Here is a 72,089-nt window from a genome sequence, read left to right on the forward strand (position 1 = left end):
AGGTCAGGTGACTGTGGAGGCCAGGCCACCTTGTGCAGCACTCCATCATCACTCTCCTTCTTGGTCTTCTTTAGCCCTTTCACAGCCTGGAGGTGTGTTTGGGGTCATTGTCCTGTTGAAAAGTAAATGATGGTCCAACTAAATGCAAACTGGTTGGGATGGGACGTCGCTGCAGGATGCTTTGGTGGTCATGCTGATTCAGTGTGCCTTCAGTTTTGAGTAAATCCCCAACAGTGTCACCTGCAAAACACCCCCACACCATCACACCTCCACCTTTATGCTTTACTGTGGGAACCATGCATGTAGAGAAAATCAAGACACGGCCACAAGAAGTGGAACCATAAGTGGATGCTGTGTCAAGCGCTACGAAGACAACACATGGTATCAGGAGTAAAAGTGAAAGAGTGGAAGTGATAGCCGTTCAAAATTCTGTTTGAGATGGAAAGTTTGAAGCCACCGGAAGGACTGAAACTGGTGGGGAATGTGGCCAGCAACTGGCGGTGTTTTAAGCAGCAGTTTATATGTATATATGGCTGCCATGGGACTGGACTCTAAACCCGATGCCAGGAAAATTGCATTGCTGCTCACGGTAGCTGTTCCTCAAGCCATTGAAGTCTTCAACATGTTTGAGTTTGAGGAAATTGGTGACAGGAATAAGTACGACAAAGTGGTTAAAAAGTTTGATGCACACTGTTCACCACAGAAGAACACAGTATATGAAAGGTATGTTTTCTGATCTCGGATGCAGCAACCAGAAGAGACTTTTGATTGCTTTGTGACTGATTTGAAGCTAAAGTCACAGTCGTGTGAGTTTGGAGAGCTGAAAGAGTCTATGGTTTGTGATCAAATTGTGTATGGGATCCATAATAAAGGTACTAGAGAACGGCTGCTCAGAGATTCCCAACTAACTCTGGATGAAGCAGAAAGACTGTGTCATGCAAGTGAGTTAGCCCTGCAGCATGCAAAGACATTTAATGAGACAAGTGTCACTGCAGTACATGATAGTGCAAAAACAGCTGTGGTTAAAAGAAATTAAGGAAGAATATGTCACAAAAGTCCAGCAAAGAGGATACACTGTACTCCTGTAAGCGATGTGGTGCCAGACATGAACCTAGACAGTGTCCTGCTTATGGCAAAAGATGTTTAAAATGCAATGGAAAAAATCATTTTGCCATACAATGTCTGTCTGAAACCAAACCCAAATCGGTGCATTTAGTGACTGACTTAAGTGAGACTTTCTTTGTGGGCATAGTGTCACTTGGGGATGTAAAAACTGAGCATAATGAAGCAGAAGACAGCGAGAGACGCTCAGATTATGAAGACATGTGGAGTATTTCACTCCCAATACAAGAAACTTTGGTGACACTAAGGATTGATACATGTAAACCTAATCAGCATGACAGAGATCAATGCTATGAAACCAAAGCCCAAAATAATAAAGAAAAGAGTACCTCTAAAAGACTACAATGGGAAGAATATTGAAAGCAGTGGTCAATGCAGACTTAAAGTGTCAATAAAACACAAAGATTATGATGTATTGTTTAATGTTGTACCAGAGGGTCGTGAATCGCTGCTGGGTGGCGTGACATCCAAAAGATTAAATCTAGTAGAAAGAGTGTACCACATCAGCTGTGCAGAAGCAGCAACTGGACAACGAGGAGCAGGTGACTCCATTGTACATCATTATGAGGATGTCTTCAAAGGTTTGATGTCTACCATGCACTTATAGCATCCAGCTGAAAGATGATGGAAAGCAAGTGATCCATTCATCACGTAGAGTCCCAGCTCCACTGAAGGACCATTTAAAGAAAGAACTTGACAGGATGTCACAGTTGCAGGTCATTACAAAAGTGGAAGAACCAACTGAGTGGGTAAACTCAATGGTGTGCATGGATAAAAGGAATAAAGACAATGATTTGAGAATATAAGATAAGATAAGAGAAGATAAGATAGAACTTTATTAATCCCTCGGGTGGGTTCCTCTGGGAAATTCGACTTCCAAAAAGCACAGCAACGACCGAAGTTACAGTTACAGAATTGTTATATATATATATATATATATATATATATATATATATACACACACACACACACACACATATATAAATACAGAGACAAATATAAATATGCATGGACCCTGGCGATTTAAATCAAGCCATAAAACGTGAGCACTACCAGATACCAAAGTGTGAAGAGATTGCAAGAGAAATGGCAGGTGCCAAATACTTCTCAAAGCTAGATGCAGCACAGGGTTTTTGGCAAGTAAAGCTGGATGAGAAAAGTTCAAAATACTGTACTTTCAATACACCTTTTGGTAGGTACAGATTCCTCAGAATGCCATTTGGCATAATCTCAGCATCTGAGATTTTTCGTTAGAGGGATTACAAGGTGTTCGCTGTTATGTTGATGATGTGGTTATTTGGGGCTCCACCCTACAAGAACATAATGAAAAACCGTTAAAGGTGCTGCAACGGGTGAGTGAGAATGGATTAAAGCTCAGTCGTGACAAGTGTCACTTTGGTGTAAAGGAAATAACATTTTTGGGAGACACATTCTCTGCTGGAGGTATTGAGCCAGATGAAAGAAAAATAAAAGCAATTGCAACCATGCCACGGCTGACAGATAAGAGAGGTGTGCTCAGAGTGATGGGAATGATCAACTTTGTTGGAAAATTCATACCTAACTTGTCAGTGAGAACATCAGCACTACGGGAGTTACTTTGTGATTCCATGGAATTTAAATGGACAGCGAAGCATGAATAAGAATGGAACGATTTAAAGACCACACTGACAACGCGCCCAGTGCTTGCATATTATGATCCAAATAAGAGTCTGAAAATCTCAACAGATGCCTCAAAGGATGGGCTTGGAGCTGTTTTACTTCAAGCTGAAGAGGGGAGCTGGAAACCAGTTGCTTATGCTTCTAGATCCATGACTAAGGCTGAAACCAAATAAGCTCAGATTGAGAAAGAATGTCTTGGGCTGGCATATGGACTTGATATTTTTCACTGTTATGTACAGTATTAAATTGTGTGACTCAAGATCTGGTAGAAGGGAAAAAAGATTGCTATAGAAATCTACATTATCCCAATTGGGACCATAAACATTAGCAAGAATGACTGGCTTGTGTAATGATACAGCGGCCATTCTTATCCCTAAGAGTTTTAGACTCCCCATACTGCACATCTTTATGTATTAGAATAACCACTCCTCTGCTTTTACTATTGAAATCTGAGTGAAAATATTGTCTAGACTCTAAGAAGTCTAGACTGATCCTTATTCATCAGGATGGTTTCCTGTAAATAAGCAATGCGACTTTTCAATGTATTGAGATGAGAGACTATTTTGTTGCGTTTAATTGGATGGTTTAGTCCCCAGAGATTTAGCTAACCAAAGTGGTGCTGGTCAGTGGTCCGTTTACTGAGGGCATAGTAAGAGTTTAGCAAAGAATGCGGTGTTGAGAAAATGTAGCCCATAAAGGAAGAAAATGGGAAGAGGGGAGATGTGTTGGGGTGGGGGGTGGGGGGGGGTGGGGGGGGTGGGGGGGTTATGAACATAGAAAAGCAAGGCACCGATAACTATAACAGCAATAGCAGTAGCTGTTTTGGCCATTCATAGTTACTCCAAACTATGTGTTGTCAGTGCAGAGAAAAAAAGGGCGAGCGAACAGTCCTGGCCCTGGACATGTATATCAAGCACTCGTTAACTTTGCACGTTTTGGGTCTTTAAAAGTAATTTAAAAGTAATAAAAGAAAACCTGAGATGAGCTGCTGTCACTTCTCATTCATTATTTATGATTATGATTATCCACAAACTGGTTTTCAGTTTGTCACATTTATTTTACATGAAGAAGAAGAACATAAAGTTAATTTGCTATGGTAACTGGAGGACTCAAGCGCAGGACTCTTTCGCTCAAAGAAAGAATGGGGGTTTATTCAAAAACAACAAGTGAAATGTGTGACAGTGGAAAAGTGCTATAAACAAGGGTGCAGGGATCAGGTCTCCAGGGAATCCACAGGGAAAAGGAGGGTGAACACTCTCTTTTCTTCTGTCTCATTAGTGTCTCACGCCTCTCTCACACTGGACTTTTCGTAAGGAACAAGAGCAGGTCCAGGGTGTCTGTACACAGGGAAACAACGTGTTAGCACAAGAAGCAAAAACCAAGGAAATTATAGTGTCCTAGCCAGGATTTCACTGACACGACTAAAGCAACAATCCAGCAAAGAGCGGTCTCGCTTCTTCCCTTAAGCAGAAGCTGGTTAATGAGACGCAGGTGTTCACCATCTCTCAGGTGTGTTTGGCAAAGGCGGGAACCCACAATGAACTCCGCCCAGGTGACAGAGGGAGAGAAAGAGAGACAGAGGGAGGGAAAAACAATACTTAAGCCCACTTGGAGCAGAATAATTCTCAGGCAGATCTGCTGGACCGAGATGAGTTACTGTTAGTTCTCACTCATTATCTATGATTCATTGTCCACAAACTGGTTTTCAGTTTGTCACATTTATTTTACATGAAGAAGAAGAACATCAAGTTAATTCAACAGAGTTTTGTTTCATCCTCCTAATAAGTTGATGCACCATGGTGTCATAATAATGTCAAACATATTTCAATAAACCATCAAATGCATTATTGTGTTTGTTCATAATGTATTTCTAATATGTTACAATCACCTGGTACCATCTGGAGGTGCAGAGACAATGAACAGCACAGCTTGAGCTACAACTCATGTTTGAAATGCCTGATTAATGAGAGCATGAGAACACACACAGAGCTCCTCACTTCCTACAAACAGTAAAACGGCAACTTTAAGGGGAGTAAAACGATTTGAAATCAGCACCAACAAAAATATATCAAAATGTACCAAATTATATATGACTGGATATACAGTATTTATATTCAAGTCCTAGTTATTGTTTTCACACTGTCTGATTTCTGTATTTTTTAATTAAAGTTGGGATAAACATTGAATAACATTCTCAATAAACAGATTTTAGATTGATAAAACTTCATTCATTCAGTTATTTATTTATATATTTTGTTACCAGCTCTGTTTGCCTCTCTGACTGGTTTTCAGGCTTGTTATTGATTTGAATGGTGGATTTCTGCCTGCTTCTGGTTTCTTTGACATTTGCGACTGCGCCCCTGTGAACTGTTAACCTGCTTATTGTCAGCATGACTATTGATCACAGTCCTGAAAGATCATGTGTGAACAGCAGATGATGTGAAATGTTGAGCTGTACTTATTGAGCTGTGCTAATACTTTGAAATTCTTCAGCTCACAATCTCAACATGTTAACCAGACCCAGCTTCACATGATAGATTTTCTATCTGCCTCTCACCACATAAAGCTCCTCAGCTGCACAGGGAAGTTCTTCAGAGGGCAAAGAAAGCCATTTATGCATTAGCATCTCCTGAAGTGTTGGAAAAATGTTAGTGTCTTATGCAAAAACACTGAGTTATGATATTATTTGACAGATTTTAGCAGCAGGACAGCAGTTTGTGTTGTCCAGCAGACAGAGGCCCACTCAACACTTCACAATTCTCTAAAATAAAAAGACAATTTTCCAGAGAAGTGTTCATTTTTAAAACTACAACTAAATAGAGCTCCACTGAAATCTACTGACTATTCTGTTTATAGTGTGTTTGTGTGCCCATGCGTGAGGGGTGGGGTATATAAAGTACCACAATTTCCCCGTTCAGATTCTGTCGAAACGTTAGACTGCTGATTTTACAAACTATCTCAACAGGAAGCCGTCCTGAGGTGAGTCACATTCACATTATCTTTAGGAGGAGAACAGTTTTAAGGAAACTGCATGTTCATGTGCACAAATCAGAATTATGAGACAGGAAGTTACACAAAGAAGTTTTACTGATTTCTTTGGGGTTTTTTTTTAATGTTTGAGGTGCTTTTATATGAATGACATGGATGTTGTATAAATGAAAACCCAATGGAAATGTCTGTATTAACTTTTTTAACTGAAAGACCCTGATGATGATGATAGATTCCAGTGTTGAATCTAATATATGTAACAGTGTATATGGACATACAGTTAGCTTTTTATCAGGTAAACATCAGTAATTAAATTAAACCCCTTTTTCACTAAAATCATATTATTGCTGAAATTACAGAAATGCTTTTCTGTTATCGTTTCAAAACTACCAAAGATCTGTGTGTGTGTGTGTGTGTGTGTGTGTGTGTGTGTGTGTGTGTGTGTGTGTAAATACAAAAGGTTACATTGGTTAGCTTATATCATGTTAGAATAAGAACCAGATACTGGTGTGTTTCATTCAGGTCAGTACTCAATATTTCATGTGATTGTGCTGCTGTTCAAACTCTTGTTGACTTTACAAAAAGTTAATATAATTTACATCAATGACAAATTGTAAATAAAGTACTGCAGTCCTTTGCTCTCCACCCATCATTTGAATGTTTTCAATTTTAAGGTAGTCAAAATACAAGATATTTATATGCAAAAATCAGTGTTTATTTACATCATTTATTTACACCAAAAACAGTTTGTGTATTGGCGATACGCAGTGAGAGGTTTTCGTAGCAGCAATGCTGATTGTTTTAAGTACCAAATTCTGCATTCAAAAATAATTTTATATTGTCTGGGAGATGGAAATGAACATGTGCATTTCAATAAAATCATCCTTTTTCTGAAAAAATGTATTTGAGTTCTACCGAGTTGGCTTTGAAATGCGCTGTGATGCATTTTTAGGTTACATTTCTGATGCCACAATATTGTTAAATAATTCAGTTCAGCAAACGTTTTATCTTCAGCCTTGTTTTCATCTTTAATTTCAAACTGATATGAGAGCAATGTTAACATGCTGCATATTCAACAACTGTTTTTCTTTACTGCAGAAAAAGTGAACGAATTTATTTCAGCAGCTCCGTCACACAGAGAGAAACCAGAGATGGAGTTTTTCACTTTTGTGATTTTCAGTAACATCTTCGTCTTCCTGCTTTTGACCATAATTGTCATCTGTTGTGTGGTATGTAAATTTTGACTATCATTAATCACTTTTATATCAGTCTGACTGTGAATGATATGAAGAGTCATCTGAACACATTTGGAGTGCTGCAGACATTTAATCATTATTTTGACTATTTTGATGATTTTGATCATTATTTTGATTTTAGATATGACATTCCTGTTGCTCTATAACTTACAATAAATAAAGAGGTGAACAAACACAGTATGCAGCCGTGTAGCAGGCAGGTTAAGACCCAACATGCAGGACTAGTAAACTCAGAAACAGCTTAATAGCTGGTTTAATGAGAATCAAGGTGCAGAACAAGGAAAGTAGGCTGGACATAAACTAAAAACTCTTTCACTGGTAAATAACACAGAACTCACTGGATGCACAGCTCGAAGGAATGAGGGGGGATGAGACAAAGAGAGACTGAGACAGGAAATTAACACTGAGACAAACCTGATAAGGACAAAAGGGAAAATAAAACATGGAGACACGACTGACCTGAGGAACCACATAGGGGAACAAAGAGAGACCAAATACAGATGAGACTAAATGACAGACAGGGAAACACAAGGGATGTTAGAATAATAAAGGGTCTCAAGGAACAAAATGAAACCAGGAAAAGATTAAACTAAGATACCAGACCTGGAAAAATAAAGGAAAATAGAGTAAAAAGACTTGAAACTTAAAAACACTGAGTCAACGACCTGGAATAAACGATGTGGTGTTCATAGATAATTGGCAAACCTTCTGAGGGAAACCTGGTCTTGTTAAGGGGAGAAGGCATCCATCCCAATTTGGATGGAGCAGCTCTCATTTCTAGAAAATTTATTAAACCCCCCAAAATATGACTATCCAGACTTAAATACACAGAGAAACACAGGGGAATTACACACAGGTGGTGGACACAGCTGGGAATAATCAACAAGACGAGACAGAGGTAAAACTGAACACACTCACATGAGACGCAGACCTTCACAATAAAACAGGAACAAGAAACCATCACACTAAGACGCAGACTCGACATAGAGAGAATGACACATGGAACTAAACTAAACCTGCAAAAACATGACAACTCAAAATACTGGGTCAAACTGACCCAGAACCGTGACAGACTGAATGGCCCGTAGCAATGGGCCAGACACCCCTTACTCCCGGAGCAACCCCCACAGGAGGGACACAGTCGAATGCCTTCTCCAAGTCCACAAAGCACATGTAGCCTGGTTGGGCAAACTCCCATGCACCCCCGAGTATCCTCGAGAGGATAAAGAGCTGGTCCAATGTTCCACGACCAGGACAAAAACTGCATTGTCCCTCCTGTATCCAAGGTTTGACTAACTTGACTCCTCTCCAGCACCCTGGCATAGACTTTCCCAGGGAGGCTGGGGAGTGTGATTCCCCTGTAGTTGGAACACACCATCCGGTGCCCTTTCTTAAAAATGGGAACCACCACCCCGGTCTGCCAGTCCAGGGGTACTGCCGCTGGTCTCCAGGCAACAACAACAACAAGACGTGCCAGTGGGATTGAGGAGATCCTCGAAGTATTCCTTCCACCACCTGACAATTTTCTCAGTCAAAGTCAGCAGCACTCCACCGGCACTATACACAGTTCAGGTAGAACACCGCTTTCCCCTCCTGAGTTGCCTGACAGTCTCTTCGAGGCAGTCCAAAAGTCTTTTTCCATGGCCTCTCCGAACTCTTCCCACACCCGAGTTTTTGCTTCCGCCACCGCCTGTGCCGCATTTCGCTTGGCCTGTCGGTACCTATCAGATCCGGGTGGTCATTCCTCCCAATCACACCCTTCCAGGTCTCACTGTTGTTGCCCACATGAGCATTGAAGTCTCCTAGTAGGACAACAGAGTCCCCAGGGGGAGCACCCTTCAGTGCCCCACCCAGGGACTCCAAGAAGGCTGGGTACTCTGAACTGCCACTCGGTGTATAAGTACAGATGACAGTCAGGACCCGTTCACTGACCCAAAGGCAAAGGGAACAAACTCTCTCGTCCACTGGGAAACCCCAACATCCCAGCAGCAAGCCGAGGGGATACCAAGATACCTACCCCAGCCCAATGCCTCTCACTAGGGGCAACTCCAGACTGAGACAGAGTCCAGCCCCTCTCCAGGAGACTGGTTCCAGAGCCCAGGCCATGCGTTGAGGTGAGCCCGACTATATCTAGCCGGTACCTATCGACCTCACGCACTAGCTCAGGGTCCTTCCCCACCAGAGAGGAGAAATTCCATATCCCAATTGCCAGTCTTGGTAGCCGGAAATTGCTCCGCCAGGCCCTACTCACACTGCACCTGACCCCTACGGTGGCTCCTGTGGGTGGTGGGCCTGCAGAAAGATGGGCCCATGTCCCTTTTTTGGGCTGTGCCCGGCCGGGCCCCATGGACTAAGGCCCAGCCACCAGACGCTCGCCCTCGGGCACCCTCCCCGGGCCTGGCTCCAGGGCAGGGCCCCGGTAACCCTATCCAGGGCAGGGTGAATTGTTCTCTTGATGGTCTTTTCATGGGGGTCATGGGAATAGCTCTTTATCTGGTCCCTCACCCAGGACCAATTTTCATTCATTTGAAAGCCTGATGCTTAGCCTTGTCGAATGTGCAGCGTTCAATACTGTCGACCATAATATCCTATTAGAGGGACTAGAACATGCTGTAGGTATTACAGGTACTGCACTGCAGTGGTTTGTATCATATCTATCTAATAGACTACAACTTGTTCATGTAAATGGAGCGTCCTCTTCACACACTGAGGTTAATTATGGAGTTCCACAGGGTTCAGTGCTAGGATCAATTCTGTTTACATTATACATGCTTCCCTTAGGCAGCATCATTAGAAGACATAGCATACATTTTCAGTGCTATGCAAATGACACCCAGCTCTATCTGTCCATGAAGCCAGATAACACACACCAATGAGTTAAACTGCAGGAATGTCTTAAAGACATAAAGACCTGGATGGCCGCTAACTTTCTGCTTCTTAATTCAGATCAAACTGAGGTTATTGTACTCGGCCCTGAAAATCTTAGAAATATGGAGTAATTTTTGACCAGGTCATGTCCTTCAATGCACATATTAAACAAATATGTAAGACTGCTTTCTTCCATTTGTGCAACATCTCTAAAGTTAGAAATATCCTGTCTCTTAGTGATGCTGAAAAACTAGTTCATGCATTTATTACTTCCAGGCTGGACGACTGTAATTCATTATTATCAGGAAGTCCTAAAAACTCGCTGAAAAGCCTTCAGCTAATCCAAAATGCTGCAGCAAGAGTACTGACAGGGACTAGAAAGAGAGAGCAGATTTCTCCTGTTTTGGCTTCCCTTCATTGGCTTCCTGTTAAATCCGGAATTGAATTCAAAATCCTGCTCCTCACATACATGGTCTTAAATAATCAGGCCCCATCTTATCTTAATGACCTTGTAGTACCATATCACCCTATTAGAGCACTTAGCTCTCGCTCTGCAGGCCTACTTGTTGTTCCTAGAGTATTTAAAAGTAGAATGGGAGGCAGAGCCTTCAGTTTTCAGGCCCCTCTTCTGTGGAACCAGCTTCCAGTTTGGATTCAGGAGACAGACACTATCTCTACTTTCAAGATTAGGCCTCAAACTTTCCTTTTTGCTAAAGCATATAGTTAGGGCTGGACCAGGTGACCCTGAATCCTCCCTTAGTTATGCTGCAATAGACGTAGGCTGCCAGGGGATTCCCATGATGCATTGGACCATATCTGTTATTAACCTCTGTCTCTCTTCCACAGCATGTCTTTATCCTGTTTTCCTTCTCTCACCCCAACCGGTCGCAGCAGATGGCCGCCCCTCCCTGAGCCTGAGCCTTTCCTGTTAAAAGGGAGCTTTTCCGTCCCACTGTCGCTGTACAATATAAAGCACGTTGAAGCGACTGCTGTTGTAATTTGGCGCCATATAAATAAAATTGAATTGAATTGAAAATAAACAGCAAGTCAAATGTACTTAATCACTAAAACCTTTGATACCTTTGATATTATGGGGCGACCGTGGCTCAGGGGGTTGGGAAGCATATCTGTAACCGGAAGGTCGCTGGTTCGATCCCCGGGCTCTCTGTCCTGGTCGTTGTGTCCTTGGGCAAGACACTTTATACTACCGTCTACTGTTGTTGGCCAGAGGGGCCGATGGTGCGATATGGCAGCCTCGCTTCTGTCAGTCTGCCCCAGGGCAGCTGTGGCTACAACCGTAGCTGCCTCCACCAGTGTGTGAATGCGAGAGTGAATGAATAGTGGCATTGTAAAGCGCTTTGGGTGCCTTGAAAAGCGCTGTATAAATCCAATCCATTATTATTATTATTATTATTAACATCACTGTGTATTTGTTCAAAACTTCTTTGAGATAATATGAGATGCTTCTCTTGTATTTTCTGACTTTTATAAATATTTCTGCAGGTGCGAAGAGATCGGGCCCAGATCATTTATTACACAAACCTCCTCATCTCCAACGTAATCCAGTTCTGTGCAAGAGTCTATTTGATGCCCAGACCAGAAATATGCTATTATGACATCGCCATTGCTTTTTACTTCATCAGTGTGATGGCCAATGTTTACTTCCAAATGTGCCTTGCTGCTGAAAGGTAACAGTGTTTATTACTGTGTTTTTGTGTACTTGCATATATCTGGCTGCATATTCTGTGATATTTAGAGAAATCGTCTGTTTTCTGTTGCAGATATTCCCTCATCGGCTGCCCACTGCTGGCCTGCATCAGACAAATAAAGCGTTCTCTGCTGGTCTCTGCTCTGGTCTGGGCCTTTTGCATTATCACTGTAGTTCCTGCCACAGTCTTTGAACAGTTTATAATCCCCCCTATTTTTGCTCTGCTCCCTGCTCCTCTGATCATCGTCTGCTTAGCTGGAACCATCAAAGCCCTGCGTGCTGCTACCTCAGTGCCCACAGAGGAAAAACGGAGAACTGTAGGAACTCTTGTTCTGTTGCTGTTTAACTACTGTCTGATGATGGTTCAAATATGGATTGTTGGATTGTTTGGTGCTCCCTTTCACTGCTGTTTCATAGAAACTGTGGTGTTTAGTTTGTTTCTGCTACATCCTTTTCTGGACTTGATTCTGTCTGTTTTCATGCAGAGAGGTTGCATTGACAAGCTGCTGGCATGTCTGTGCTGCTGCAGGATGGACAGCACTGCAGCAGCTGTCAGCACCACATCAGTGTGACTGATGGCAGCACAGAGAGGTGGACTGATGTAGTCAGAGTTCATTGGAGAGAGGAAAATAGAGAAAATCGTTTGTGAGATTGCTGATAAATTAAAAAGAGAAAATTGTTATAAGTGTCAGCTGACAGTAGATTTAGCTTCTGGTTTTTAAAATTGTTTATAATATTAATTTCTTTATATCAATATTACTTTGCTTTTATATTCAGATAATATTGTCAGTGATATTCAGTTTTTATTTCTGGACATGTTTGTGTGCCCTCACAATATTTTCTTTTCTGCTAATCTGCTGAGGAAGGGTGAATAAAGTTTTAATTGTTATGCATAAATAGTAATATTGTACTGCATAAAAGTCTACCAGTATGTGAATTTCATTTAGCTTTCTTGTGTTCTCACAGCAAGAGAAATTATTGCTTTGGTTTCGTTTTGTTATGATTATTTGATATCGTTTGTGTTGACTCGTTTGTCATTTTTACAAAAGTAATAAATCAATAAAAGGTAAAAAAAAAGATTTTCTGTTCCAGTTTACATCATTAAGATCATGTGGAGTGAATTGTCATGTCATCAGTTAGTGCCATAATGTCACATTTATAAAACGTATACCTTCATGGTGGTGTGTTCACACTTTTGCTTTTGTAATCCACATAAAAGCTTTAAGAAGTCATAGAAATGAGGAAAGATGGACGGCCAGCCCAACCAATCAGAAAACAAAGGTTCCAGTATGTTTTGATTAATGGGAATGCAGCCTGCAGCTGTATGTCCCACCTACCTGCTCTGTGTTCCTGCTACCTGTGTGTGTAGTTGTGTGTTGGCATGAGGAAAAGAGTGATGTGCTGCTACATTTACTTCACGAGAGGCTGCTGCACATAAGTTTGCTGGTTATTAGCTATCTTCCAGAAGTAAGGTTACACTTGAAGCACAACTTATGTTTTTTTTTTTGTTCATGTTGATACATCATATTACTCTCATTAAAGAGGGAAAAAAAAAGCCCCGTTACGTTATTTAGAGCCCCGCATGTTCCGACCGAGAGACGCCATACCATTGTCTTCGGCCGTGATGCACTAAGATTGGTGAGCTCATGTTGCATGTCTCAGTTAGTTTTAGTCTGTTTTGCACTTTATAGTTGAAAAACTGAATTCATGTGAATTAATGATTAATAATTGTTGTATTTGCAATAACTTTACTTACTTTGATTAGTAGGTTTCATATTGTATTTGAAAAATGTGTTTTGAAAATTATTGAAGTTATGCATAGTTTGTATCAGAGAGATGTTTTAGTTTTATACATTTGAGTATTTCAATTACAAATTGATGTCAAATATGATGTCACAAAATCCTAAATTGTGGATTGTAGCTAGAACAGCATAATTAATATTTTACCATACTGATCATGATGGCTGCTTTCTGCCTCTGCATGTTTTCTTGGAGATGAAACGGAGAAAGATCTAGAGTCAGACGCTCGACTTGAAGCTTGTAATACACTGTCCTCGGAGGAAACCTCTGTTTCCTGAGATTTAACAGTCTTACTCACCAGAGTCAACAACAGTGTTACTCCAGAGGGTGCAGGACATGTTTTCTGCATACCAAAAGTACAATTTTCTTTAGCTTTATTTACAGCTTAGTATGCGTCTCTAATTATCATCTGTGGCTGAGCCGATCAAATGAAGTTATTTTAAAATGATCTTGAACAAAATGCCATCTTCTGAAATGGGACTAGATCATAACAGCAATGTGTGAAGGAATGCGGAGTGATCAGCAGACATCACCAAGATGGCGCGGGCTCTTGAGCTAAAACAAAGTGAGCAGCTGCTCGGTGGAGCAGAAATGAAAGAAACATACACAAAAACTGCTTACAGTCTGGCTACTGATCACAATCACATTCACTTCTCTTCCCAATAAAACAGGATGCTTGTAAAAATGAACCATATTTAATGCAAGTGCTCTTTCAGACTTATTAAACACATTGTGCTGCTTTTAAAAGGAATGCCTTTTGTTTTCTAAATATGGATTATTGTTTTACATTTTAGCATGGATTTCAACACATTTTAATATTTCAACACATTTTAATAAATAACAGTTTTAACTTGGTTACAAACAAATAAGTTGATTAGTCAAAATAAATGAACCAGTTAAAGAAAAACAGGAAATGTAAAATCCCCCAAAACCCACATGTACTGAATAAATCAATAGGCACAGAATAAATTGTGTTTGATTATAAACAATCTGTATTTGTATGTGTCATGTTAATAACAAAAATGTTGATATTTGTAAATAAAAAAAATACAACATTTATTATGGTGTAAATCTCCTGCACCTGTCCTACACGAGCCCATAGAGGCCTAGATTGGAGGCCATGAGGTCAAAGACACTGAAACCTTCTTATACATAATCATCTTTCTTGCTCCAGTCACATCTTTCAGGTAGCATCACCTGTATAACGTGATGGTTTGATGTGTGGTTTGGATGTGTAAACATGTAAATATCAAATTATGTAACCACCAAATGGGTACATAACTAGCTCCAAAACCCTTGTAAGTACCTCTTACTAAATTTACTTCTACACTTCACACACAGCCACTAGATGAAGCAGACTCAAACAAAGTAATATTAGACACTGAAACCATCTTATACATAATCATCTTTGGCTCCTACAACATTGCTGCTGCTCATCAGAATGTGGAGCAAACTGTGGTGTCATGGTTAAGTGAACAATGGCAGTGGTACACTCTACTGTCCTGTTAGAGAGTCCCTATAAATATCTAAAAGTAGATGGTTATCTATCATCAGTCAGCATCAGTAGTTTGTGCTTCTATGAGGGAAAATCACGCGTCCTGTATGACAGGGAGGAGTCAGGAGCATCAGACAAAACTGCAAAATTTGATGACCCAGAAAAGGTGTGTGTGTGTGTGTGTGTGTGTGTGTGTGTGTGTGTGTGAAGTGAAACGGTTTTGTTTTAGTATCATAAGCTCTGACAGAAACCACAAAGACGAGGTTATTTGCTACTTCAATGCAAATTTCTATTTTACCAAGTTTAAAAAAAAAAAAAAAACTACAGCAAACGCTGCAGATTATGATTCAGACTTGTTAACAGCTCCCTGATCAGATTTTCTTTCTAATAACATTTGACCTCCATAGTAGGTGGGCAGCCAGCTAACAATAGAGAATATTGGGTTGTCATTTTAGCTGAAGCATGTTTTAAAAGAAGAATGCACAGCATTAGGACAGAGTTTTGTTGAACCTGAGCATAAAAGACAACTTGAGATAAGCTGCTGTGACTTCTCACTCATTATCTATGACTCATTATCCACAAACTGGTTTTCAGTTTGTCACATTCATTTTACATGAAGAAGAACATCAAGTTCATTCAACAGAGTTTTGTTTCATCCTCCTAATAAGTTTATGCACCATGATGTCATAATAATGTCAAACATGTTTCAATAAACCATCAAATGCATTATTATGTTTGTTCATAATGTATTTTGAATATGTTACAATCACCTGGTACCATCTGGAGGTGCAGAGACAATGAACAGCACAGCTTGAGCTACAACTCATGTTTGAAATGCCTGATTAATGAGAGCATGAGAACACACACAGAGCTCCTCACTTCCTACAAACAGTAAAACGGCAACTTTAAGGGAGTAAAACGATTTGAAATCAGCACCAACAAAAATATATCAAAATGTACCAAATTATATATGACTGGATATACAGTATTTATATTCAAGTCCTATTGTTTTCACACTAACACCTACCATAGAACCAAGGCCGCCAGAGCTTACTTTATATTTTTACATGCTGTAGTGCCATTTTAGGGAGCATTTCAAGTTGCTATACATCAATACAACCGTTATAGCCCACATTTTAATAATATGTATGCATTAAGTCCATAGTAACGACATAAATTGCAAAAAAGTGCAATAAACTACAAAAAATTGAAAATCTTTTTTTTTCTTTACATATTTCTACTTGGAGAAATTTAAAAGGTTTATCCCTCAAAACTTTAGATACAAAAAAGTTGCAAAAAATAGTTTACAACAACAGGAAATTTATTTTGAGTGTCTTCATAGTTTTCTTTTTTAGATACACCAATTTTTATATACTGCAGAAAAAACGAAAAACAATCTTATGATGCAAATTTGCAAAGAAACAACCTTGTGGTGAGCCAGTAGAAGAGTTCAGCTGTTTGGAGAAACAGCCGTTCACTCTCACACACTGAGATCTGTCAGTTAAAAAGTCTAAAATCCAAGCAACGAGATTAAAATCAAGTTTAAACTGGTTAAGAAGTTTATCAGCTAAAACATGTGGCTGGATAGTATTAAAAGCTGAAGAAAAATCAATAAATAAGAGCCGAGCATGAGCTTTGGCGCCATCAAGATGGCGATAGAGGAAGTTCAACAGAGTGACCACTGCATCATCAACACCTCTACGAGGCCTGTATGCAGTGGGTCGATAAGCTTCTCTACTTGCTGCAGGATCTCCTTCCTCACAAGTTTTTCAAAGGACTTCATCACTAAGGATGTTAGAGCGACAGGCCTAAAATCATTTAATGATGTAGGTTTTGTGGTCTTAGCAACTGGAGAAATAATTTATTTTTTCCATACCTCTGGAACCTTCTGTTGCTGAAGAGATAAAAGAAAGATGTAATAAAAAATATTGCATAATTGCTCAGCGCATGTTCTAAGCACCCGGCCACATATATTATCAGGACCTGGACTCTGCTTCTGGTTTCTTTGACATTTGCGACTGCGCCCCTGTGAACTGTTAACCTGCTTATTGTCAGCATGACTATTGATCACAGTCCTGAAAGATCATGTGTGAACAGCAGATGATGTGAAATGTTGAGCTGTACTTATTGAGCTGTGCTAATACTTTGAAATTCTTCAGCTCACAATCTCAACATGTTAACCAGACCAGGCTTCACATGATAGATTTTCTATCTGCCTCTCACCACATAAAGCTCCTCAGCTGCACAGGGAAGTTCTTCAGAGGGCAAAGAAAGTCATTTATGCATTAGCATCTCCTGAAGTGTTGGAAAAATGTTAGTGTCTTATGCAAAAACACTGAGTTATGATATTATTTGACAGATTTTAGCAGCAGGACAGCAGTTTGTGTTGTCCAGCAGACAGAGGCCCACTCAACACTTCACAATTCTCTAAAATAAAAAGACAATTTTCCAGAGAAGTGAACTGTTCATTTTTAAAACTACAACTAAATAGAGCTCCACTGAAATCTACTGACTATTCTGTTTATAGTGTGTTTGTGTGCCCATGCGTGAGGGGTGGGGTATATAAAGTACCACAATTTCCCCGTTCAGATTCTGTCGAAACGTTAGACTGCTGATTTTACAAACTATCTCAACAGGAAGCCGTCCTGAGGTGAGTCACATTCACATTATCTTTAGGAGGAGATCAGTTTTAAGGAAACTGCATGTTCATGTGCACAAATCAGAATTATGAGACAGGAAGTTACACAAAGAAGTTTTACTGATTTCTTTGTTGTGTTTTTTTTAAAAAAAATTTAATGTTTGAGGTGCTTTTATATGAATGACATGGATGTTGTATAACTGAAAACCCAATGGAAATGTCTGCATTAACTTTAATTAACTGAAAGACCCTGATGATGATGATAGATTCCAGTGTTGAATCTAATATATGTAACAGTGTATATGGACATACAGTTAGCTTTTTATCAGGTAAACATCAGTAATTAAATTAAACCCCTTTTTCACTAAAATCATATTATTGCTGAAATTACAGAAATGCTTTTCTGTTATCGTTTCAAAACTACCAAAGATCTGTGTGTGTGTGTGTGTGTGTGTGTGTGTGTGTGTGTGTGTGTGTGTGTGTGTGTGTGTGTGTGTAGAGCATGACACCAACTTCTAACTCTGCCTTACCACCCAAACATATTGAAATATACTTATATGTCATTCGAAAGTTGAATAAAATGTTTAGTCCAGTTTAAACTGTGTAGTGTGGTGAAGTTTGCAGGTACGGCTGGCACAGAGCAGACTGTGGTGATAATGGCCCACACAAGGCTGTGTTTAGATGCTGATCAGTTTTACTCACCACATTTTACATTTGATACAAATTTTAGATTATCTGGCAGATTAAAATCAGCCTTGATTTCTGGTTTAACATGTGCTAATATCTTGTTGAATTCAGCTGTCGGGCTGATCACGGCCTGCACACAAAGAAAAATCTTAAATTATTTTGTGACTTATTTCATAATAATTCTGTTCCCCACACTTCACTCTTACACCCAACCTTCTCTTGATGAATCCCATTTTATCCGCTGGTTTTGAGTTCAGATAAAACTAAGTTGAAGTTTGTGAGTCAGAAGGTTTTTTTTTTTTTACTACTTTTGAGAAAAGAACGAAGATTTCAAGAAAATCATCTTTTTCTGAAAAACCATGCTGGCTTTGAAATGTGCTGTGATGCATTTTTAGGTTACATTTCTGATGCCAGAATGTTGTTAAATAATTCAGTTCAGCCGAAGTTTCATCTTCAGCCTTGGTTTCATCTTTAATTTCAAACTGATATAAGAGCAATGTTAACATGCTGCATATTCAACAACTGTTTTTCTTTACTGCAGAAAAAGTGAACGAATTTATTTCAGCAGCTCCGTCACACAGAGAGAAACCAGAGATGGAGTTTTTCATTTTGGTGTTTCTGAGTAGCATCTTTGTGTGCCTGCCTTTGACCATAGTCTTCGCCTGTTGTGTGGTATGTAAATGTTGAATTTTATTAATCACTTTTATATCAGTCTGACTGTGAATGATATGAAGAATCATCCAAAAACATTTGTAGTGCTGCAGAGATGAAAACATTTCATCATTATTTTGACTTTGATTCATTTATATATGACATTTGTTTTGCTCTATAAGTCACAATAAATACAGACACAGACAAACAGAGTATGTAGCTGTGCAGCAGGCAGGTTGAGACCCGAAATGCAGGACGAGTAAACTCAGAAACAGCTTCATAGCTGGTTAACTGAGAATCAAGCAACAATGAAAGTAGGCTAAGAACTCACTTTCACTCACTGGATGCACAGCTTGTAATGAGGGGGGATGAGACAAAGAAAGACCGAGACAGGAAACTAACACTGAGACGAACCTGATAAGGATAAAAGGAAAACAAACATGGAGACACGACGGACTGAGGAACCCATGAAGGGGAACAAAGAGAGACCAAATACAGATGAAACTAAAGGACAGACAGGGAAACACAAGGGAGGTTAGAATAATAAAGGCCCTCAAGCAACAAAATGAAACCAGGAAAAGATTAAACTAAGATACCAGACCTGGAAAAATAAAGAAAAATAGACTAAAAAGCTAAAAGCACTGAGTCAGCGACGTGGGAACCATGAGATCAACAGCAAGTCAAATGTACTTGATCACTTAAACCTCTGATATTACCATCACTGTTTTTTTGTTCTAAACTTGTTTGAGATAATATGAGATGCTTCTCTTGCATTTTGTGACTTTTATAAATATTTCTGCAGGTGCGAAGAGATCGGGCCCAGACCATTTATTACACAAACCTCCTCATCTCCAACGTAATCCAGATCTGTGCAAAGATTGTTTGGATTGTAACAACAGGAAGATGGCATCATGACATCACCGTTGCTTTTTACTTCATCAGTGTGATGGCCAATGTTTACTTCCAAATGTGCCTTGCTGCTGAAAGGTAACAGTGTTTATTACTGTGTTTTTGTGTACTTGCATATATCTGGCTGCATATTCTGTGATATTTAGAGAAATCATCTGTTTTCTGTTGCAGATATTCCCTCATCGGCTGCCCACTGCTGGCCTGCATCAGACAAATAAAGCGTTCTCTGCTGGTCTCTGCTCTGGTCTGGGCCTTTTGCATTATCACTGTAGTTCCTGCCACAGTCTTTGAAGAGTTTATAATCCCCCCTATTTTTGCTCTGCTCCCTGCTCCTCTGATCAACGTCTGCTTAGCTGGAACCATCAAAGCCCTGCGTGCTGCTACCTCAGTGCCCACAGAGGAAAAACGGAGAACTGTAGGAACTCTTGTTCTGTTGCTGTTTAACTACTGTCTGATGATGGTTCAAATATGGATTGTTTGGTGTTCCCTTTCTCACGCCTGTAGGACACCTCCCTTTCACTGCTGTTTCATAGAGACTGTGGTGTTTAGTTTGTTTCTGCTACATCCTTTTCTGGACTTGATTCTGTTTGTTTTCATGTAGAAAATTTGCATTGACAAGCTGCTGGCATGTCTGTGCTGCTGCAGGATGGACAGCACTGCAGCAGCTGTCAGCACTGCATCAGTGGGACTGATGGTAGCACAGAGAGGTGGACTGATGTAGTCAGAGTTCATTGGAGAGAGGAAAATAGAGAAAATGGTTTGTGAGATTGCTGATAAATTAAAAAGAGAAATTTGTTTTTAAATATTGTTATAAGTGTCAGCTGACAATAGATTCAGTTTTTTTTTCAATTTTACCTTTTATATTTAGATAATATTTTCAGTGATGTCCTTTTCTTCTTTGTGTGCCTTCACAATATTCTCTTTTCTGCTAATCTGCTGAGGAAAGGTGAATAAAGTTTTAAGTGTTATGCATAAATAGTAATGTTGTACTGTGTAAAAGTCTGCCAGTATGTGAATTTCATTTAGCTTTCTTGTGTTCTCACAGCAAGAGAAATTATTGCTTTGATTTCGTTTTGTTATGATTATTTGATATCGTTTGTGTTGACTCGTTTGTCATTTTTACAAAAGTAATAAATCAATAAAAGGTAAAAAAAAAGATTTTCTGTTCCAGTTTACATCATTAAGATCATGTGGAGTGAATTGTCATGTCATCAGTTAATGCCATAGTGTCTCATTTATAGAACGTATACCTTTATGGTGGTGTGTTCACACTTTTGCTTTTGTAATCCACATAAAAGCTTTAAGAAGTCATAGAAATGAGGAAAGATGGACGGCCAGCCCAACCAATCAGAAAACAAAGGTTCCAGTATGTTTTGATTAATGGGAATGCAGCCTGCAGCTGTATGTCCCACCTACCTGCTCTGTGTTCCTGCTACCTGTGTGTGTAGTTGTGTGTTGGCATGAGGAAAAGAGTGATGTGCTGCTACATTTACTTCACGAGAGGCTGCTGCACATAAGTTTGCTGGTTATTAGCTATCTTCCAGAAGTAAGGTTACACTTGAAGCACAACTTATGTTTTTTTTTTGTTCATGTTGATACATCATATTACTCTCATTAAAGAGGGAAAAAAAAAACCCCGTTACGTTATTTAGAGCCCCGCATGTTCCGACCGAGAGACGCCATACCATTGTCTTCGGCCATGATGCACTAAGATTGGTGAGCTCATGTTGTATGTCTCAGTTAGTTTTAGTCTGTTTTGCACTTTATAGTTGAAAAACTGAATTCATGTGAATTAATGATTAATAATTGTTGTATTTGCAATAACTTTACTTACTTTGATTAGTAGGTTTCATATTGTATTTGAAAAATGTGTTTTGAAAATTATTGAAGTTATGCATAGTTTGTATCAGAGAGATGTTTTAGTTTTATACATTTGAGTATTTCAATTACAAATTGATGTCAAATATGATGTCACAAAATCCTAAATTGTGGATTGTAGCTAGAACAGCATAATTAATATTTTACCATACTGATCATGATGGCTGCTTTCTGCCTCTGCATGTTTTCTTGGAGATGAAACGGAGAAAGATCTAGAGTCAGACGCTCGACTTGAAGCTTGTAATACACTGTCCTCGGAGGAAACCTCTGTTTCCTGAGATTTAACAGTCTTACTCACCAGAGTCAACAACAGTGTTACTCCAGAGGGTGCAGGACATGTTTTCTGCATACCAAAAGTACAATTTTCTTTAGCTTTATTTACAGCTTAGTATGCGTCTCTAATTATCATCTGTGGCTGAGCCGATCAAATGAAGTTATTTTAAAATGATCTTGAACAAAATGCCATCTTCTGAAATGGGACTAGATCATAACAGCAATGTGTGAAGGAATGCGGAGTGATCAGCGGACATCACCAAGATGGCGCGGGCTCTTGAGCTAAAACAAAGTGAGCAGCTGCTCGGTGGAGCAGAAATGAAAGAAACATACACAAAAACTGCTTACAGTCTGGCTACTGATCACAATCACATTCACTTCTCTTCCCAATAAAACAGGATGCTTGTAAAAATGAACCATATTTAATGCAAGTGCTCTTTCAGACTTATTAAACACATTGTGCTGCTTTTAAAAGGAATGCCTTTTGTTTTCTAAATATGGATTATTGTTTTACATTTTAGCATGGATTTCAACACATTTTAATATTTCAACACATTTTAATAAATAACAGTTTTAACTTGGTTACAAACAAATAAGTTGATTAGTCAAAATAAATGAACCAGTTAAAGAAAAACAGGAAATGTAAAATCCCCCAAAACCCACATGTACTGAATAAATCAATAGGCACAGAATAAATTGTGTTTGATTATAAACAATCTGTATTTGTATGTGTCATGTTAATAACAAAAATGTTGATATTTGTAAATAAAAAAAATACAACATTTATTATGGTGTAAATCTCCTGCACCTGTCCTACACGAGCCCATAGAGGCCTAGATTGGAGGCCATGAGGTCAAAGACACTGAAACCTTCTTATACATAATCATCTTTCTTGCTCCAGTCACATCTTTCAGGTAGCATCACCTGTATAACGTGATGGTTTGATGTGTGGTTTGGATGTGTAAACATGTAAATATCAAATTATGTAACCACCAAATGGGTACATAACTAGCTCCATAACCCTTGTAAGTACCTCTTACTAAATTTACTTCTACACTTCACACACAGCCACTAGATGAAGCAGACTCAAACAAAGTAATATTAGACACTGAAACCATCTTATACATAATCATCTTTGGCTCCTACAACATTGCTGCTGCTCATCAGAATGTGGAGCAAACTGTGGTGTCATGGTTAAGTGAACAATGGCAGTGGTACACTCTACTGTCCTGTTAGAGAGTCCCTATAAATATCTAAAAGTAGATGGTTATCTATCATCAGTCAGCATCAGTAGTTTGTGCTTCTATGAGGGAAAATCACGCGTCCTGTATGACAGGGAGGAGTCAGGAGCATCAGACAAAACTGCAAAATTTGATGACCCAGAAAAGGTGTGTGTGTGTGTGTGTGTGTGTGTGTGTGTGTGTGTGTGTGTGTGTGTGTGTGTGTGTGTGTGTGTGTGAAGTGAAACTGTTTTGTTTTAGTATCATAAGCTCTGACAGAAACCACAAAGACGAGGTTATTTGCTACTTCAATGCAAATTTCTATTTTACCAAGTTTAAAAAAAAAAAAAAAACTACAGCAAACGCTGCAGATTATGATTCAGACTTGTTAACAGCTCCCTGATCAGATTTTCTTTCTAATAACGTTTGACCTCCATAGTAGGTGGGCAGCCAGCTAACAATAGAGAATATTGGGTTGTCATTTTAGCTGAAGCACGTTTTAAAAGAAGAATGCACAGCATTAGGACAGAGTTTTGTTGAACCTGAGCATAAAAGACAACTTGAGATAAGCTGCTGTGACTTCTCACTCATTATCTATGATTCATTATCCACAAACTGGTTTTCAGTTTGTCACATTCATTTTACATGAAGAAGAACATCAAGTTCATTCAACAGAGTTTTGTTTCATCCTCCTAATAAGTTGATGCACCATGATGTCATAATAATGTCAAACATGTTTCAATAAACCATCAAATGCATTATTATGTTTGTTCATAATGTATTTTGAATATGTTACAATCACCTGGTACCATTTGGAGGTGCAGAGACAATGAACAGCACAGCTTGAGCTACAACTCATGTTTGAAATGCCTGATTAATGAGAGCATGAGAACACACACAGAGCTCCTCACTTCCTACAAACAGTAAAACGGCAACTTTAAGGGAGTAAAACGATTTGAAATCAGCACCAACAAAAATATATCAAAATGTACCAAATTATATATGACTGGATATACAGTATTTATATTCAAGTCCTATTGTTTTCACACTAACACCTACCATAGAACCAAGGCCGCCAGAGCTTACTTTATATTTTTACATGCTGTAGTGCCATTTTAGGGAGCATTTCAAGTTGCTATACATCAATACAACCGTTATAGCCCACATTTTAATAATATGTATGCATTAAGTCCATAGTAATGACATAAATTGCAAAAAAGTGCAATAAACTACAAAAAATTGAAAATCTTTTTTTTTTCTTTACATATTTCTACTTGGAGAAATTTAAAAGGTTTATCCCTCAAAACTTTAGATACAAAAAAGTTGCAAAAAATAGTTTACAACAACAGGAAATTTATTTTGAGTGTCTTCATAGTTTTCTTTTTTAGATACACCAATTTTTATATACTGCAGAAAAAACGAAAAACAATCTTATGATGCAAATTTGCAAAGAAACAACCTTGTGGTGAGCCAGTAGAAGAGTTCAGCTGTTTGGAGAAACAGCCGTTCACTCTCACACACTGAGATCTGTCAGTTAAAAAGTCTAAAATCCAAGCAACGAGATTAAAATCAAGTTTAAACTGGTTAAGAAGTTTATCAGCTAAAACATGTGGCTGGATAGTATTAAAAGCTGAAGAAAAATCAATAAATAAGACCCGAGCATGAGCTTTGGCGCCATCAAGATGGCGATAGAGGAAGTTCAACAGAGTGACCACTGCATCATCAACACCTCTACGAGGCCTGTAGGCAGTGGGTCGATAAGCTTCTCTACTTGCTGCAGGATCTCCTTCCTCACAAGTTTTTCAAAGGACTTCATCACTAAGGATGTTAGAGCGACAGGCCTAAAATCATTTAATGATGTAGGTTTTGTGGTCTTAGCAACTGGAGAAATAATTGATTTTTTCCATACCTCTGGAACCTTCTGTTGCTGAAGAGATAAAAGAAAGATGTAATAAAAAATATTGCATAATTGCTCAGCGCATGTTCTAAGCACCCGGCCACATATATTATCAGGACCTGGACTCTGCTTCTGGTTTCTTTGACATTTGCGACTGCGCCCCTGTGAACTGTTAACCTGCTTATTGTCAGCATGACTATTGATCACAGTCCTGAAAGATCATGTGTGAACAGCAGATGATGTGAAATGTTGAGCTGTACTTATTGAGCTGTGCTAATACTTTGAAATTCTTCAGCTCACAATCTCAACATGTTAACCAGACCCAGCTTCACATGATAGATTTTCTATCTGCCTCTCACCACATAAAGCTCCTCAGCTGCACAGGGAAGTTCTTCAGAGGGCAAAGAAAGTCATTTATGCATTAGCATCTCCTGAAGTGTTGGAAAAATGTTAGTGTCTTATGCAAAAACACTGAGTTATGATATTATTTGACAGATTTTAGCAGCAGGACAGCAGTTTGTGTTGTCCAGCAGACAGAGGCCCACTCAACACTTCACAATTCTCTAAAATAAAAAGACAATTTTCCAGAGAAGTGAACTGTTCATTTTTAAAACTACAACTAAATAGAGCTCCACTGAAATCTACTGACTATTCTGTTTATAGTGTGTTTGTGTGCCCATGCGTGAGGGGTGGGGTATATAAAGTACCACAATTTCCCCGTTCAGATTCTGTCGAAACGTTAGACTGCTGATTTTACAAACTATCTCAACAGGAAGCCGTCCTGAGGTGAGTCACATTCACATTATCTTTAGGAGGAGATCAGTTTTAAGGAAACTGCATGCTCATGTGCACAAATCAGAATTATGAGACAGGAAGTTACACAAAGGTGTTTTACTGATTTCTTTGTTGTGTTTTTTTTTTTTTAAATTTAATGTTTGAGGTGCTTTTATATGAATGACATGGATGTTGTATAACTGAAAACCCAATGGAAATGTCTGTATTAACTTTAATTAACTGAAAGACCCTGATGATGATGATAGATTCCAGTGTTGAATCTAATATATGTAACAGTGTATATGGACATACAGTTAGCTTTTTATCAGGTAAACATCAGTAATTAAATTAAACCCCTTTTTCACTAAAATCATATTATTGCTGAAATTACAGAAATGCTTTTCTGTTATCGTTTCAAAACTACCAAAGATCTGTGTGTGTGTGTGTGTGTGTGTGTGTGTGTGTGTGTGTGTGTGTGTGTGTGTGTAGAGCATGACACCAACTTCTAACTCTGCCTTACCACCCAAACATATTGAAATATACTTATATGTCATTCGAAAGTTGAATAAAATGTTTAGTCCAGTTTAAACTGTGTAGTGTGGTGAAGTTTGCAGGTACGGCTGGCACAGAGCAGACTGTGGTGATAATGGCCCACACAAGGCTGTGTTTAGATGCTGATCAGTTTTACTCACCACATTTTACATTTGATACAAATTTTAGATTATCTGGCAGATTAAAATCAGCCTTGATTTCTGGTTTAACATGTGCTAATATCTTGTTGAATTCAGCTGTCGGGCTGATCACGGCCTGCACACAAAGAAAAATCTTAAATTATTTTGTGACTTATTTCATAATAATTCTGTTCCCCACACTTCACTCTTACACCCAACCTTCTCTTGATGAATCCCATTTTATCCGCTGGTTTTGAGTTCAGATAAAACTAAGTTGAAGTTTGTGAGTCAGAAGGTTTTTTTTTTTACTACTTTTGAGAAAAGAACGAAGATTTCAAGAAAATCATCTTTTTCTGAAAAACCATGCTGGCTTTGAAATGCGCTGTGATGCATTTTTAGGTTACATTTCTGATGCCAGAATGTTGTTAAATAATTCAGTTCAGCCGAAGTTTCATCTTCAGCCTTGGTTTCATCTTTAATTTCAAACTGATATAAGAGCAATGTTAACATGCTGCATATTCAACAACTGTTTTTCTTTACTGCAGAAAAGAGTGAACGAATTTATTTCAGCAGCTCCGTCACACAGAGAGAAACCAGAGATGGAGTTTTTCATTTTGGTGTTTCTGAGTAGCATCTTTGTGTGCCTGCCTTTGACCGTAGTCTTCGCCTGTTGTGTGGTATGTAAATGTTGAATTTTATTAATCACTTTTATATCAGTCTGACTGTGAATGATATGAAGAATCATCCAAAAACATTTGTAGTGCTGCAGAGATGAAAACATTTCATCATTATTTTGACTTTGATTCATTTATATATGACATTTGTTTTGCTCTATAAGTCACAATAAATACAGACACAGACAAACAGAGTATGTAGCTGTGCAGCAGGCAGGTTGAGACCCGAAATGCAGGACAAGTAAACTCAGAAACAGCTTCTGGTTAATTGAGAATCAAGCAACAATGAAAGTAGGCTAAGAACTCACTTTCACTCACTGGATGCACAGCTCGAAGGAATGAGGGGGGATGAGACAAAGAAAGACTGAGACAGGAAACTAACACTGAGACGAACCTGATAAGGATAAAAGGAAAACAAACATGGAGACACGACGGACTGAGGAACCCATGAAGGCGAACAAAGAGAGACCAAATACAGATGAAACTAAAGGACAGACATGGAAACACAAGGGAGGTTAGAATAATAAAGGCCCTCAAGCAACAAAATGAAACCAAGAAAAGATTAAACTAAGATACCAGACCTGGAAAAATAAAGAAAAATAGATTAAAAAGCTAAAAGCACTGAGTCAGCGACGTGGGAACCATGAGATCAACAGCAAGTCAAATGTACTTGATCACTTAAACCTCTGATATTACCATCACTGTTTTTTTGTTCAAAACTTCTTTGAGATAATATGAGATGCTTCTCTTGCATTTTGTGACTTTTATAAATATTTCTGCAGGTGCGAAGAGATCAGGCCCAGACCATTTATTACACAAACCTCCTCATCTCCAACGTAATCCAGTTCTGTGCAAAGATTGTTTGGATTGTAACAACAGGAAGATGGCATCATGACATCACCGTTGCTTTTTACTTCATCAGTGTGATGGCCAATGTTTACTTCCAAATGTGCCTTGCTGCTGAAAGGTAACAGTGTTTATTACTGTGTTTTTGTGTACTTGCATATATCTGGCTGCATATTCTGTGATATTTAGAGAAATCGTCTGTTTTCTGTTGCAGATATTCCCTCATCGGCTGCCCACTGCTGGCCTGCATCAGACAAATAAAGCGTTCTCTGCTGGTCTCTGCTCTGGTCTGGGCCTTTTGCATTATCACTGTAGTTCCTGCCACAGTCTTTGAGCAGTTTATAATCCCCCCTATTTTTGCTCTGCTCCCTGCTCCTCTGTTCATCGTCTGCTTAGCTGGAACCATCAAAGCCCTGCGTGCTGCCACCTCAGTGCCCACAGAGGAAAAACGGAGAACTGTAGGAACTCTTGTTCTGTTGCTGTTTAACTACTGTCTGATGATGGTTCAAATATGGATTGTTTGGTGGTCATTTCCTTGGGTCTATGTGCCATCTCCCTTTCACTGCTGTTTCATAGAAATTGTGGTGTTTAGTTTGTTTCTGCTACATCCTTTTCTGGACTTGATTCTGTTTGTTTTCATGTAGAAAATTTGCATTGACAAGCTGCTGGCATGTCTGTGCTGCTGCAGGATGGACAGCACTGCAGCAGCTGTCAGCACCGCATCAGTGTGACTGATGGTAGCACAGAGAGGTGGGCTGATGTAGTCAGAGTTCATTGGAGAGAGGAAAATAGAGAAAATGGTTTGTGAGATTGCTGATAAATTAAAAAGAGAAATTTGTTTTTAAATATTGTTATAAGTGTCAGCTGACAATAGATTCAGTTTTTTTTTTCAATTTTACCTTTTATATTTAGATAATATTTTCAGTGATGTCCTTTTCTTCTTTGTGTGCCTTCACAATATTCTCTTTTCTGCTAATCTGCTGAGGAAAGGTGAATAAAGTTTTAAGTGTTATGCATAAATAGTAATGTTGTACTGTGTAAAAGTCTGCCAGTATGTGAATTATTGTTCACTTAGCTTTGTTTTGTACACACGGAAAGATAATTATTTTTATTGCTTTTTTTGGATTGTGTGATGGAGTTTGTATTGACTTATTTTTCATTTTTATAAAAATATTACATTCATAAAAGGTAAAAAATGATTTTCTGCTCCAGTTTACATCATTGAGATCATGTAGAGTGAATTGTCATGTCATCAGTTAATGCCTGTGTCTGATTTATAGAATGTGTCCTTTTTTCATATGAAACATCTCACAGTATTGTTACTGACAACAACCACATTCACTTCTCTTCACAATAAAACACAATACTTACACAAAGGAATCATAGATAATGCAAATTCATTTTTTTTCTAAATACTTTAAACTTTTTTTAATTTACACTTTAACATTTATTTCATCATTTTAACATTTCAACACATTTTAATAAATGGCAGTTTTAACTTGGTTACAAACAAATAAGTAGATTAATTGAAACGAACCAGTAAAAGAAAAACAGGAAATATAAAATCCCTCAAAACCCACACGTACTGAATAAATCAACAGGCTAACACAGAATAAATTATCTTTGTTTATAAACAATCTGTATTCATATGCATCATGTTAATAACAATAATGCTGATATTTATAAATAAAAAAGCATAAGATTTATTAATGATGTAAATCTCCTGCACGTGTCATAGACGAGCCCACCCATCTTACCGCCACCCATACCTCTAAATTCTGCACATCAATAAGTCATGTTCATTTGTTTCTAATGATCTCACATTTTTGAGCTGTTTTACTCTCCAGTAGATTGATGTCCCCATCAGTCTTTCTCTCTTCCCCCCTCTCTCTCTCTCTCTCAACCAAAGATCACAATGGAAAACAGGAAGTGGTTATATTAAGATCGTTTAATTCCCAAAGCAACATAACTGTTTGTGTTGGAACACAATGCAACAGAGTGATATTGTGACAAAAATACGCCAATCTTAAGATAAAAGGTGTTTATTAGGAATTTTAATTAAAAACTGCATACAACAACACATAAAACAGATACAGATATTAACCCCAAATTGCTCTCTGATGCATCCATCGGAGTATGAATGTGTGTCAATGCTACTTAGAAAGCTGTGCTTGTGCGAATGGGGGTGAATGCACAAGTTGTGTAAAGCGCTTTGAGTGCTCAGAAGAGTAGAAAAGCGCTATATAAGAACCAGTCCATTTACCACTAGGCGACTTGTCACGATTACGTCGACTATCAAAATTGTCGACGACAAAGCTCACTAGAGCCGGCGAGAACAGCGAACTCCCAGCATGTCAATTTCAGACCCACCCCTGTCCTGTTATATTTTAGATAGCAAGGAGCAGACGGCTGAGTTTATTAAACTCCACTGAGACATTCTGCAAATTTCATTAAAAGATTAATAAACTATGTTCTTGTCTTTATTTTTAGTTAGCACATACCTTAAACATTTTAAGCTGTAAGCTAATCATAGTCATATAAGATCAGATGCTGCTGGTGCAATAAGCTGTATGTTTTACGGCCAATGGATGCATGATCTGATTAGCCGACTAATTGGAAAAATAATTGGTGACTAGTCGACTATCAAAATAATCGTTTGTGGCAGCCCTGCTCACCACTGCACAAAGCAAGGTCCATAAAGGTCCATAAAGACATGGAAGAGAAATATGGGTGTGAAAGAGCTAGACAGGCCTGCACACAGTCCTGACAACCTGATAGAACCTTTGGGATGAACTAGAACAGAGACTGTGAGCCAGGCTTTCATGTACCATGCTCTTTCTTAGTATGTGTGAAGAAATACAAATTACAGAGGAGCAGAATAGTAGTTCGCTTAATTTATCTACAATCAACCACCTGTCTGATTATGTGCAGCTACATCTGCTGCAGTGCTGTGTACAGCACTGTGCTGTTACAGTCACTGCAATATTGTAGCTGTAGCATTTTATCTGCAGCTACCTCTCCACCAGTGTAGCAGCACAGAGACAACAGCTGATTGTCGATGGGGTCTTTCCGCATCAGAAAAACAAAAATCACATCCATGAAAGGATTGAACAGAAATAAATTCATGTGGATTAGAAGGACAGGAAAATAAGAAAAATAAGCGAGAAAATAAAGGAACATCAGACAATGATTAACTAACAACAGAACTAAGATTCCTACAATTCTCTGTTTTTCTTCAGTGGGCACTGAGGTGGCAGCAGGCAGAGTTTTGAGGGTCCAAACCAAAGTGAAGACGAACAGGAAAAAAGGGACGAGGTTAAAAAAAATTAACACAGTGAGTGAAATCATATCGAAGAATGCAACAAGAAATCCAGAGATAATAGACAGGATCCAGACCAGAACAGAGAGCAGCACAGAACCTTTAGTTTGTCTGATGCAGTTCCACTGTGGACGGGTGATGACCAAACACCTGCAACACAAGACAGACATACTGATCATTACAGGAGGACATTTATCTTTAGAGGGACGCTTGAGAATTTGATTGAATGCAATACACACAGAGAAAGACAGACAGGTACCTTTCAGTAGCAATGCACATCTTGAAGTCAAGATTAGCAAACACGGCACAGCAAAAAATGCCAAAAGAAATATAATGATAGAGAGCATGGTTTAAGTGGAAAATCAAGAAGAAGATCAACGTGCTGAACTGGATCAGATTGGAGATAAGGTGGTTTGTGTAGTAGGTTATGGGGACCTGCTCCCTTCGTACCTGCAGAAAATATCAATGCAGTAATAAACATGATATTCAGAACTAAACATTTAAATATTAACTGCAAATAATGTGGAGTGTCCAGAAAATATCTTTAGTGTGATATAGAATAACGGACAACTGAAAAATATGTAAACGCTGCAAAATGGTCTGATGGAATTAAAAAGAGTGACAGACTGGTGACCAGTGCAGGTTTCACTCCACCTCTCACACTGTGACAGCTGGGATAAAATTCCACTTCAGAAGCAGAAAAAAAATGGACGGATGAATTCAGAACTAAACTTTATGAACTATTAACTCAGAAAATGAACATTTAACGTGACCAAAGTGGAAAAATCTTATAAAACTAGACTGTTTGTAAAAGTGAATTAGTTCAGCAGGAGTGAGACATAGAAAGTAATGAAAGTCTCTCATTTACGTACCACAAAAAACACCCAACAGCTCACTGCCATAGTGACCAAAGTTAAAGGAAGGCAGAAACAGACGCTTATCAGGAACATTATATCCAAGATATCCATCTCCAGCTGACTTTCTGTATGATGGATCCGCTATAAAAGCTCTACCCACTCTCTTCTCTTTACCAAAGGATCTGCCTGAGTGCAACAGGAGGTGTTAAAATAGTGATCAACATTGTTGTTATTTTGATATGAAATTATAGATAAAGATATTAGAGAAAATTATGCTGAAATAAAACAAAAGGGGAAAAAACAAAATAGTGGTTGAATTAAATTGAATCTAATAAAGTTCTTTAAATTCTATTCATTTTTCTTTACATAATGCCAAATCACAATAACAGTTGCCTCAAGGCTCTTTATATTGTACCATAAAGATCCTACAATAACAATAACAGAGAAAACAAAGAATCCCCAACAATCATCTGACCCTCGTCGAGCAAGCGCTTTGGCAACAGTGGGAAAGAAAAACACCCTTTGTTTTGTTATTGAACATTTAAACAAAATTTAACAAAATCTGGTATTAAAACATCTAAAAATGTGTCCGATATTGAGTCAAAGCCATCTGGACTAATGAATCAGTTTTCCCTTGATTTTGTTTTCTACAGATGAAAAAAAAGCTAAACTTTTGAACCTAACTGAATTAACTTCATTAGCAAGCTGTACTTAATAAACTGGTACCCAACTACCTATAAGGAAGCTTGATCTGTCGACAAGCCAGTTAACCGGAGTACAAAATTAAGCAGAAATAAAGCATAATCAATAAATATGTTTTCATTTGGTTTTCATGTAAGCAGCTTTCATGCTGTTCACAGGGAAGCACAAAAGAATAAAGTAACCACCTCCTGTAACTTCAAATTCTGACTTGGTCTCATCCACTCTTCTAAGATAATACAAGTGAATACAAGTAAACATCAGCCTTACTTTCTTCAGCGCAGCTTCCAACTCAATAGTTAGTTCAGCATTCTGACTTTTAAGATATTTTTATCAGAGCGAATCAGAAAAAGGAAATTGTGGTGGGTTATAAACTCCACCCCACAGCCCCTGTGGCAGCACATTCACACGCTTTGATGAGAATAGTCAAACCATTTTTATTTTCAGCTTTGTTTAGGATTAAGTATTAAATCCACTTCATGTCTCTGATAAATTCAACTTAAGCTTGAGCGAGTACAGCAGCCTGAGCAGACCTCTGTCTTTCAGCACAACACAAAACAGTGACTTGACTATGACGATTAACTTTGCTCACTGGCTGACTACTAAATCTGTAAAATAATTGAAACACCCTCCTGACACCCTGTACATAAATATAAAGACATGATCTTCTTTCATTATAAAGACAGGGAAAATGTTGAAATTAAGTCAATGTCTCTGTTTAGAACATTTCATGATGTGATGTATATATTACTTTAGAAACCTGTTTGCTGTTTTTACTACAGATAATATCAGTAAGGAAACTGACTAAATATTGACTGATAGCTTATGGCAGAGGGGTGGGATTAAATAAGTCTGTATTTCTTCCCACTCCTTTTTGATATGTAACTGAAACACAACAGAAGCAATATTGAAATGTAATAGCTTTATGTTGTATAGTGCTTTTTCTCTTCTTTTCTTTGCAAAATGTACCTGTATATTGTTTACATGATGGAAATAAATGAACAAACAAACAATAAGATAATAACATTGCAAACACTGGCACATGTTTAAAAATAAACACAATCCGTTTTTTTCTATATTAAACTCCAGTAACCAAATTTTTGAAAACAATAGTTGGCAACTCTTTCATGAAACCATAATTCTAATAAATTTAATTTTCCTGTTCTCACCACATTAAATCCACACACATAAAATGAAAAGTAAGAGTAGCTTGAGGTTATTACATCTGGTGAAAATCACTAGTGTAGACCTCAGCTTGACTATTAAAAACATGTGGCCTCAGAAAAATACCATTAACTATTACAGAGTTATTGCCAAGAGGCTCACACTGTGGATTATTTTCTCTGATTCTTCAAATCTACACGAAGTGGAGAGCACCATGGTTCCATCTAGTGGTCAATTGTATATTTAAAAAGTCTGGAGCACTGAGAGATTTAAATAGTATTCTCAAAATTAAAACAATTATCATTATGAATTTTAAAATGTTTAAATATTTATTTTCATTGTGGACCTTAGTGAAATACAGCCACGGTGATGTGATTCATGAGTCCTCCTGGAAAAAGCACAACAGCATTACAAACAGCATTTCAAACCATAAAGTTCATAACATCATAAAGAAAAAACAAAGAAACAAAACTGTTTTTAATGGAAAACATAGTCACTGTTTTATATTAAATTATTTTAGAGAAAAAGAGGAAAAAGCAGAGACGAACGGTTCTGTAGATGGAAGTAAATTTGCCTTCTAATTTTAAACTGAAGAGAACATTGCAATGTAAAAGATTTCCCTATTTAATAAATAATATGCAACTAACACTGTAAAATGGGAGAGAAATTATCAAATAAAATTGTGAAATGAATAGAGTCCATAAAAGGACTGAGTCACTGCATCGAGTGCTCCGATTACCACTGGGACCACTGTTACCTTCACCCTCCACATCTTCTCAAGCTCTTCTCTGAGCCCTTGGTACTTCTCCAGCTTCTTGTGTTCCTTCTTCCTGATGTTGCTGTCACTCAGTATCGCTATGTCTATCACTACAGCCGTCTTCTTCTGCTTGTTCACCACCACCATTGCTGACTGGGACAAAAAATCAGCCCGGGCATTTTGACAGTGACCAGCCCACCATGGTATTATAGGAAAAGCCATAAAGCCTTTATAATAAACTTAAACCTACACCACCCTCCCTATTCTGGTATTCTAAACAGTACTTAGAAAAAAATATATAAAACAACCTAATTTATAATTACATATAGCTCACTAATAGGGTTGCCAACTCCCAGCAAAAAAAGAAAAGAAAAAAAATAGGAAACCACTCCCCCACCCTCTGCCTCAAGATGCTTAACTGACAAAACCGATTTTCATTTAGTGCACGTATAAAAAAAATGCACAGAAATCTGTTACTTTTCTTACTAGGATATATACTAGACTTAATATTTACTGAATACAATAATGGATTTCTATACATTTTACATCAGATGAAAACTTTGATGCAGATAATTATTTATTAAAAGCGAGACATTTTAAATAAGAATAAGAAAGAAAAGTATTTCTTTGTGCCCCCCTTTCCCTGTTAATGCCCTACCTGGCCCCCCCTGGCAAAACTTTGCTAGATCCGCCCCTGGACAGTTACCAGCTGTCAGCTACCTAAAAAAGGATCCTGGTGTTATTTGTCTCTCAGAAACAGTTCATAACTTCCCTTCAACTCATTCATGTCACCTAAAAGGTAAACCTGTTTCTCCATCACCTGTTCAGCTCTGGGGATCCAGTAAGGACATCTCCTGGTTTCATCTTCACGTTTCCCTCTCACCAGATAACCAAACCGATATCAAGACTAGCAGCTTTTACAGCTGTGGCTCCAGCAAACATCAGCTGATACTAGAAATTAATATTAAATAAATTCTAACAACAGCTGATCAAGCTTAAACGTGCTGATGTTGTTTAGCGCGACAACCGCTGGTTTCCTCTTTCTGGCGCAGAGAGAAGCCGATCAGCTGATCACTGATCAGTTTCATGAAGTAGTACGGGACAAATCGTGTTCCTTTTCACCTCAACTTTAAAGTTCGACCTCCTCGGCTGTAATTGGTCCAGCCCAGAGTCGATCATGACCAACTGGCCAATCCACCACCATTCATTTATACCGTTAAAGAAAGAAAAGAAATAAAACCCCATCGGCCCATAAAAACGAACAATCACGAGTAGAAATGCCCGGTATGCCCGATGGCCAGTCCAGCCCTGACCACCACTATGTCCAGTTGGTTAGCAATCATCACCATTTTGTCCATCTGTATCTGGAATCCCACAGGATCTTAGCTCGCTCATTCTCCACCATCCTAAAATGTTAAGAAGAAAAAAATCTGAACATTGTTATCAATGTTACTGAACAACATCTATGACTTTTAATGAAATGGCATTTGCCACTGCCTTTTATTATTCAGTATGCCAGATTTCATAGCAAAAGTTCAAAATTTGATTTCGACAATATTTTTGAAGAATTATTTCTTATTACTTGCATTTTTTCTATTTACCACTAGATGGAAGAAGCAGTTTCTTTGTGTTGTCTATCACTGCCTTCTTTGAGGTTAGTGTTTAACCTCATAACGCCAAGTGTATCACTTTTGATAAAAGAGATTTTGAGACTTTTACATCATCAGTCTGACTTTTCTTCCAGGAAACCTGAAGTACACAGTCAGACACATGGTGTGAGAAATAAGCTGTGCAAAAAAGTCAAATGTAGCCAAAATGATAAAAACAAGGTGATGTTAATACAATACAGGGCACCATGTAGAATATAAGGAGCACTTCTGTCAGGCCATTCTTATGAATATTCTACAGAGGAAGTATCAGTGAGAAGAGGTGACGTCATCCTGATGTCTTGCCTATGACTAAACTACATCAGCGCCACCTATTTCCTCTCTATGCACACAGAAGAAACAACACAGCAGCTAGCTCATGCCGATGAGAAAATATATGTCTCCATTATTTAGGAGTTACCACCATCAAAACACAGTATATACATCAGCAACACATTGAGTTTGGATTATTTTTCCATTATTATTTAACCCTCTTGTTTAAATTACAGTTTTTCATGGCACAGGGTCTGTGACCAAATGTTTTCTGTTTGTGGATTAATCATATTCCTTGATCTTATTCATGGTTTTTGATTCTCATTATTGTTTTCTGCTTATGTTATATTCTTTATATTCTTAGTTACCTAGTCTTCCCTGTGTTCCACGTTTTATGTTAAGTTACTCTTGTCTCTGTGCTCACTATTTGCTCTGTTCTTGCTGTCTCTCTGTTTGTGTGATTCCTGTTTTCCTTTGATACTCTTGTGTCCTTTGTTAATGTTTTCTGCTTCACTCCTTTTGATCTCGTTTTGTCTGATTAATTACAGCTGTGTTACCCTCCTGTTGTCCATTTCCTCATTACACTAGTGTGTGTTCTCCTTTGCTCCCTGTCAGATCGTCTGTCGGTTTAAGGTTTTTTAGTTCTACTTTTGCAGTTTCACGTTTAGCTGTTTCCAGTTTAGGTATTGTTAGTTCCCTTCCTGCTTTTCCTTTTGTAGTGTTTGTGTAGCCAACAATAAAGGCTCGCCTTTTGTTAAACATTCACCTCCGCTTAATGTGTCTGCATTCTTTCTCCTCTCCACACGGTTTGCTAGCTCAGACCGTGACACTGTTATTTAACCCCCCTTTAACCCATCATTATTTAACCCGAGGGTCAAGGGTTTAATTTTACCTACTTCTGATTTTACATGTCTTTTTTAAAAAATAGTTTCCTTGCCTTCTTTGTCTGCCTTCCCGTGTTTATAGTTATATACAACCATTAACATTGTCTGTTGAAGGTTCTCAGTCATCCAGGTCATCGTAGTCTAGGATCTTGGAAAGAAAAGCGTCTGGACTTCTTTAAGTTGCTTGAAGACGTTTCACCTCTCATCCGAGAAGCTTCTTCAGTTCTAAGGTCAAATGGTGGAGAGTCCCAGATTTAAACCCTGTGGGAGTTTCCCCCCAATGAAGGACAAAGGACCCCCTGATGATCCTCTACCTAATCACATGAGCCAAGGTGTGATTAGGATGTGGGTCACAATCAGCCAGGGTTTTGGGTGAGCTCATTGTGAAACCTAACCGCACCCTATCATGTGATTTCCTGAGGTCAGATGACCCAGGGTGTGAGTGGGCGTTAAGGCGTCTGGGAAGGGATCTCAGAGGGATTGAGATCCCTTCTCAGATGCCTTAACTGCTCTCTGTCTCAACAAAACAAGGTTCCCGTCTTTGTTTTGCTCTTTTTCTTGTTTTTCACAATGCTCGTACAATGGTGAGCTCCTCAAAATCAAGAGAAGAAAATTCACAAACTTTTCAATCACGGAAGAGCTACAAGTTACACTGAGGAACTGCAGACTGCTTCGGAGGCATCTACCATCAGCAACCCCCGTCACTAGATCTCGCCCACAGTAGAAATGTCTCAGGCGGGAGGAAACAGAAGAGGGGTAAGCATGGAGGCATCCGGAGTAGGCTAGAGGCTAATCCACACAAACCCGCTATCCCCACCATCATACTGTCCAGCGTGCGCTCCCTACACAACAAACTGGATTATTTACGCTCACTTTGAAGTCAGTGAGGCAGTGTTGTGTCTTTGTGTACACGTCTCAGAAGATCTCTCCTGGTCAAAAAACACAGCATCACTAGTCAGTAAAGCCCAACAGCAACTCTGCTTCCTCTGCAAACTGAGGAGACAGTGTTGGGGAGTAACGGAATACATGTACCGCCGTTACGTATTTAGAATACAAAATATGAGTAACTGTATTCCGTTACAGTTACCGTTTAAAAAGGTGGTATTCAGAATACAGTTACTTTGTTGAAATAAATGGATTACACTGCGGTACTTCCCTGTTTCATTTTGTCGCGGGTCAGGACTGTTTGGGTTTTGTTTGACAGCTACGTTCTTTTGTTCCAGGCAGCAGCGTTACGGTTGCCATGGTTACAGGGCGACGCTCTCTCTCTCTGCGACTGTGTGTTTCCTGGGTGAGAGAGCGCCTTTTCGTTGTTGTTGTTGTTGTGCTAAGCTAACACGCAGAATGCTACAAGCATAGCTCTAAAGAATGTAGCATCATGTTCAGTGTAGTCCGTGCCAGAGGTGTGGACTCGAGTCACATGACTTGGACTCGAGTCAGACTCGAGTCATTAATTTTATGACTTTAGACTTGACTTGAAAAAATGTTCTAAGACTTGTGACTTGACTTGGACTTTTACACCAATGACTTGGGACTTGAATTGGACTTGAACCGGTTTACTTGAAAAGACTTGATATTTTACCCCAAATATAAAATTTAACATGCATATTATATAGAGATTGAAAATGTGACGTCATTCACGGGTAGAACCGCAAAGGATTCTGGGAACTCGTGGCAAGCGGTACTAGCGCACGCAGGCTTTCAATTAAAATCAGTTACACAGCGATAAAAAGAAACACAAAAATAGCAAGAAGCTGTTGTATCATTAACTGCAATAGCCGGTCGCATGACAGCCACGGGAAGCCGACGGGTAAAGAGATCGGTTGTTATCGGATTACGTCGTTGAAGAGAAATTGTTCGAGCCATGTTTCCGAAGTAACAAAGAGGCGACTGGATTGCAGCCATTCAAAGACCAAATATAACGTCCCAGAACACTCCAGCTCACAGGTTAGTCTGCTCCAAGCATTTACACGAAGGTCAGTGTTTTTTAGTAGTTAATACGTCATTTTTCTTAACATAATTGGTGATATAGGTTACAAGCAAGTCTGGCGCTGAACAGAAATTGTCGCGCTATGCTCCTTTGTTTATTGTGCATAAATAGTGAATTGTCCTGACACAATATTGCGTTTCGCTTCTGTTATTATGGTACATTGACAAAAACATATACTTTTATTCACAGGATAAAACAGGTTTTTTGTATCACTAATTGCCCAGTACGATTACAGCATACAATATTATTGTCACTGCTACATTTCTGTGATGCTACCAGAAATTATTTCCACTGCTAATTAATTACCGTTGAGCTCAAAGGTTATATTAATAAACGGTTAAGGAATGTGTATTTATGACGACAATTTGTGAGACTGGTAAACTTATGATACGTACGATGGTCTTTCGTTCTACACGGTGCATTTCAAGGTCCTGCACCCATCCGTCGGTAAACTGTACCTGGGCTTGTTGCAGTGACCTGAAGTTACTAAACTTCATGAGTGTGTGCACTCACTCCAAGAACCGTATGATTATAAATATGCATATAAATATGCTACAATGAGATAGCTGACTTCATCTAACTAGCAAATGTTGTCCAGGCTACGTTGGTGATGCAGTTTTTTTTAATGTGTATGATATTTTTGTCATGCGATTTTAAAGCCGGTCCTACAAGCGCATCCAAGAATAACATGCAGCTTATCTCAGAACTGTCGGTGAAAATTATTCTAGGAGCTAGGTTTAATTGAGCTGCATTTTAAAGAGGTGCAATTTCACAATTTGTGTATATTTTCTAAGTTCACTATTTTGTCATGTGTTGAGAAAAACACAGATTTTAAAATTACATGGTCTAACATTTACATTTAGCATAACTGCAACATTATTTTTTCGTTTTTTTTTTTTTTTTTTAAAGACTCGAAAGGACTTGAAATTCAAAGTTTCAGACTTGTGACTTGACTCGGACTTTTACACCAGTGACTTGAGACTCGACTCTGACTTGCCTGACATTACTTGAGACTTGACTTGAGGATAAAGACTTGAGACTTACTTGAGACTTGCAAAACAATGACTTGGTCCCACCTCTGGTCCGTGCTGCTGGGAGAATGGACTGCCATACACGTTATGTGTCTGTGAGCGCTAGGAGGGAGAAAAAGGGGAGTGGAAAGGTACGAGCAGTCATCGAGCAAAAACGGGAGCTGGAAGCATGTAAATATAATAATAACCACTGCAGCCAAGAAGAGTGCCTGACGAGCCCAGTTGTAAGGTATTAAGACTCGACTGTACACTGTGTTCGTGTTTTCCTCCGAAAACAACAAGTTCCGTTGGAGCAGCCTTTCAACGCCTCTCTCTGTCTGTCGCAAGAAAAGTTGACCCACACAACAAAGTAAAGCTATTTTTCGGCTACCAGCCGACAGGGACCCCGCCGTATTATGCTGGGCTTACACTGTGCGATTTTTTCAGTCGCGCGATTCAGCTCCTGCTCAAACTGTACGATTGACTCGCATGGGGTTAGAAGTTCATAGGTCACGATGCAGGGTCTCACACTATACGGCCCGATGCTCTGATGCGACCTGAGTGCTCACACTGTGCGTCCATAAAAATGAAGGTTATAACAGAAATTCTGTCGCTCGCTCTCCCTCTCCGTCTTTCACTCACACAGACACACCACCACCATCAACTTTGCTAAATTGCTAATGAAAAACATTGGTCAGGCAGCTGTGATTGAGCAGCAGTGTCGATCCAACTATTTTCACGGTTGTTGTGGTCGTGATAATTTTGTGAGGCCACATCGAAAGGGCTCGGATGGTTCTACAGGTTGTGCCTCCATCGCTTGTGTCCAGATCACACGCTGCACTGCCGTGCTACGCCGTCTTTTTCGCTGACATTTGTGTTTGCGCGTGCGCAGTGTGGCAAACTGCGGTGACACCCTCACGACCAAGCGATTGATGATCGGGAGCTGGTCGTGAGGTGTCAATCGCTTCTCGTTACCCCACGTATACTACACGATGCACGACGCACGATGAAGGCCAAAATCGGGTCGATCGCCAAAACGATCGCACGACTCAAAAATCGGCTCAAAATGGGCCAAAAATTGCACAGTGTGAGCCCAGCATTAGTCAGAGGTCCCTTTACTACAGTTCGGAGTCGCGGACCTTCAGTAATAGTAATAAATCACACAGCAATAGTACATTCACGTTGTTGTAAAAAGCATGATAATATTGTAGCGGGTCAGGGCTGTTCGGGGTTCTGCTTGTACAGTTATGTTTTGTGTATGTTGCCATGGTGACGGGTGACGCCCTCTCGCTGCGACGGTGTGTCCTTCCGGGGTCAGAGGGCGCCCTATGTGTGTTGTGGTTGCCGCGCTGAGCAGTTAGCTAGTGGCAGTGTGTTCTTCTGCAAATGTAATAAACGGCTGTGCTCCCTGGCTAGCTCACGGGAAGCAAGACCAAACGATACCTCCGTCTCCTCCTTGTCTGAACTCGCCACAATATATTAAGTAATCCAAAGTATTCAGAATACGTTACTGTCATTGAGTAACGTAACGGAATAGGTTACAGAATACATTTTGGGGCATGTATTCTGTATTCTGTAATGGAATACATTTTAAAAGTAACCTTCCCAACACTGTGAGGAGAGCAAGAGCCTCAACTATGAGCACCTTCTACAGAGGCACCGTTGAGAGTATCGTCACCAGCTGCGTCACTGTGTGGTATGGCTCCTGCACCGAGTCCTGCTGGAAAAAGTTACAATGGGTAGTGAGAGCAGAGGAGAGGATTGGGGGTACCTCTCTTCCCTCCCTCCAGGACATCTACTGCACCCCCCTCACCCTAAAAGCCCTCTGCAGTTCAGGTGACCCCACTCATCCGTCCAACAGCTTCTTCAGTTTGCTGCCATCAGGAAGGAGACTGAAGAGCCTCCTGGCTAGAACCAACAGACAGAGAGACAGCTTCATTCATTCGGCTATCAGGATGCTGAATTCAGTCCCTCTCACGCACGAACTCCAGACCTGCACTCACCTCTTCCTTCTGAACCCCCCAAACATAAAAAAAACTCTGAACCGCCACCACTGCCTTTTCACTGACTGCCCCACTCCCACTTGTACACGAACTTTCCCACAATCACTATGATTGTGTTGGACACTGCTGTTTATATAAGATTGTATAGCATTGTATTGTGTTGTACATATGACTTCTATTTTATTTTTGTCTTTTTATTTTTATATTGTTTTAGTGTACACTGAGGGCCTTAGGAGCATTGCAATTTCAAATTCCTGTATAAGGCACCTTTATGGTGTTTGACAATGAAGCTGACTTTGACTTTCACACAAAGCATGTTTAATTTAAAAGCAGTACATAAGAACAGCTGTATAATGCGGTGTCTTCTGTGTGAGCCAAAACAAAATGACATTTCAGCGAACAAAAACTCAGCACCTAACCTGAGGAAACATGTTGCGGTCACTTTGCTCTAAATTTAGTATTTGCTGTGGTTAGGTGGATGTCAGGCTTAAGTTCCAACAGCTGTGTTGAGCTCCATTCCTTGAGGGTCGGTGTACTGCAACTTTTTGATGTGTCCCTAGTCAAACACAAACTCATCTCTGACACCTCACCCACTTCACACCTCCACACACCCTGGTCACTACTCTGCACCCCCAACCACAGCATTCAGTATAGGGCTTTGGAGTTGACGTCACGCCGCAATGCATTGTGGAAGCGCGGCACCATTTTAGCATGCCACGAATCAAAACAAACACACTGTGTTGGAAGGAAGATTGCTATGAACCATACTTAAAAGCAGTTCAAAAGAAAAAGGCCGGTATAGAGACAGATTGTGTCCGGATGCAAAGAGACGGTACTTGCAAAAAATAGCATGCATTGGAAATGTGGACCCGTATGAAATAACGGCAGTGGAGTAGAAACCCAGAAGACCAACTATTATTGACTTAGCCTGATATATTTTCCTACCTTGTCTGCGGACTCCACAAAAAACTCTGTGCTTTTTCTCAACATTTTGCTGCAACGTTTCAAAGAGCCGGAAAGTAAATAAACATCAGACAGAAATGAGAAATCGTCTTGTGTTTCACTCATGCGCAGTACTGGAACGTAAGTGTTTTCTGCCGTTTCAATGTGGACGCACAACTCTGTGAAAACGACTGAAAACTATAGTGTGGCCGTGGAGTGTTTTCAGACGAAAACGACGTTTTCTAATTTATCCGGGCTAGTATGGACGTAGCCTCAGCCATCCAGGTTAGGAGGGAACTGAAGAGGATTAAAGCCAGGAAGTTAGCGGGTCCAGATAGCATCAGCTCAAGCGTTGTAAGGCCCTGCGCAGACCAACTGTGTGGTGTTATGGAGCACATCTTCAACCTGAGCCTAAGGCTGGGGAGAGTCCCACAGCTCTGGAAAACCTCTTCCGTTATACCATTGCCAAAGACTCCACATCTCAAGGAACTCCACAGCTACAGGCCGGTGGCCCTGACATCCCATATGATGAAGACCCTGGAGCGGCTGGTCCTGGGGCTCAGCTTCGGTCCCTGGTAAGCCCATCACTGGACCCACTTCAATTTGCCTAACAGCCTGGCATTGGAGTGGATGATGCTGTCATTCACCTCCTACATCGTTCCCTCTCTCACCTGGAGACCGCTGGGAGCACTGTAAAAATCACGTTCTTTGATTTCTCCAGTGCCTTTAACATCATTCCTCCCACAGTCCTGAAGGTCAAGCTGGAGAACTCAGGAGTGGAGCATCACCTCATTACATGAATACTGGACTACCTCACTGACCACCCAGAGTATGTGAGAACTCAGGGCTGTGTGTCGGACAGGGTCGTCTGCTGTATGGTGCGCCCGCAGGGAACAGTTCTGGCTCCGTTCTCTTCACCATCTACACTGCAGACTTCTCCCACAATTCCACCCAGTGTTTCCTGCAGAAGTTCTCTGATGACTCTGCAATAGTCGGCCTCATCACTGATGGGGATGACAGGAAGTACAGAGAACTGACACAAGGCTTTGTGAACTGATGCCAGCAGAACTACCTCCAGATCAACACTAGTAAAACCAAGGAGCTGGTGGTAGACTTCGGCAGGTACAAACATCCTACACTGCAACCACTGAACATCCAAGGCATGGACATTGAGACGGTAGACAGCTACAGGTACCTTGGTGTTCGTCTGAACAATAAACTAGACTGGACTCACAATTCAAATGCACTCTAAAGAAAAGGGCAGAGCAGGCTGTACTTGCTGCGGAGACTCAGGTCTTTTGGAGTGAAGGGGCCACTCCTGAAGACCTTCTATGACTCTGTGGTGGCCTCAGCTTTCTTTTATGGTGTGGTCTGGACACAGGAAGATACTGGTGTAGTCTGCTGGGGTGGCTGATCCGGAGGACCAGCCCTGTTCTAGGATGCCCTCTGGACCCAGTAGAGGTGGTGAGTGACAGGAGAATGGTAGCTAAGCTGTCATCCCTGTTGGACAACATCTCCCACCCCATGCAAGAGACTCTGACAGCACTGAGCAGCTCCTTCAGTGGCTGCGGCACCCACGGTGTGGGACGGAGAGATTTTGCAGGTCTCTTCTCCCTACTGCTGTCAAACTCTACAACATGGTCTCTACAGATGACCACACACATTTAGTGTGTGGTAATGTTCGCCCTGTCTATCTGATGTGCAATATAACAGAAATGTAGAATGGGAGGGAGAACATCAGTTTTCAGGCCCCTCTTCTGTGGAACCAGCTACCAGTTAAAGATTAGGCTGAAAACTTTCCTTTTTGCTAAAGCATACAGTTAGGGCTGGATCAGCTGACCCTGAATCCTCCCTTAGTTATGCTGCAATGGGTGTAGGCTGCTGGGAGATTCCCATGTTGCACTGAGTGTTTCTTCTTCAGTCACCTTTCTCACTCACTGTTTGTTAATAGTATTTCTGATTCTGATATTACCAAGTGCAATTTTCCTGATACAACAAAGTATTTTATTCTATTTTGTATAGTATGCTATTCTATTTTTTTCTTATTCCATTCTATTGTTTGTTCTTAAATTTTAATGCTCTTAGCTTGGTTCTGGTAGATGGTGACTCTCAAGCACAACAATGTAGAAACACACAACATGTAAATGACACCATACACACACACACACACACACACACACACACACACACACACACACACACACACGGTTAGTATACTGGTCTATCTGTTAACCCGTGCCTGTTTTAAAGTAACTCTAGCTTTAATGTATTAATTCCACTTCATAGCTCTAATAAATGGCACTTTTGTTTCAGGGATTCCTGCAGCCACTCCTGAGACCCCCCCTGTCTTCCAGGACAACAGAAATTAATGACTTGACTATGATTATTTATTTTGTGGGTACAAACAACTGGTTGTTTCTGTAAAATCACTAAAACAGCCTGGAAAATTGCCATAGGCTTAGACATGAATTTCTACATTTAACTAATACTTTATTCAGTACTTAAGAATGACTTCATAGTTATACACAAACATAGAATCATTTCCTTTACCCTTTGCAGAACTTGTAGTGCAGGTGTTTGAGTGTGGGGAGACAGACAGGAAGTTGGTTCAGTGTGTGAATAAAGATGCCACATATGTATATTTATCATTTAACCAGTGAAAGATTAGATGTAATAGGCTGGGCCACGCATGACTTGAGGACGCGGCCGGGAATCCCGTCCGGACCAGTAGCTTTGCGTGCGTTCACCTTCCTGAAGCACCTCCGCACATCCTCCTCAGACACAGTGTGCGCACTGACGTCATCTGCGGTGCGCACACTGTCCGGTCTCATGGTGTTCGCTGTGTCGAATCTAGCATAGAATACGTTTAGATCCTCACACAGAGAGGCCGTGGTCTGCGGTGTGCTGGTTTTCCCTCTAAAGTCTGTGATCGTGTTTAGTCCCTGCCACATACTCCGAGGGTTGTCAAACTGTTGCTCCACCCTGTCCCTGTACTCACGTTTGGCTGCTTTGATCGTCTTTCGGAGTTGGTAATGTGCGTGTTTGTAGTCCGATGTGTTCGCGGAGGCAAAGGCGGTGCTCTGTGCCGCGCGAACATCTCCGTTAATCCAGGGTTTTTGATTTGGGAAGGATTTAACTGTTCTGGATGGGACGACATCTTCCACGCATTTCCTGATAAATCCGCAGACTGAGTCTGTGTATTCACAGACTCAGTAGCAGCCACGTGAAACATTTCCCAGTCCGCGTGATCAAAACAGTCCCGCAGCGCAGAGTCCGATTGGTCCGTCCAACAGTGCACCGCCCTCCGGGTTGGAGCTTCCTGTTTCAGCTTCTGCCTGTAGGCGGGCAGGAGCAGGATGGAGCGGTGATCTGATTGGCCGAATGGGGCGCGGGGGAGGGCTTTGTACGCATCCCGGAAAGAGGTGTAGCAGTGGTCGAGTAGCCGATCTCCACGAGTGTTAAAGTGGATGTGTTGGTGGAGTTTGGGTGAGACTTTCTTCAGGTTTCCCTTATTAAAGTCTCCAGCTGTGATAAACGCCACCTCTGGGTGTGCGGTTTCCTCGCTGCTGATCGCGCTGTACAGTTCCCTGAGTGCTCGGTCAGTGTCGGCTTGTGGGGGAATGTAAACAGCCGTAATAATCACTGCTGTAAATTCCCTCGGTAGCCAGAATGGCCGGCACTTAATCATCAGGTACTCCAGGTCCGGTGAGCAGAAGGATTTGACCGGGTGCACGTTCGCATAATCACACCAGCTAGCGAGCTAACTTCCTGCTAACTTCTTACTCTGGTGAATTGAATATATTCTGTTTTCATGGATGCCTGGATGTTAAACTTAATTGTTACACCTGGTAAAGCAGCAACGCTGATCATTTTATTAAAGATGAAAGGATTTACACAGTTTTAAACTCTCAGTGATGCCGCAGTGTTCGTTTGACTTTGGGACCTGAATGGACAGAGTTTAGGACCCAGATTACCTTTCAAGGCTCCTGAATACGGCAGCCGTAATGCTCTTCGTAGCTTACAAAGTCGTACTAACTCTTTTGATAGACCACATAAAATCAGTTAGAGGTCAGTAAGCACAAGCAGAATTCATACATAAGCAACACCGGAGGTGCACTGTCAAATTTTGAGAAAATTAAAGGATGTGCCCTATAGTGAGGAAAATACGGTATTGAAAGAAATTGTTCAGTGATTTCTTAAGATTACAATTGTTAAATTCGCCTAAAATTAAAAATAGGAGCATCTGGAGAGAGAGACTGCAGGTTGTGTATCACTTCAAAAATGGCGTCAGGCAGCAGCTTTGACGTCAGATTTGGGATGAATGTAAACAACAGTGACAACGATTTGAGGGAATTCTCTCAGTAAGTAAAATGGCCTGACTTATGATTGGAAATTGTTGATTGCAGCAGTGAATTTTCATCAGGATAAACTTAAGACAATAAGTTTTTCTTATTGTTGTTGTTTTGCCTGTTACTGTGCTAGAACACCAGGGTTACACATCTTTTAGTGAGTGTCTGATGAGGGGAAGAGCTGAAGGTGCAGTAGGCCTTTCCAGGGTGTACACAGACTTTCACCCTGTGGCAGCTGGGACAGGGTCCAGCCCCTCAAAAACCCTGAATTGGATAAGCGAAGAGAATGGTTGGGTGGAAGTTTCTGCACAGAACCTTTATTTTCGCATGACTGGAAGTCACAAGTGTTTTTTCAGATCAACCGTTTCATATAATATTTTATATATCCTATGTAAGATTAAAATGCGCACATACATTTTCAGGCTTTTATCATCAACACATAGATTTTCATTTTGTTCACATTAAAGAATGTCCCTACTTTTCTGGAATTCTGGTTTTACTGAACAAAAAAGAACCTTCCTCTGCACGCTCATAGTCACAGTTTTAGGTTCCCCGACACATTTAAATGTGACTGAGCTTGAATTGACAAAAATACTCCAATCTTAAGATAAAATGTGTTTATTGGGAATTTTAATTTTAAACTTTTTACAAAAACACACAAAACACTCTGTCAACACAGGTTGTCAACACAAACCAGGTGTTTTTTTAAGACTAACCCTGTCACAGTCAAGCATAGACTTTTCAGTATAACTCACAGGTAATGAAAATATCCACGCATAAGTCCAGAAGACAAAAGTGCAATTTTCAAATGGCATTTACAAAACAAATTAAACAGAAAATAATGAAATTTATTTAGAACTCAATATATTACTTGCAAATTAAAAACGTAAAATAATCTGAAGCAGCAAACACTATAAACAATGTTCCAACATGACTGCTCACCACTGCACAAAGCAAGGTCCATAAAGACATGGAAGAGAAAGATTGGTGTGGAAGAACTAGACTGGCCTGCATACAGTCCTGAAAACCTGATAGAACCTTTGGGATGAACTAGAACAGAGACTGTGAGCCAGGCTTTCATGTGCCATGCGCTTTCTTAGTATGTGTGAAGAAATACAAATCACAGAGGAGCAGAATAGTACGCTCATTAAGTAGGTCTTCAGAGTTTTTCTCTCTCTCGTGATTCATAGCATCTGATCAATAAACAAAACATGCTTCTTGCTTCCCCAGTTTAACTGAATTCAGCTGGTTAATAACCGATGAAGCTTTTAATAAGAATAGTGCTTCTAAATTTCTCAAGATAAATCTCAGATGTCCACTTTACTACATTTATTAAGGTTGATGTTTGCTTAATTTATCTACTTCTTTCACAGAATCGTCCCCTTTTGTCTCTCTCTCTCTATGTTACAATCAACCACCTGTCTGATTATGTGCAGCTACATCTGCTGCAGTGCTGTGTACACCACTGTGCTGTTACAGTCACTGCAGCATTGTAGCTGTAGCTTTTTATCTGCAGCTACTTCTCCAGCAGTGTTGTCCATAGTGTAGCAGCACAGAGACAACAGCTGATTGTCGATGGGGTCTTTCCATATGAGAAAAACCAAAATCACATCCATGAAAGGATTGAACAGAAATAAATTCATGTAGATTAGAAAGATAGGAATGAGAAAATAAAGTGAAATTGGTACAATATAAAAGATGATCGGAGGAAGGAACATCAGACAATGATTAACTAACAACAGAACTAAGATTTCTACAATTCTCTGTTTTTCTTCAGTGGGCACTGAGGTGGCAGCAGGCAGAGTTTTGAGGGTCCAAACCAAAGTGAAGACGAACAGGAAAAAAGGAACGAGGGCAAAAAAAATTAACACAGGGAGTAAAATCACATAGAAGAATACAGCAAGAGGTACAGTGATAATAGACAGGATCCAAACCAGAACAGAGAGCAGCACAGAACCTTTAGTTTGTCTGATGCAGTTCCACTGTGGACGGGTGATGACCAAACACCTGCAACACAAGACAGACATACTGATCATTACAGGAGGACATTTATCTTTAGAGGGACGCTTGAGAATTTGATTGAATGCAATACAGACAGAGAAAGACAGACATGTACCTTTCAGTAGCAATGCACATCTTGAAGTCAAGATTAGCAAACACGGCACAGCAAAAAATGCCAAGAGCAATATAATGATAGAGAACTTGTTCAGGGTTTTCTTTGACGATCAAAATGATGATCATCATGCTGAACTGGATTAGATTGGAGATTAAGAGGTTTGTGTAGTAGGTTATGGGGACCTGCTCCCTTCGTACCTGCAGAAAATATCAATGCAGTAATAAACATGATATTCAGAACTAAACATTTAAATGTTTACAGAAAATGATGTAGAGAGCTAGTGTTTTAATAACAACTGTATTAAGTGTCCAGAAAATATTTTTAGTGTGATTTAGACTAATAAGAAACTCAAAAATGTGTAAAAGCTGCAAAATGGTCTGATGGAATTAAAAAGAGTGACAGATTGGTGACCAGTGCAGGTTTCACTCCACCTCTCACACTGTGACACCTACGATAAGCTTCCACTTCAGAAGCAGAAAAAAAATGGACGGATGAATTCAGAACTAAACTTTATGAACTATTAACTCAGAAAATGAACATTTAAAGTGACAAAAGTGGAAAAATTTTATAAAACTAGACTGTTTGTAAAAGTGAATTAGTTCAGCAGGAGTGAGACATAGAAAGTAATGAAAGTCTCTCATTTACGTACCACAAAAAACACCCAACAGGTCACTGCCATAGTGACCAAAGTTAAAGGAAGGCAGAAACAGACGCTTATCAGGAACATTATATCCAAGATATCCATCTCCAGCTGACTTTCTGTATGATGGATCTGCTATAAAAGCTCTATCCACTCTCTTCTCTTTACCAAAGGATCTGCCTGAGTGCAACAGGAGGTGTTAAAATAGTGAGCAGATCAACATTGTTGTTATTTTGATATGAAATTATAGCTAAAGATATTAGAAAGAAAATTGTGCCAAAATAAAACAAAAGGGGAAAAACAAAATACTGGTTGAATTAAATTGAACGTGTCCTATATTGAGTCAAAACCATCTGGACTAATAAATCAATTTTCCACTGATTTTGTTTTCTACAGATGAAAAAAAAAAAGCTAAACCTTTGAACCTAACTGAATTAGCAAGCTGTACTTATTAAACTGGTACCTGACTACAGAAATTATATACCTATAAGGAAGCCCTTGGTAGTTTGATCTGTCCACAAGCCTATCAGTTAAGTACAAAATTAAGCAGAAATAAAGCATAATCAATAAATATATTTTCATTTGGTTTTCATTTAAGCAGCTTTCATGCTGTTTACAAGGAAGCTCAAAAGAATAAAGTAACCGCCTCCTGTATCTTCAATATATATACAAGTAAAAATCAGCCTTACTTTCTTCAGCGCAGCTTCCAACTCAATAGTTAATTCAGCATTGTGCCATTTAAGATATTTTTATCAGAGCGAATCAGAAAAAGGAAATTGTGGTGGGTTATAAACTCCACCCCACAGCCCCTGTGGCAGCACATTCACACGCTTTGATGAGAATAGTCAAACCATTTTTATTCAATGTTATTTTCGTGTTCAGCTTTGTTTAGGATTAAGTATTAATTCCACTTCCACTTCATGTTTCTGATAAATTTAACTTAATCTTGAGCGAGTACAGCAGGCTGAGCAGACCTCTGTCTTTCAGCACAACACAAAACAGTGACTTGACTATGACGATTAACTTTGCTCACTGGCTGACTACTAAATCTGTAAAATAATTGAAACACCCTCCTGACACCCTGTACATAAATATAGACATTTAAAATCATAGTTTAGCTAATAGTGTACCATGATCTCAAAGGACGATATTCACTGTTGTTTCCTTTGCCTGTTGCAGAACGTCTCTGCAGGGGAGTTGCTTCTTTGTGGAGACGTGAGAGGCCGGAAGGTGATATACCAAGAGATGGCGCTTTCTTCAAAAAAAAAAAAAAAAAAAAACATTGACTAGGATAGTTAGCTATAGATGATTATTGTAGGTTCTTTATCTTATCATATAAACCACATCAAGGCCACTGCTTTGATTTCATTTATATAAATACAACTGAATAGAATTTCACATTCTTTTCTTAGCTTGTGTTGTAAACCTCTTCATCCATTAAATATAAAAACTTAGAGTTACGTTTTGAAAATGTCAAATAAATGCATAAAAGCTTACAGTCAGTTTGACCATTCAGATATTTTACACTACAAATTACCAAAACTCCAGTAAACCATTCTTCATTCATCCATTTCAATCTAATCTAATAAATAGATACAATTTCAAAGAAAATTATTCTATCCTGCTTTCTCCTGTAACACAAACCAGATGTGAAGGTTATTTCTGAGACTTGTAAACTTGTAAACAAACTAGCTTATCGTTTGTTGTACTGTTGTACTAGCTATGACTGTGCAATGACAATAAAGAGTTGTCTTATCTTACAACTGCAGTGAGAGAAAGTCATTAAAGCTGTTGGCCTGAAGCTGTAGGATAACTGAGATTTGCATAACTGATCTAGTTTCCTGATAAATATAGAAGAACTGCACATGGTGGTACTAGGTTCTCTGGAAAAACAGGAATGCAAAATAATTTGCAAACTTTGTACGGCTGATAGCTTAGAATTATATGAGCTTCTGTTTGGTTCAGATCTATTTTCTCCCAAATCAAAATTGGCACATCATCACATTCAGATCATAATTTGTTTTGCAAAAACTGCTGGAATGGAGGGATTAGCTTCTCTACATGGATGACATTAAGCTCTATGTCAGGAATGACTGAAACACTGATTTACAGATCCACACCACCAGGCTCTACAGCACCGACATTAATCCGGCACAGCATGTACCACTGTCAGATACAAAAAACTGGACTGAAAGACAGCATAGAGGCGCTCATCATGGCAGCACAGGAACAAGCTCTAGTGCTGTGTTGAAGGTAAATTGTGAGTAAATATAATTCTAGTTAAAGATGGGAAATTTAAAGAGTCAAGAGACTTTTGTTACCAGTCATGTCTTTTAAAAAGCAGTTAAAAACCTGTTTAAACTCGCTTTTGGTTGATTTTGTTTTGTTTTTTATTTTAATGTTTGTTTTCTGCCTCTGTAAAGCACTTTGTGATTTTATCTTGAAAGGTGCTATATAAATAAAATTTTACTTTTTTACTTTTACCACACTACTGACTGCAGCTTTCAACACTAACCAGAACAATATGGGTTGTTTCTATGAGATTTGACTGTGAGGGGAAAGCTGTTCCACAGTTTGGGGGCACAGAAAACGCTTGATCTCCTCTGCATTTAAATTAAGAGTGAGACACAGTCAGAAACATCTGATCAATTGACCTGGAAGCTGAATAAAGAGGTCAGAGATGTAGAAAGCAGAAAGGAGCTAAACCATGAAGGGCTTTGTAGGCAAACAGGAGGGTCTTGAAATCTATTCTGAACCTCACTGGCAACCAGCGTAGAGATGCTGAAACAGGTGAGATGTGAGCAGCAGCATTTTGGACAAGCTGAAGACGGGACACAGAGGACTGACTGAGACCAACGTAAAGTGAACTGCTGTATGCTGTCGTCTGCTTACCCTCCAAATATTATTAGAGGGGTTTTTTGAATATAAAAAGGGTCAGGTGTCCTGACAGGTGTCACTTCTCTCTTAGTTAAGCTGCTGGGAGCTTCCCAGACGCTAATGTTTTTGTCACTTTTTACATTCTAAAGTAATGTAAGTAAGTCCAGGCTTTAAACGCTGAAACCAAGCACACCATTGTTTTTCTTGTGACATTACCAATAAGTTTGATGTGTCACATGGCCCTCTTCCTATTGAATAAACAAAAGTTGTATCCAAGATGGCCGACTTCTAAATGGCCACCATGGTCACCACCCATCTTGAGGAGTTTGCCCCCTCACATATACTAATGTGCCACAAACAGGACTTTAATATCACCAACCATTCCCATGTTATTATCCATATAAATGGCCCACCCTGTAGTTAAAAATGGCCAATTATACCCTGGAACCCAGAGGGTTAAACATTTTTCTAAAGTAATGCAATAGTTAATAATAGTTAATGCATGTGTGTGTGTGTGTGAGATTATATCGTATGGTATTTTATCATCATGTGTTCAGGATCTCTGTTACAATGTTACAATGGCGCCCTGGGTGAACACTCCCTCTTGCGCGCCCCCCCCCCCCCCCCCCCCACACACACACACACACACACACACACACAAAACACATTAAGGACTGTACATTAACATGAAACGGTTTTACACACACACACACACATGAAGAGAGACAGAGTATGCATAGTATGCAAACGGCTACCAAACAGCCATCATAATTTGTCATACAATGAGAACAGGACAAATAAAGAATTGACAATGACTAATTAATATTAAAGTCTGTAACATAAGGTATTGTTTGGAGTTTAGTCTGTTACGGTTGCTATTTTTTCCATTTCTTCTTGGAGCAACTGTAACCCACTTTATTTCCTTAGGGATTAATAAAGTATTCTGATTCTGATTGTTTCAGGATGACCTGCCATTATCCAATGACACATCTGCTTACCTGTATCTTTTGCTCGTTTCTCCTCCTCTTCTTTTCTCTTTTTTCTAAACCGAGGACCTGATGGCTTTGAACTTTTCTTGTCCATCTTCCATTGGTTTTAATTTTGCACTCCAGTATGAACACAAATCCCCCAACTCGAGGATCACCACAACATAACCTAATAGGCCTACACCTAGTTCACAGATTCACTTTGTCTAGGGTGCATTTCTGAGATTTCACACAACCCAGGATTCAAATCATGAATACATAATGGGCTTGGATTTACAACATTATAAATGAAATGTGCTCTATTTGGAAGAAGCAGGCCCCTCCCCTTTCGACGGCTTGTGTGAGACTTTAAATCATCAAACTGTAAATTTTAAATTGTTGTTGATCCCTTTACCTCTAGTCCTAAAGTGTATATTTATTTTCTTACTCTTCTTATATTTATTGTTTTTTTACTTGCACTGCTGTAACTGGAGCCTCGTCGTCTCGTCTCTCTATATACTGGACTGTAGGTAGCGGAGATGACAATAAAGTAGAGCTGGGCGATAGAACGATAACGATATGTATCGCGATATAACTTTTTCTCGATAGAAAAATTAAACTATTGCGATAGACCTCGCCGCTCTTGTCCTCTTAAAAAAAAAAAAAAAAAAAAAAAGAACAGCCAATCCAAATTAAGCAGCGCAGAGCCGAACCAATCACAGCCGCAGCGTCACGTCACGTGACTTGTTACGTACAGCACAAGTGCCAAGCCGCACATGTGTATTTGTTTGGGAAGCAGCCAGCCACCGTACCGCCCGGGTAATGGAGGAAATGAGTGTGCCGACTAGAAAAATCAACCGAGCGTGACCGAAGAGAAAACAGATGATGGTTGCAACGCCGGAGAGATTGTCGAACGGAAGAGCCAAAGAAGTTCCGTAGTGTGAAGGTATTTCGGCTATTTCAAGTCTGACAAAAAAACAGAGTAGCGTGCACTGTAAATTGTGCCGAAAGCAAGTCTGGAAATACAATAAACTGGTGCATGCTCAGGTTATGTCCACACGTACCCGGGTATTTTTGAAAACGCAGATTTTTCTATGCGTTTGCACCTTTCGTCCAAACGTAAACGGCGTTTTTGGTCACTGAAAACGAAGATTTTTAAAAACTCCGGCCAGGGTGGATATTTTTGAAAACTCCGTTTTTGCATTTACATGTGGACTAGAAAAACGGAGAAAACGCAGCGTCAAAGGTGTGCGCATTTTTTGACGTCACACTGTGCGCCACGTTATTGTTTCGGTGAAATGAATTTCTACAATACTGTTACTGTTAATTCTACTCTCTGCAGTATTTAAATGCTTACATATACACACAGTTAGTCCCTCCACACATACACTCGGTTCTGCTTCTATGCCCCAGCTATGTTTACTATTTCCCACCGAGGCTTCTAGACTTCTGATTGGCCAACATTTCTGCACGGTTAGGAATCTAGCGCCACCTGCTGCTTTGGCATGTTCATAGCAGCGTTTTCCTTCATTTCTCCCTTTATGTGTGGACGGGATTATTTTTTAAAACGAAAACGAAAAATCTCCGTTTTCAAAAATACCCGTGTACGTGTGGACGTAGCCTCAGTCTCTGACTGGAAGCGCTAATTCGTCATTTGGCTTTTGTCAGACTAAAGTAACTGTTAAAACTGTTTGAAAAGCTCAGCTATACAACAAGGAGAGATTGAGAATTTCCTTTTAGTTCTCAGTTTATTTGATATTGACAAAAGTTAGTCAATTTTGTCTGTTCTTCTGTAAAACAAACTAAGATTTATTTTTAGAATTAATATTTTGTTTCTAAGTGGAATTGACAATTTAGTCTGTTTCGTTTGTTCTATTTTGAAACTTAAACGCTTTAGCGGCTGCCTTTTGTGTAGTTTGCAATATTTGCCTTTATTTATCTGAAAAAGTCTCATGTTCCTTAAGTACATCTACCCTGTTGAACTTATTATGGGAAATAAATATTTAAATAAAAACAAGCTGCTGATTATTTCACATTTTACTTGTGAGCAACGGCACATTTAAATCTTACAAATAGTTATTTGGCTTATATCGTGATAGATATCGTTATCGCCTGAAATGAAAAAAACATATCGTGATATGAAAAAATCTCATATTGCTCAGCTCTACAATAAAGTTTACTTTGACTTCAGCAGCGAGCAGGTGCACCGAGGGCTCGCGCGCTCACTTTTCGTGTACAGAATTTCGAAAAAAAACATTGGTGCAAATTATAAGTCTGTATCATAATGTCTGGTGTTTTCGTGTTTGTTGGTTTGTTTTTATTTGTTTTATTTTGCGAGTTGGTTATTAGATGCTGCTCCAGCCAGCCAGAGAATCCCCCGCCACCCCGCCCTCTCCGCGCCGCAAGCAGCAGGCGCACCTCGCAAACGGAGGGCGCCCTTACTCCCAGCAAATTAATAGAAAACTGATCGTTGCCTGTACCATTCCCAGTATGCGCTGGCTGACATCGGGGCAGCATGAGTACGAGCATTTTCTTTTTTGCCGAGACCCGTGATGCCACCCCCAACACCATGCCGCCCCGGGCAACCACCCGTGTCGCCCGTATCTAAAACCGCTACTGATTCCAAGGCTGTGTTTCTTGCATTGCAGGTACTTGATGATTTCCTGCCCAGCTAAGACCTCTGTGGTGATCTGTGTCGTAGTGTGGTTTCTTTTGATGTCCTCCTTACTACCAAACACTTTGTATTAATTGTCCTCACTTTTTTTCTCCTCCAATCTACTATACCATATCACATCACCTTTATTTATTAAACCTTTATTTATGAATGATCCTCATTGTGATAGAGGGTATCAAAATCTTTGAAATAGTCTATAAATAATCAGCATGGAAACAACTGCAGTGAAAGAAAGTCATTGAAGTTGTTGGTCTGAAGCTTTAGGATAGTTTACATTTGCATAACTGATGTTATTTCCTGATAAATACAAAAGCGCCACATCTCTGGGTTCTCTGGAAAAACAGGAATGCAAAATAATTTGCAAACCTGATAACTTCTGTTTGGTTCAGATGTATTTTGTTGATCTTTTTCTATTTCTCACGAAATCAAAATTGGCACATCATCACATTCAGATCATAATTTGGGTTGCAAAAGCTGCTGGAAAGGAGGGATTAGCTTCTCTTCTTAGATAACACCAAGCTCTATCTCAGGAGTGAATGAGACATTGGTGGACTGATCCACACCACCAGGCTCTACAGCAACAACATTAATCCTGCACAGTATGTACCACTGCCAGATACAAAAACTGGACTAAAGGAAAGACAGCACAGAGGCGCTAATCATGGCAGCACAGGAACAAGCTCTAATCACAACATTGATAGAAGCCAGGGTCTTGTGTTGACCAAAGTGCTGTGCAACGGTTAAATTGAGAAGAGGAAAAAAAAAACCAAAGCAAAACAATTAAAAAACAAGGTAATAGATAAGAAATAAATCGGTACATTTATTAGGTGCTAAACACACACACTCATGGCCGAAAAATGGCACAGGAGACACAATGAGCTCTCAGAAAGACTCAAATGTCAGTGAGTAAATATAAGTGTAGTTAAAGATAGGAAATTTCATGAGTAAAGAGACTGTTGTTACCACACTGCTGACAGCAGCTTTCAACACTAACCATAACAATATGGGTTGTTTCTAGCAGATTTGACTGTGAGGGGAATGCTGTCCCACAGTTTGAGGGCACACAAAACGCTCACCCTCTGAGTTTAAATCAAGAGTGAGACACAGTCAGAAGCATCGCACCAGAGGGACCTGAAAGCTGAATAAAGAGGTCAGAGATGTAGAAAAGGGCTTTGTGGGCAAACAGGATGGTCTTGAAATCGATTCCAAACCTCACCGACAACCAATGTAGAGAAGCTGAAACAGGTGAGATGTGTGATGTGAGCAGCAGCATTTTGAACAAGCTGAAAATGGAAAAGAGAGGATTGATTGAGACTAATGTAAAGTTAATTGCAGTACTCTGAGAGGAAATGAGAGCATGAATGACAATTTCGCAATCTCTCACACAAAGGAAACATGTAATATTTCATACAGAGCACAGATGGAAGAAGCTGTCTTGTGAAGGTGAAAGGAGTGAAAGGAGAAATTACTTTTACTGATATTTTCCTTAAAGAAAGCAGGTATAGAGAGAACAATATAGCAACTAAGATGGAACCCAGAGGTACCCGTAGCAAAGTGTTGTTGTTGTAGAAGAATAGTTTGCAGTGCTGGCAGAGAAGGATCAGATTTACAGGTATGAGGTAAACCAGTGAAGTGCTGGGGGACAGGGATATTTTCACCAGTGGTATCAAATGCAGCACTGAGGTTGAGGAGGATGAGGATGGCACAGTCTACTGACAGGACTACTTCATTGTATACTTTTAGGAGGGCACACTCTGTGCTTTGTTGGTATGGGTTAGGGTATGTTGGTATGTTTATATATGAAAGTTGAAGGAGAATTACTTTTTCCAAGACTTCTGAGAGAAATGAGAGTTTAGAGATTTTTCTGCATATAAAAACAGTCAGGTATCCCGCAATCCTCTCCTAGTTAAGCTGCTGGGGCTTCCCATGATGCACTGAGGGCAAGATACTATATTGTTCTTTCTTTGTCAATGTTTATGCTTTAATCTTTTTATTTTTTGCTAGTTTTGTTTAGTTTTCTGATGGTTTGGGAGCAGACACAATCTTTATGGGATTTGGGTTTTGGGGGATGACAAAAGGACAGAAAGGGCAACTCAGCTTCCTGGTCTCAACTATGTGAAAACAGTTCTGTGCTAATAGTCAACACAGAAGTAAGTGTAACAATCTTTGAGTGGAAGTTTGCATGGTGCTGTATTGCAACTTTGTGTTGATGTGTTGAGTGATTTGGTCTGTAACAATTTTAAAGGAAAAGTTTGTCATTTCCAGCTGTTTGATCAGATCAGCAACTAAAATTCTTTACTTAATTCATTTGTCTCATGTTGTGAATACACATGCAGTGAGCGTCATACAAAAGACATAAATTAGACACAAGCTGCGGGCTTAGTTTACATTTTTCCAGGAAAAAGATGTGAGCTCAGATAGGAAAACATTTCCATGCTGTTATAAAAATAGCATTCTTTAAAAGCCTCCAAGCAGTTATGTCTTCAACCTTTCATTCTTCACAAAACCTTTATAGTAGGACAAATAATGTGTCTACTCCATAATGTAACCAGGGCCGTTGCTAGCCATTTGGGTGCCCTAAGCACAAATGCTTTATGGTGCCCCCCCCCCCCCCCCGCCACTGAAAAAAAAAAAAAAACATTAATACTTTTGAATTTCTCAGTGGAATTTGTTTAATTAAATAACAACAAACATGACAGTTAAATAAATAAGGTTAAAGGAGGTTAAAAATACTGTTACAAATAAATACTGAAACAAAAATTGAACATTGGAACAAGAACAAAGAGCCTGGCAATAATGTGTAATTTTTTTTATAAAAAAATAATATATATAATATAATAGTATTATTATTAATATATTTACAAATAGTTTCACAATAGAATTTAAATAAGAAACTTAAATAAGAAAAATAAGAATTTGAACACAAAAGCCACATTCCTTAAGTAACTATGTTAAACATTTTTACAATTCGTTGTCAGAGTATGCCCTAGACTCTAGGGCATACTCTGACAACCAGAAAATGCAGGCGTGGTGTGCCTCTCTAGGGCCTAGAGAAGCACACGCCTGCATTTTCTGGTTGCAAAATCAGCTATAAGGTCATCATATGATAGCTTCTGAGCCACGTCAACATTGATGCTGATAACAGCCAGACCACTTAAACGTTCCTGCCCCATTGATGAACGCAGGTACGTTTTAATGAGTTTGAGCTTTGAAAAGCTTCGCTCAGCAGAGGCAACTGTGACAGGCAGGGTCAGTGCAATACGCAGAGCAATCCACAGATTGGGATATACCTCTTGAAGCTGATTGTCATGTAAAAATGACAGCATTTCCAAAGCAGACGTCTGTGGTGGCAGCTGAGGAAGGTTGATGATTTCCTGCATCATCTCAGGTCCATCAATGTCAGCTACTCCCTTATCTGTCAGTGTCTTCTGTACTTCAGTGCAGTGTTTTTTTAAATCCTCCTTGGACATCCCATTCACTTTGCTGAAATCAAGCAGCACTCCATATTTCTCCTTCACTTGATTCATGGTCTCAAACCTCTCCTGTAGGGAGATTAAAGCAGAGTCCACAACACAATTGAAAAATGTGACCTCAAGCTTTTTAAGGGCATCATGGAGGGGCTCATCAACAGCTTCATATGCAAACTGCCTTTTTGTGCTCCTGAGCCTTTTCTCCTTCAACTGTGGTTCTATGTTCAGGGCCTCACAGAGTTCTTTGGCAGCTGACACAGCCTCATCAAACCCAGACTGTCTGTATTTAGAGAGGTTACTTTTGGCAGTGTCAATGAGCCTGACAGCAACATCGAGCTGCATGGAGCTGGACTGTAGTAACTTGTTCACCTGGTTTGTGATTGTAAGAAGTTCACACCACACGATGGAGCAAATCAAAAATCGAAATGAGGCTACTTCCTCAGCAAGCACTTGAGCCTCCACCTTTGCGACTGCATCACTTACAGCTTCTCTGGCCTCCAGGAGAGCATCCCTCACTTCTTTTGTCTGACTCCGGACAGCAGTTACACTTTGAAGCCTGCTTTCCCATCTAACGTCACTCCAAGATTTAAGTGTCAATTTCACATGTTTTGTTAAAATGGCCCATCGCTGGGTGGCACTGGAAAAGAAATTGAACAACTTCTGCAAATACCCAAAGTAGCCAGTTGCATCTGGAGAGGACTTGGCAGCATCAGCTATGACCAGATTCATCGTGTGAGCTCCACAAGGCACAAACAATGCTCTCGGGTTTAATTGTAGCAGTCTGGCCTGAACACCTTGCTTCTTCCCCTTCATGTTGGCCCCATTGTCATAGGCCTGTCCTCGACAGTTTTCAAATGGAATGCCAAGCTCCTTCAACTTGTCAAGGACAACATTGGACAGGTTAAGGCCAGTTGTTTGCTCCACATTTATATAGCCAAGAAAGTATTCTTTAATATCTGGTTGTGCTTGGAAACAAACAATGCGTACTATGACTGACATTTGTTCAGTGTGACTCACATCTGGAGTACAGTCAAGAATGATGGAGAAGTATTTTGCCAACTGGATTTGCTTCACAATGGCGCGGAATGTTTCTGAAGAGATAATCTGAATTAGTTCGTTCTGTGTCTCAGGGCTGAGGTAATGTGTGTGGGAACCTTCATCTTTTATGTTGGCCAAGTGATTTGCCATTACAAGGTCATATGTTGCCATAAGCTCTACTTCCTTCAAGAAGTTGCCATTGTCCGGCTCATAAAGACAGTCAGAAGAGCCCCTAAAAGACAAATTTCTGGAAGCCAGTGAGAGAGTTATTGAGAGTAATCGTTTGAGAATCTCTCGCCACTTTTTCCTTTCTGCCTCTAGTAAGGTCAACTCCTGTTGATCTATTGCCATGCTTTTCTTTAGCCGTGTGTCCAGTTCTCTCCACTTAAGCATGCACTGTATGTGGTCTTGGCTACACTCATGACCCCTCAAACGGATGTTGATGTTCGACCAGTCACTGAAGCCCTCTGTACTCAGCTTTATATCCTTCACACTGAAAAGCTTACATGCAAAGCAGAACACAGCATTGTTCTGCGGTGAGTACACTAACCAGCTCCGGTGAACCTTTTCTCCATTGGGAAGAATTTTGAACTTAAGGCTAGTGTGAAATGCTCTTCCATCAGGCCCCTTTGGAAAATTAAAATCAGAGCTGACATTAAAAGGACCTCTCCGCACAATTTCAACACGATCAGCATCTACAATGTGAGCTGGCCAAAGAGCAGGATCGGTTGAAGGGGGCACACATGTCTCCACAGTGTCACTTTCTGATAGTCTCTCAGTGACAGGACTCTCAGTGGTACTTGTGTATGGAACTGTACCTGAACTGGTGGTTGATGGTTCTTGTTCTTCTTGGCTAGGGATTGTTGCAGGGTCTACAATGGCTGGTGGTTGATGTCCAGGGATGGCACTACTACTGGATGGTTCATCCTGTCCTTGAGATCCTCCTTGAACATATTTAAGCATTGACCCTGCATACAAGAGAAAATATTCAGGGATTTTACAGAAATACAATTTTGAATCTACAGTAGGCCTACGAAAGATTGCATTATAAGACTAATAAATTAAGTAAGTCACTGGTACATTTAAAAATTACTAACTATATTTTACATGTATAGATTTTCATAATGGCAAATGGCAATATAAACATGCTGTACATAATTTGATATAAATGCGCAAGTAGGAAATCTATATTACTGGAAGATATAGGTTTCATATTACAGTTTCACCAACAGATGTCACCCTTGATCTATGAACCTAAAGAAAGACGAGAACTATTTATGTGTTCAGACGTCAATGGCATAAATAAGATATGCGTCTTTATAGATATCCTGAAATGCAGCAACATACAAAGTAATCTTGTCTAATCTGATAATAATACTTGACTGCATCACTGACCTATCCCAAAGTTAAGGTTAATCAGTAGCATGCATGACGTTAGCCAGCTAGCAACCTGAGGAGGGAAATGCTAGTCTCACGAATCACGATAACGTTAGCAATCGTGAGTCACGATTGCTAACGTTATCTGAAAACCGTCAATTGAGTGACCATGATGAGTTGCTTTTAGTAGTCCATTCTATATTCATATCCACAACGTAAACAAACTACCCAACATCAATCATTTGCAACATTTGTTAACACAGTATGAACACTGCTAACAGGAGCTATCACAGAGTTGACGGACATGAGCGTGCAAGCAAGGGCTACAATAATGAACTTTTTTTATTATTATTATTTAAACATTGCCTTACCGGCAAGCGACGCCTGAGTTTCATCACGCTTCCTCTTCTTCTTTCTTTTCTCCGCTCCCGACTCCTGTTGCCGTTTCGAGGCCATGTTCAAACAGGTGTTTACCAATTATAGAACAGACCACTGGGAGTGGGGGGGCACCAGGAGGAGACTGGAGACAGGGCACAAAGCAGATTCACCCCTTTTCTCGGGAAAATTGTTTTATGTTGCTTTTGTATTGTTTAACCATATTAATGCATATGATATTTATAGTATTAATATGGTTTACTTTTTTTTTTTACGACCCTGATTTTTTTGGTGCCCTACCGGCCATTTGGTGCCCTACGCAGTGTGCGTTATGTGCGTTTGCGGAGCTACGGCACTGAATGTAACAGACATGAAAAATCTGTACACAGCGCTTCGAGTACTCTGGGAGAGTAAAAAAGCGCTGTATAAGAATCAGTCCATTTACCATTTACAGGAAACTTTGATCATTGCCCAGAAAAAAAAGGGAAAGGCCACATATTTAAATTTGTATTCCTTGTTGTTTGCAAAATTCACCTTATAAATTTCAAAGGATGTGATGTGGTAAACTAATTTGATCTGTTATAGAAGAATTTTTCTTTTGTCTCTCTTCTTCTCCTCACCCTCAACTAGTTTATGGTAACATTAGCATTATTCAAAATGACATAACACTATTTACTTATAAAGTAACGTTCCAGTCCCAGGTATGGGTGAGTTGGCAATCAGAATGGCTGCAGGAATCTGGTTTTGAATCTACCCAGGACCATTTCCTGAATGTCATTCCCCTTTTTATTATTCTCTCTACTCTTTATCTATCATAAAATAGGCTCCAAAGTTAAATAAATAATTTTTACAGCTTCTGTGTAAGCAGACAGTGACAGCACAACTGTGAGGAAAGGAAGTCATTCAAATTTTGAAATCTTAAAATCCTACAGAGCAATGAGGTCTATGAACCAGCTGCTCCTGGAAATTTCAGGTCCAGGTTTATCAAGAGATGCCATGAAGCCTTTTTAATGCTGGCTTATTTACTTCTTTTATTCGATTTTTTTAGTGTATATTTATTGTTATTCAGTCACTGTTTTATATAGTATATATGTTGTAGAACTTGTAATTGAGGTTGATTAAAGTGTAGCTACACAAATAAACTTTGACTGGCCCATATGGTCACAGGGCCATATGGGCCATTGCTAGGGACGATTTTTAGGGAAGATAGATGGATTAAAAACAAAATGCAAAGTTGTTTCTTATGTTTAGTGTTGCTTAAACATGCAAAGACCGGGCCAACATACATCAGAACAGTTGTTGTGAACATCGTTCCTGTTGATCTGACAGAGATGATAGCTGATGGCAGCAGAGGAAGGAACTGTTTTAAAATGAGGCGAAATGATTGGCTCACAGACATTTTGTCAGATGTTTAGCCAATAAGTAGCATGGATACACCTGGACCTGGTGTGGCTAGAAGGGCCGGTGTTGATAACTATCAGCCAGTGGCACGTTGTCATCACTTTTCATATTTATTGTAGACTGTTTTTAATGCAGAGGACAAAGCAGCAAACACTGGTGTAGAGACCTGAGGAGTGATCTTGAAACAATCAAAGGTAACTATGCTTATAAACTTCAGGCTTTGTATTTGCAAAACTGTAGTTGCATTATTTTTATTTGTGTCTATAGAAATATGAGGTATAAATCATGTGTATTGTGTCATGGGGGTGCTGTGAGCGGTGTGGTAGGCAGGAGTAGGATCCAAACGCAGGGCTCAAAACACAAAGGGGGGAACTATAGAAGGTAGCTTCATTGCAACATGGGGGACGACGTAACAATGGGCAGAGGGAAAAAGAGGACTAAATACACTGAGGGGTGAGAAGGGAAGTGGAAACACAGCTGGGAGAGTTTAAACATAATCAGGTGGGTGGAAGAAAAACTGAACACAATAACATAAGATGTGAAACTGTCAAAGTAAAATAGGAAAACAGAGACACACATTAAGACATGGACTGACAGAAAAAGAGGAAATAGAGGGAGCCGAGACATGCCTGGGAACATCTGAATAAAAACAGTGACAGAACTATAAGTCTTAAAAGTCTAGTTTCACCAATCCAAAGGCTGAACATTTGGACTCATGCGAACGAGCTTTTAGTCCAATACTACATTTAGTCTGTTGCTGTGACAGTTCACTGTGGCTCTTGGGGTTAAAAGCTCAGGCCTTTCAGCCTTCTCAGAATGTAATATTTTGCCAAATAGTTGTTTCTGTTTGATGTATCATTGAGAAAGCAACATATTGAGAAGCACAGTTAAGCTGGAAAAACAACAGTGAAACACCAGTGAGAGAAGTTAGTGATAAATTTTCTTTAGTTTGCAACATGCAGCTGAACACTGTTATTAACCGTTAATTTCTCTCTTAAAGGTTCTTTAAAGAAAAATTGGTATGACTTCACTGACTCAAAATTCAACTACCAGCAGCAGCTGCAACAATTATGGCAACTACACAGATTTTAAGGACTTCTGCTGGTATTATGAGGACAGCATTAGCACCTTGACATGGATAATTGTTTGTGTCAGCCTTCCTTTGACCTCACTGGCAATCTTTTTTCTTTGCATAAAGGTGTGTATATTATGAATACGATTGTCTTACTACGATCTGGGTTTTGTATGATTCACTTTGACTTTGGGACTAAATTTCATAGAAGTGGAATAAAATGACTATTAAATTAAAAAAAATATGATTTCAGTTGCCACAGTAAATAAAAGGTGAAAAGGTAAAAAAATCATATGATTTAATTAAGAAGGGTGACTTTGTAACATCATAACTGTTCAAAGGAAAGAATACATTACATCAAAGCCATTATTTTTCTTTTTTTTTTGAAGGTAAGGAGAGCAGTGTCTGTTTTTGTTAGCACTGCATACTTACAATTTTGAATTCATCCTATTAAATACAGACTGCAACACTATTGACAGCTCACTGAACAGCTCTGGAATAACTGAAACTGCTTCAGTTATTTTGCTGCTGCTTTTTTTTTTGGATGCCCAAAGACTTTACAGCAGTTTGTAAGTCACACTGCAGATTTGGGTCCATTTGCTTTAGTAAACTACCCTAGACTGTACTCTGACAACAGCCCAACTACTACTGCAGCTTTTATATACTGCAGCGCCCTGGGGCGCCTCTGTCAGTGCGCCCCACGGCAGCTGTGGCTACAATGTAGCTGCCATCACCAGTGTGTGAATGTGTGGATAACTGAACGTGTAAAGCGCTTTACGAATACAGGCCATTTTACCATTTATAGATCTAAAAATGATTTTTTTGTCAGTACTCACAATGAAAGTTTCAGTTTTAACAATCATTTATTTAATTTATTAGTGGCAATCACTAGCAAAGCAACATAGACAAATCCATTCAATTCAACATAAAATATAAAATATAGTTTTGTATCATTATGCAACTAAGTTTCAGTGTTACAAAGTCTGGTAATGAGTCACAACATTAAATGTGTGTGCAGCTGAGTAGAAAGGTGCTATATAAGTATATATAAGTACTAGTTCTTTTAGCATTGAATACACAGAACACATTTAAACTACTTTTTCCTTGTATTTTACCATTGTAGTATATGTCAAAACATCAACCCATTTTCACTTCATAATTCTTAATGTAATACTCCATCCCAAGCTCAAAGTCTGGCAAAAAAAAAAGACAAAAATGGACTTTCATTTAAAAAATAACATGCAATGTATTTATTTATGTAAATCAGACCAAGTATTAATCTGCAAGTCTTTAGTGTGTAGTATGTTATATGAAATGTTTTTATGTGGAAACCATAATGCCTAAATTGTGTTGACTGAACATGTTTATAGTTTACTTTGTTTTCCTTTAGGTGCGAAATGGTCACATCAGTCAAATCTATATCATCAACCTTTACATTTCTGACCTTGTTCAGCTCTTCTGTATGGTCGTTCACATGTCAGGTGTCAAGGACGACCTCACACAGATAATATTCTTTCACAATGTCTATCCTTGTGGTCTGATGGCAAGTGTGGGCTTCATGGTGTGTGTCTCCATGGAAAGGTAAACATCTGTGCTGTGTGTTTGTAGCTATGTAATTCTCTGAGCATTTATTGCTTTTCATTAGTATATCTTTTTAATACCTCTCCATGTCAACTCCTCTGTGTGTCTTTCTTGTATAACAGGTATTTGGTTGTTGCCCATCCAGTGTGGTACCAACAGAGACGAACCATCAAGGTCACTGTGGTGGTCTGTGTCTTAGTCTGGATCATTTCTTTTTTTGTTGGCCTCTTAAATGGAAACTTTTTTGGTGCCTTCCTCGTCCTTCCGCTCCCTCTTCTCATTTTCTTCCTTATTAAAACTATTAAAGCCGTGTCTGCAACCAGTGTCCCCTCTGATGAAAAACGAAGAATTGTGGCAGTTTTGGTGCTGGTGGTGCTTATTTACATATTGGTGTTTGTGCCCAGAACCATTATGGAATGTTTTTATCTGGTACCTGATATAGACTATGAAACACTCTTCTCTGTATATGACACTACCTGCAGTTTAGTTCAGCTGAATCCTCTTATAGACTTGATTATGTACTTTTTCATTAACAAATGGGTGTTAGACAAGCTTTTGGGCTGTCTGTGTTGTTGCAAATTGGACAACAATGATCTCAGAACTTCAGTGACAACTACATAAAATCAGAAGGAAATTGTGCAACTTCCGAGTTGCCTCACTGTAGATAAGTGAAGCTTTTTTTTGTTGGATTGTTGGCTTAATGGGAAATGGCTGTTCAGGCAATGTTTCTGTTGTTTATTAGCATGGATTAAAATATATATTATATGTATCAATTAATACAATCAACATTTCATTCCTAATTCCTTATTTGATCTATTTTAGTTTTACTGAGACAATATTTGTTTGCTCTTTTGTGCCGTTGGCTGTAAAACTATCTGCTCTTTCAGCAGTGATCCAACAACAAATTACTTTCCCCCCCAAATGTTAAGAAAACCCGACAGAATAATCAACATGTACTCTTAGAATTGCTTTAAATCCCTTTGATTTCTGCATTCTTAAAGTGCAGTGTGGTCTAGAAAAGCATGTATAAAAACCAATTTTCAAAAAATACAGTTTGTACTTGATAATATAAAATATGATAAAATAAATAAATTAAAAAGTCTTTATTGTTGTTCATGTAACCATAAAAACAGAATAAAATCAATTAACTCAAATCCCATTGTGCAGTGTCATGTCCCAGTTAAAGAAATCAGGTTAATTGATCTAACACACTGGTGTGTGTGTAATATCATCTTGCATCTAAACATTGAAGTGCGCTGATTTACTACCACTGCTTGTAACTTTTCAATTTTCTTTTCCATTTTTGTGATAATAAGAGATTCAGAAGATCTCATTTTCAGTTCTCTATTACAATTTATAAATACAGATATAAATATTTATTCTTCATTAACGAGCTCATATATAACATTTGCATGGTATCATTTAAATAAGTTATTAACAATGTATTTACTGTATTTTTCAGACTAGAAGGCACACTTAAAGTCCTTTAATTTTCTCAAAAATCAACAGTACACCTTATGTATGAATTCTGGTTGTGCTTACTGACCTCAAACCGATTTTTTTGTGCTACATCGCGCAAAAATCTGTTCTACATGTTTTAGTACGACTTTGGTAAACTATGAAGCGGCACCACTTGATGGTCAGAGCATTAAGGCTACCGTAGTCAGGAGCCTCATGGAGTAATAAGTACTGTGCATCAACATAATATTACCGTATTGTGTGTGTACAAGGACCCCAAAATGGCACCTGTTAAGAGACATTCTTACGAAGTAGATTTCAAACTCAAGGCTATCAATTAAGCAGTAGAACATAGTAAAAAAGCAGCTGCAAAGATGAAGAATTTGATGGATTTGTGGAATAGGAATGAACTGAAAAAGTGAGTGTATTGTTCTGTATTTTCTGTGTTACAACTGAAGAATGTTACCCTCTTCAACAATGTAGAATAAAGTTTGACTTATCTGACTGTTTTGTTTTGTTTTTTTTCACTTAATGGGCCTTATAATCCAGTGCGCCTTATAATAATAATAATGATGGATTGGATTTATATAGCGCTTTTCAAGGCACCCAAAGCGCTTTACAATTCCATTATTCATTCGCTCTCACATTCACACACTTATGGTACAGAAAATACGGTAGATGCACTTTTATATATTCTCATGTTCTTCTTTTGAGAGAAGACAATATGCTTAATTATACGTTTTCAAAATTTATTATCAAACGGTTAAAATTTTTGTTTCGTTTTTTTCATGGTGCCATGGACCTCTGGTTCTCCACAGCTCAGAGAGACAAAGGATGCTGCATCCAGGAAGGAATTTTATTGTGTGTCATAAACACTGAACGTTCATGTGATTGGTCAAAAAGTTGAGGCAAGACCACGGTTCAGATATCCAGATCACATTTCAACTTTCGCACCTTTTGGACATCTCCCTGTAATAGGAGATGACTCTTCCCATTTCACCATGGGAACCATCTTTAGGTTGGTGTCAGGCCTGTACGTAGAGAGACTGAAACAGGAGGGAGAGACAGAGCTAGAAATGCTTTACAAGAGTGTGGGGAGGCTTTTTATGGCTTAGAATATTTAAAGTAATAAAACATACAAATGGTTTCTACTTTGTGGATTTTCACCATCGCGTTATGTTCCGGGACCCCCTGTAATAGCTAAAAACGTGCAAATTGAGGAAAATTATATATGGTCTGATATAATGTAAGTGGAAAATTTTAATGATAAATGCTCAGTATGTGGTTATAACAATCATGAAATTTAAAAAGAGTATTGGTCCTGTGACACTGGAGAACTGTACAGGGTGTACCCCACCCCTCACCCCATGGCAGCTGGGATACTGCAGCCATCGTCTTACGATGAATTGCAAATTGATTTGCATGATGAATGCAAATCAATTTGGATGAATGGTTTAAATAAAAATCTGTTTATTTGGCTGGAAAACAAATACACCACCAGCACCACACGATTTAACCCTGTCATGCATGAATTATGGCAATCTCAATCGGGATTTATTTGATTATTGTCATGATCCTGGGTCCTTTTGACCCAGCGTTTTGTGTTTTCTCTTCGCGATTTTGGTTCTGTTCTTCCTCTGGTTAGTGTTTACTCTGTTCTGCCCGTGTGTTCCTGTATCTAGTCTGCGTTTCTTAGTTTGTGTCCTTTCATGTGTAAGTTCCTGTTTTATTGTGAAGGTCTGTGTCTTATGTGAGTGTTTTCAGTTTGCCTCCCTAGTCTCGTCATGTTAATTACTCCCAGCTGTGTCCCCACCTGTATGTAATCCCCCTGTGTTCTCTGAGTGTATTTAAGTTGTGTCTTCTGTCATAGTTGTTGCTGGTTCGTCTGTGTTGTTTCCCCTCGGTCTCCCTGTATGTATTTCCCCGGACCTCCCTGCACCGTCATTCTTGGTTTGTGTTGTTAGTTTACCCAGTTTAGGTTTCAGTTTCATGTTCCTAGCGCCTTTGTTGTTTGCATTTTTGTTGTTAATAAACACTCACCTGCACCAGAGCTGCCGCCTTTTGGTCCTATATATATTCCACACGGCTTGCCCCCGCAAACCGTGACAATTATTGAATGTGTAAAGCGCTTTGATTATTGGAAGTGCTACTAGGGGGGCTGGGAGGAGGTGCTGGCCGTCAGACTGGGGTCTGGGATGCGGGGCCTCCCTGCTACTGCAGATAAGGAGGTGGTCCGCTTGCCTACACCCCAGAGAGAAGGGTTACATCTCCTGGGTCTAGGTGCGGCTTGCCCCTCTGAGGGCGAGGCTACCTGGACCTGGGATATAGAGTATGTTTGGGGAGTGCGACTGTCTGTGCAGTGTCTATGTGTGTCTGTCTACACGTTGGGTGAATGCCGAGTATTTGGTTGTGCATATGGGGTGGGAATGCACGTCTGTGTCCGCGTGTGCCTGTTCGTCTGTGTCTATATGTCTGGTTGGGTCTTAGACTCAACCTCTCTGGGTACATCTCAGGCCCTCTAAAGTACGGAGGCCTATCTCCCCTCACCACACTCCCTGCCGGTGGCTGATGCCCTCAGACGTTGGTGTGTTGGTGGTCCTTGTCGTCTGGGGCTGGGCGCTCATGTATGTACCGGCTCACTCCTGGTGGCCGATTGGCGGGGCTGGGCGCCTGTGGCCCGGCTGGGCTCCTTCGGGGGGGTGGGATGCCCTCAGGCCTCTGGCCTCTCGGCCTGAAGCTCGGTCCTCTCTGGCACAGCTGGCTGCCGGCAGAGCCCGCGGGCACGCCACTGCAACCCCCTCTGGCCTCTGCTCCGTAGCTGCGGGGTGACCTCTCCTTTGGGGCTCTACTCAGCTCTTCCCAGGAGGGTGGCACGGTTCCCCCCCCCCCCCCCTCCCTTTGGTGGTCCTCCTCGGGTCCTTGTACTCTGGGGCCTCTGGATATCTGGGGCCTGGATCTCCTCCATACCTGCTTCATACCCTGGAGGACGGGGCTATGGCTCCCCACACTCCCTAGCAGATCGTTACATGGAGAAACCTTTGGAATGCAAGCATGCTGATCCACACAGGTGTGCAAACAGGTGTACACACGGGTATTCACAGACGCGGACTACAGCTTTCTTGGCTGCTGCCTCAAAGC

The 72,089-nt window shown here is 39.7% G+C and overlaps 4 protein-coding genes and 2 pseudogenes across 4 annotated transcripts; 4 read left to right on the plus strand and 2 right to left on the minus strand.

Moving 5' to 3' along the window:
• The first annotated feature begins 529 nt into the window (after window positions 1-529).
• On the plus strand, window positions 530-12,173 carry LOC146560687 (uncharacterized). Its single transcript, XM_085243162.1, has 3 exons — window positions 530-712; window positions 11,397-11,581; window positions 11,675-12,173. Exons 1-3 carry the CDS (start codon window positions 530-532, stop codon window positions 12,171-12,173), a joined length of 867 nt encoding a protein of 288 aa, XP_085099288.1.
• Window positions 12,174-18,815: 6,642 nt separating this feature from the next.
• On the plus strand, window positions 18,816-20,502 carry LOC146560688 (uncharacterized; annotated as a pseudogene).
• A 4,311-nt stretch (window positions 20,503-24,813) lies between these two features.
• LOC146560689 (uncharacterized) lies at window positions 24,814-28,745 on the plus strand (annotated as a pseudogene).
• A 2,200-nt stretch (window positions 28,746-30,945) lies between these two features.
• On the minus strand, window positions 30,946-32,235 carry LOC146560690 (uncharacterized). The gene is made up of 3 exons (XM_085243163.1): window positions 32,230-32,235; window positions 31,593-31,783; window positions 30,946-31,483 (listed from the first exon to the last, which is right to left on the minus strand). Exons 1-3 carry the CDS (start codon window positions 32,233-32,235, stop codon window positions 30,946-30,948), a joined length of 735 nt encoding a protein of 244 aa, XP_085099289.1.
• A 17,108-nt stretch (window positions 32,236-49,343) lies between these two features.
• LOC146560691 (uncharacterized) lies at window positions 49,344-60,706 on the minus strand. The gene is made up of 3 exons (XM_085243164.1): window positions 60,470-60,706; window positions 50,024-50,220; window positions 49,344-49,914 (listed from the first exon to the last, which is right to left on the minus strand). The coding sequence occupies exons 1-3, from the start codon at window positions 60,704-60,706 to the stop codon at window positions 49,344-49,346; spliced, it is 1,005 nt and encodes a 334-aa protein (XP_085099290.1).
• A 5,155-nt stretch (window positions 60,707-65,861) lies between these two features.
• On the plus strand, window positions 65,862-68,114 carry LOC146560692 (G protein-coupled receptor 4-like). The gene is made up of 3 exons (XM_085243165.1): window positions 65,862-66,038; window positions 67,303-67,493; window positions 67,616-68,114. Exons 1-3 carry the CDS (start codon window positions 65,862-65,864, stop codon window positions 68,112-68,114), a joined length of 867 nt encoding a protein of 288 aa, XP_085099291.1.
• The last annotated feature ends 3,975 nt before the right edge of the window (window positions 68,115-72,089 follow it).

This window comes from Mchenga conophoros, linkage group LG13, assembly GCF_057382185.1.
Source record: "Mchenga conophoros isolate Kocher_MC1m ecotype Shallow Benthic linkage group LG13, M_conophoros_male_GT1.1, whole genome shotgun sequence".
Lineage (NCBI taxonomy): Eukaryota > Metazoa > Chordata > Actinopteri > Cichliformes > Cichlidae > Mchenga > Mchenga conophoros.

Bases quoted from the DNA above. Each gene is read 5' to 3' on its own strand.
- LOC146560687 (XM_085243162.1), top strand. From the start codon at position 530: ATGGCTGCCATGGGACTGGACTCTAAACCCGATGCCAGGAAAATTGCA. The intron at 713-11,396 runs GTATATGAAAGG...ATATTTCTGCAG, and splicing joins GTTCACCACAGAAGAACACA to GTGCGAAGAGATCGGGCCCA. The intron at 11,582-11,674 runs GTAACAGTGTTT...TTTCTGTTGCAG, and splicing joins ATGTGCCTTGCTGCTGAAAG to ATATTCCCTCATCGGCTGCC.
- LOC146560690 (XM_085243163.1), bottom strand. The intron at 31,484-31,592 runs GTACCTGTCTGT...CTTGTGTTGCAG, and splicing joins ATGTGCATTGCTACTGAAAG to GTGTTTGGTCATCACCCGTC.
- LOC146560691 (XM_085243164.1), bottom strand. From the start codon at position 60,706: ATGAATCAAGTGAAGGAGAAATATGGAGTGCTGCTTGATTTCAGCAAA. The intron at 50,221-60,469 runs GTATATCCCAAT...TATTTTCTGCAG, and splicing joins ATGACAATCAGCTTCAAGAG to GTACGAAGGGAGCAGGTCCC. The intron at 49,915-50,023 runs GTACATGTCTGT...CTTGTGTTGCAG, and splicing joins ATGTGCATTGCTACTGAAAG to GTGTTTGGTCATCACCCGTC.
- LOC146560692 (XM_085243165.1), top strand. From the start codon at position 65,862: ATGACTTCACTGACTCAAAATTCAACTACCAGCAGCAGCTGCAACAAT. The intron at 66,039-67,302 runs GTGTGTATATTA...GTTTTCCTTTAG, and splicing joins TCTTTTTTCTTTGCATAAAG to GTGCGAAATGGTCACATCAG. The intron at 67,494-67,615 runs GTAAACATCTGT...CTTGTATAACAG, and splicing joins GTGTGTGTCTCCATGGAAAG to GTATTTGGTTGTTGCCCATC.